Raw genomic sequence first — 54,154 nt, 5'->3', positions numbered from 1 at the left:
ACAGAGGACATGTCTTTGACTTGCAAGGTGCTTTGACTTTAACATGTTGAATCAGTTTAACTTTGACATCAGTGCATTATATTGACTGTGTGGACACGTTTCTTAGCAATTCCTGTACCAGTATTTCATCACTTTGTCTTGATTGATCTCTCTGAAAAAAGATCCATGCAGCTGAGACAGAAACACAGAAACAAACCAGAAGAAAGATTGCACCACTCCACTCACACACACACACACACACACACACACACACACACACACACACACACACACACACACACACACACACACACACACACATACACGCACACTCACACACACACACACACAAAGATACACACATATACAGTATACAAACAGCACCCAGCCAGATTTAGAGTTAACAAAAAGGGATGATGTGAATAGGTGGCTTGTGGGCATGCTCTGTGATTGACAGGCCGGGCCGCTGTCAGCTCCTCCAGGCAGGCATCAGCGAGCAGCAGCCCTGCTACTGTCAGAGCTCTGTTCTGGTCCACTGTGCCACACATACATATGCACATGGCCGAGCTCACACAAATGCAAATGAGGATGGACACACGCATAAGCACATGCACAGATACATGTGTACGCGAGCGCACACAAACACACACGCACGCACTTTCTTTTCCTCTGTGTGTCACTCACACACACACACATCCATGCACTCACACACTCTCTGTCCCATGCTACGCCCCAGCTGTCAAAAGCCAGTTAAATAACGAGTCTGCTGCTCTCCGTCCTTTTTGCATAGAGGCAGAGGAGTTGGTTATTGCTTGTACAGAAGCCGCAGCATGTGTGTGTGTGTGTGTGTGTGTGTGTGTGTGTGTGTGCCTTTCTCCCAGCTGCAGCACGGTCAGCCCACATGGGGAAATGTCTCATGAGAATATCCAGGCTGGCCCTCCCATCTCTGTTTAGACTGAGGCAGTGATGGGCAGCCTTGTACAGTAGCTAACCTCCTATTTTAATGCACTTCCCAGGAAAAAAAAAATCCAAGTTATACAGCAATGCATTGTATGGTATAATCCTACTTTATGTACTGTGGGACTGAGCCTACACCAAGGAGTTGTAGAGGCTTGTGATTTATAAACAGATCGTCATAAGTTATAGTACAGCATAATTTACCTCAGACAGGTCCGTGGTCACTGCCATTACAAACACGACTTCCAGGTGGCAGGACATTTATTATTCACATACATTTAAATACATCTGACAGTCCAACATGTTTTATGCATTTAGGAATGTCAGCAGTGCAGTATGGGCAGTTAAAAGCACCAGGAGCTGAGAGGGCTGCGTATGACTGACAACAGGGAGCAGAGTTGGCACATGAGGTGCAGTGCAGTGCGGTTGTTCGCATGTAAAGATTTACTTTGGTGTTAATCAGTCAGCAGAGGTGACAGCGCTGAGTGCAAATTTAAAAGTGAAACTGTAAATGAAGATACAGCATGTTGCAGTTTTGTTGTTAAGATAGGTGAGTGGTTCCTTTTCCAACTGATTACCAACATGAAAATCTCAAAAATGTTGGCGGTCCACATCCGACTCTCGTTCCCTTGAACTCTTCCTGTTGCTAACCAGCTATCCATTTTGATACTGCAGAACCACTGAGGTAGCTCAAAGTTAATATAGGAAATGCACTGCATTGTTTTACTTGTTCTAAGAGTCTACAGCCGTGCTTTATTGTGAGGCTGCACTTAGACACAGTGATAAATTCTAACATCAGCATAGTGAGGACCATGAATGTCTGTACTCAAATCCATCCAGTAATTGTTGAGATATTTCAGTCTGGATCACAGTGGTGGACTGACATTGCCATCATTATAGCAATGGAGTTAGCGTGGATAAATAGGTAAAAAAAACTTCCTATATCATATTTTGCCCATGGAACCATAATGACTTCAAGGAAAGAGGTTGACCCAAAGGAAACCTGTCTTCCAATGGTAACAGTTAATGTTAACCCCTCCTATTTAGCATTTATGGCACATAAAAGCAGTAATAACACATGATTTGTAACTTAAAGTAATGTAGTTGTAAGCAGATATACAGACATTTAGTGATGCATTTGTGAACAACTATAACTCCTCCTGTGAAGCACCTGTAACTGGTGTACAAACAGTTGTTGAATAATTGACAGCGATAATTTTATACAATATTACGAGTTCACTTATTCTGCTCATTAATAACATTTATTACGTAAGTATTTATTTATTTATAAATACTTGTTCAAGTACAGAGATAAATCTAGTAAATGGATGTTGAGTTAAAAAGTTTGAATTTGACATTTAAACGCATCAATAAACAGTTTTAAACCTGCCAGTGAATCTTTTGTACAAGTAGGCCTAGATGATAAATCTTTTATAACACACTGTAAGGATAATGTCAAATTATTCAGTTATGGCCTTTTAAATAAAATGACTGTTGTACTGCGTTATCCATTGTTCACTATGTGTTTATGCAGATGGAGATTATTCACAGTAGGACTAACACGGGGGTTGAAGCAACTAATTACATTTACTTTGGTTACTGTAACAAATTTGACAACAACTGCCTATGCTTTGGGTCAGACATTAGGACATACAGTACATGGCCTTTTTTTCTTTATGTAATGACTCAGTATATATTTTTCAGATATATTTTGTAAACCTCAGTCTTTATTTTCTGGTTTCTTGTGGTCCCTCAGGAAGAAGTTGCTTTCGGTCATGATGAGATGTGCATCAAGTTTTCTGCTTAAGAAATCCAAAGCAAAAGAAATGACATTCCTTGTTTCCATCTTATTCCATCCTACACTTTGCAAATTGAATTCTGTTCACACACACACTGTTCACATTATAAATGGCAAATATAGTCCAGGAAATATCTGAATCTGTGTGTTGGCTCTTGACTGTTGACACCTACTAAAACCTTTCAAACCTAAGTGTGGGAGTCATTCTCCCTCACTGTCACTATCCACTGATTAAGATCATCATTTTAAATCATAATACATAACTTCACTAACTCATACATTTCAGGAAAGTCCACACGATGGATTTGACATTGCAGATCACATCCGCTCACCATTAAAGTTTCAGGTCTGACACTGACTTCCAGTCACAGTCTTTGGCACCTGACATTCTGTTTCCAAATGCTGATAACGCCATTCAACAGAACGTTGTGAATATTTCCGACTGATTGCAAAAACTTCTCCGGCTTTTTAGTCTTAATGACAGAATCTGCAAATATAATTACAGCTGCAAGAAAACCCAGCCGGAGATAGCGGAGAGAAGCTGTCATCTGCTATTGTTTTCCAATCTGTGTCCTCCAACTGAACTTCACCGACCGACAGTTTAATTGGTTTCAGGGAATCGGGTGTGAAGAGGAGTCACGACCTTGATCTTTCTCCCTGATAAATGGTTTTTTTTGTTTTTTTTGTTTTTTTTTTTATACCAGCTATACATGCAAATATGCAGAGTGTGTGTGTATGTGTGCTAGGGAGTCGAGAGGGAGGTAAACAGATACAGATTGTCTCATTTTATTGTGTGTTTAGTGGCTGATTAGAGGCCTAATTAAATACAGTGTTAGTGAGTTCAGAGGCAAACAGAGGAGACACTGACCCTGCGACTTCTAATGCACCCCGGGGGATCATCTGAACAAAGAGAGTAGATGCACACAGGCTGATAGAGAACATGCATTCAGAGACTTTGAACAAACAAGCATCATCAGACCTTTATCATCAGAACCTGTCCTTAATTCACTCTTCACCTTGTATGATGAATATTAATAGGAGGGCAGGGAGAAATTAAACAAAACTAAACATTAGCTCCTGATGATGTTGGCTTAAGTTCAGACCTGCTGGGTAAAAAAAAAACAAAGCAACACTAGTGCTGGAAACAAAACTCTACCAACCTGTGTGGATGTTATATAAAAATGCAAAACAATTGTTAACACCAACAGGCACCTACAGTTGTGTAACTTCCTTTGTGTTGTGTCACCTCCTGCGCTGCTTAAAGCTAAACTTATCAAGTGAGTTTGAAAAACACTATTTAAGGTTGTAAAGCTTTCATTTACATGGCAGGCAGTTAGTTTGGTATCATATAAAAGGTGAATAGGCAGGAGAAGGTAAACGTTTTTGTCAGTGTTGGACTTTAGACTGCAGGAATAGGGCTATGGCTATTTCCTAGAGGCAGTACATACTGTACAAACTAAAAAAAAATGCCAGTAGACAAGATTAGTTCATTTTGGCACAGCAAAAACTCAGGATATAAGCACAAGTGTGCTGCATACGAGAGGTCAGCGAGGGATAATTAATAGTTATTCCTACTTATGCTTTACGTATGGAAAGCAGCACTTGCTTCACTACAGACTTAAAAAACAGACGGCTCATAGTCTGGAGTCTCATCTTGTCACATTGGCGGTTGTGATGCTACAAGTTTAGCATGGAAACAGCAAAGTGGATGATTGAAATATCACCTGGGGAACATAATTTCTGTATTTCAGTGAATGGTGCTTTTCTTTTTGTTTGTTTGGTGAGCTTCAGCGATTCAGTTCTACACTTACACAAAATTAGGAGGCTTGCAAGAGACACATAAAAAAAAAATTTAAAAAAAATAGTCACAATTGAAGCAGCATAAACCCAATATCCTGACTTTTAGTCTCTAGTATGACACACGCTTTAAGAATCTAAATTTCCTATAATGCAGCTCAGTACCATCTTTTGTTAGACTTCCGCTGTCACTGGCAAGCACATGTCTTTCAAACCCAAAACTCCATGCCCCATTTTTTGGTAAAATATGTGTTGTGTCCACGCTCAAGCAGAGATCAGCATTATTTTCTCAGACTGTAGACAGCTCCTTCCAAAGCCACAAAAGAAATTGTTTTTTTTCACAGGCTCAGTGGTAAGAGCAGTAGTTTTGAGTTTATGTGCGGTTTTGAAAAAGATACCTATAATGAAGAAGAGCTGCATAGGCCACTGTAATGAAGTCTCAATGATTTACATGCCCTTAATATGTCTTTGTTGGGCTGCACAAGGTTTCATAATCTTTCAACAGTTAAATGATGAAAGTCAGCTGAACAGGAGTCATGGATTAATGAGAAAAATTGTAGCTCTTGAAGGAGGGACAACATCTGGCTCAGTCCAAGGTGTTGTGAACGTTTCCACTGTTTCACAGCTGCAGGTCTGTCACAGCTGAGGGACAAGCGAGATACATCACATTTAAGGAAGAACATTTTCACCACAGTAAGAGTTGACACACTGCAGGAAGTCGTACACCAACAGCAACTCAATCACTCACACTCACCTGAAAACACAACACTCACAACAAGGTGCATCCCAACAATTGTGAAATACAAGCTTAACCATCTAGTGTAGAAGCTATTCAGTCATATCAAATACAAGCCTACATCAAGATGATATAAAAGTTCCAAAGGCACCCATGGGTGCCTTCAGATATTTAAATAGACGCGGGTAGAGCAAACAAATACATGGCAGAATATTGTAACAATATGACAAATGGCAATTATGTAAATGACAATGTCAATTGGTTACTTGCTGGGAGCAGGTGGTGGTGACTGATGTTAACAAGAGCTTCAGCCATTGTTGCGTTTACAAGAGAAGACGTTATAATACATCCTCTGAGAAGCACTATGTCTTCAAGGCAGATTGGAGGCTACAGTGAGTCGCTATCGGAAAGTGACAAAATGGGCCACAGCTTGTTGGTTAGAGTGCTATCTTCGTTTGAAGAAAAGATTTGATGAAGAAGTTAACATTGTTGTTGCTTTCCACCACTGGAGGCAGCTCTTGGTGAGTAAAGCGAGTTCACTTTTGGTAGTTTGATGCTGAACTCACAAGATTTTTTCTAGACAAGACACAGTAGTGAGCACATGACATGAACATCTAGCAGATATATAAAATATATACAGTCAATGGTAAAACTTTGAAATCACTGCATCAAGATGTGAAAACAACATATACTGAACCTTATTCACATCAGTCACCAGTCTAGAGAAGAACATACATGAAAAATACAGACATACATCTTATCAGGTATTCATTTCACTGGGGCAGATAACATATGTACAGACTGTGATGTGGAGGTGAGGAGTCTCTAGCTGTCTAAAAGTCAGGAGCTGTACTGTATACAGTACAGAGAGACAGTGAAGGCACACAGCATAGCTGTATTGTTGTGTGTTGTCAGTGTTATTATCAGGTATCTAAACCACGGGAGGAAATTGTTTAAAATGAGCCATAAATATCACTGCAGTGGACAAACCTTTGATTTCCATTTAGCTCATGTTCCTCCAGAGGCCTGTGAAGGCTAATTCACATGCAAACCCCCTCCACTACTGCCCCCCACCCCCTCCCCCTTTTTATTCCCCAACCCTCTCATCCCCTCTCCACCCCATTGGCACTAACAATACCCCTCTCGCCGCACCGCCCCACTCTCAACAGGCTTCTGTGGAATTTATTCAAATATTTTGACATTTCGCCTCCCCTCACTTCCCGAGCAGAAATGATTTGTGACAGCTGGAGATGGGCTCGGTCGGAGGAGCTTCCTCCAACACCCTGCCTTCTTTTTTCCACCCGTCCTTCTTTGTAGAAAGGCAGATTTTTCTCTTTCGACTCCCATCTTTTTTTTTTCCCTCCTCCTTTATTCACTGCTGCTCCTCCTGTCAGCCGGCGCAGGCCTTGAAATCTCCTCTCCTGGTTTTTTTCATGTGACTCCACAGTGTGATAGACAAACTGGGTGATATTCCTCTATTTGTTGACATTTTGTGTTTGCTGTCTTTTTTGTGCCTTTTGCTCAGTGCCCACCTGCTGTTTGATCCTGTGCTGACACCATGTATTGGCAGCACAGAGGGTAATCCTCCTCTGAAAAGCCTTTCATCTGAATCCGCTGAGGCTACAGCACAACAAAATCATCCCTTTTATTATTTTTAGAAGATGAGTATATTAAGCAAGTGATAACTATTAGATGATCTCCAGCAGCCTGGTGTATATACAGAACAGCAAGTGAAATCTCAAGTACCAACAGTCTCAAGGTGCCTTATTTTCCCACATGCATTTCAATAGGCGATAAACTGGTAAAGCATCAAAATGAGGAAGCGGTGCATCAGCCGATGCTGCCTGTGACAGCAGTGTGCGGACTACAGCGCGGTGCACTGACAACAAAGACTCCATTTGAATAATGCTGCTCATTAGTTGGGGGACAAGGCCTTTTTCTGTTGGCGCCTGTCCCTGGTCACTTTGCACGGCTACGATAGACAAACACACTCACTCAACACCAAGGTTGTCATCCATCACCGCACTGAGAGAAAGGTACTAGACACCCAAGACAAATGCGTCTTAGGTTTTTTATTTCCAAGGCAATGATTAGACATTTTCTCTTGTGAAGCATCACAGCGTCTGCACACAGAGAATAAAGTGATGCCAGCTTTCTCCTACTGTACATAGTGCCGTCTGAGCAGAGCTATTGAAGAAAGATCTGAAAATCCAGGGGAGGCTTGAGCTGCTGGAAGTCCTTTATCAAGTCCAGTATCAGCGCGCTAAACAGTAATGAACACCCCAACTCACCAGGCGCTAAAATACTCACTGTCAGGACAAGTTGGCATCTAAACAGGAGGTTTCTTGTGAGGTTCAGCCAAACAGCAACCTCTTGATCTGTTAGGCTGTCGTTGTTCTGTTAAAGGAATAGTTCAACATTTTGTGAAAGACCCTTAATCACTTTCTTGCTGAGGGTTACAAGAAAAGATTGATACCACCTACATGTCTGTACCAAGCAGAAACCTCCAGGGCTGAAAAATGAAGATAGCACGGTCGTGCTGAAAACTGCAGTTCCTCGAATGGCCACTTGAGGCTCGCTCCAAAAGCGAGTCAATCCCTACATTCTATGGTCAATCCCCAAAATGCTCCACTTTACAGCAGAATAAAGACGTTCACAGCGTATAGCTAATTTCCCTTTTCATGACAACTTTTTGTGTAAATCATGTGATTAAATGTTATAATGCTTAAATTTATGCATTTTGAGTGGCAGCTGGGTGAGCGTATGTTTGCCACAAACTAGCATGCACTGAAGCCTCTGCTCCACACAGGCCCCAACCGAGCTTTGCTCATTTTTAGATTATTAGTATTAGTAGTAGTATTGGTTAGGGGTGGAGTCAGCACTGCCAAGATGGAAGAGCAGCCCGCTCTGAGAATCGAAACCTCTCTTCAGAAACCTATGGGGTGACATCAGAGAGACTACGTTCATCTTTATATACAGTCTCTGGTCTGAACATTGTCTGGAGGTAATAAAATCATCCCACCAGCACCTCCGAAATTCACAAATTAATGTGTTGAACCTGTACAAATAACCTATGTGTGAAAATTACACAGTCCTGCAGTTGTGTCATCACCATGAAGTTAGAAGACAACCAACGGAGAATCCAGGATAGTGGTTACAGCTCAAGGCCAAGAAATGGTCTGGCACGTAACTCCCACGTAAAACCACAACATGTCACTGTTTTTACACAAAGTGACATGGTGTGGACAGAGCCAGGCTGGGTTCTTCCCCACTGTTTTCAGTCTTTATGCTAAGCTAAGCTAACCAGCTGCTTATAGTAGCTTCATAACATGAGAGTGGTACGAATTTTATCGTCTAACTCTAACTCAGCAACACAGAGAACAAGCAGAGAATATGTCCATTTTAAACACTGAACCACTGGGGATGTAAAGGTATATAAGCACTATAAACAGCAACTGTCAGTATCAAGCAAACCATCCGCAAGACGTGCATGAGCAGGATACCGCTAAAGGAATTTAATGAGTCAAAGGCTAATCTGTTATGCAAATGAAAAAATTGTGAAAACTAAATAATTTGATTCAAAAAGAAAACAGGAACATTGTGATTGTTTGAACAGACCTGAAGGAAATCCAACTGTAGCTCTATAAAAGGAGAGAATCAGTCATCTGCCAAGGACAGCCGGAGCTAATAAGTGTGTAACATGATAGAAAAGAAAATTAGTTCATAGCTGTCATCTTCTTGATGAAGAGGCAATCAAAATCAAAGTGAATCATTCCGTGAGAAGGACTGTGTTTTGGAATTCAAACGGGCAATGCTTCAATATGACAAATCAGCTGGTGTGGTGCATGTTGATTGATTCCATCCATGAAAACCTAATAGATTTAGCCCTCTGTGAATTTGGCTCTCATTAACCTCGCAGCGTTTTCATATGAGAATGTATTGGAGCCATTTTATCCACCACTCAAAGGCAATTCACTGGGTGATAAATCCTTTGGCTTATCTGGCTGCAGGTGACAGCACAGCAGAGCACTGAAGCTGGCTGGGGCACAAACACACTCAAACACACATAAAAATGCATGCACGCACACACATACACACATTCCACATAAACACGTACACACACACATTTTCTTGAAGGGGTCGCCATGGTGACCCATGAGCGGAAAAACCTTGTGATCCAACCGGAACCGAAGACATGCTCCTCGACCCGAGCGACCAGCCGCAACAGAAAAGCCTTCCTCTCAGCTCTCTGAAAAAGAAGAGGAAGAAGTAGAAGGAGGAGGAGAAAAAAAAAAAAAACAGAATTCAATTACACAGTTGAAACCCACTCCTTGCCCTCCGGGAGTGATATCAGCACCATTTAAAAGTCTGATTACTCACAAAACCAATAACATTTTGACTCCTTGGTAATGGACCAGTAGATTAGAAAATTTAGATTACATTTAACTGCCTGTAGATTCTCATTAAAACGCCACCAACTAGTTAGAAACAATAGGTAATTAAGAGTGTAATGAAGCGCAGTAGCGTTAGCGCACGTCGGCTGTATGCTACTCTTGTGGGACCCAGCCTTACTTTGCACTTATCCTGAAGCAAAGCCATACCAGCGTCTCATTTGGGCAATACGACATATTTAATTAGATTAATGAATTTCGGTGCCGTCTCTGCGGGGTTGGTTGTGCTCCTTGCGGTGACAGTATAACAACAGATTATATATTAGGGGAGGCCTGCAAGCTGCTGGCAGGCCGGTACAGGTTGGTCCCTCGACAGAGGTGCAATGTGTGACAGTTTGGGTGGAACCTGTCTCAGGTTTACTCCTGCTAAATTGTCAAATGCAAATAATCATAAGTAAACGTGCTGCACGAGTAAACACAAACTCTTATCCAAAACTCCAGATTTGATTTTGCAAAGTGAGGCCTATTGAATTAAACATGATTGATTGTAACACAGGGAGAACACAAACAGAAGCAAGAAAGCCCAGGGTGATGAATGGGTTAGTGCCTGTGTTTGGCTTTAAGCTAGACTCTGTGGCTCTGGCCGGCCACAAGTAAATCCTTCTGCACAAAGTAAATACTAAAGGAAATGAAACAGGGCATGGCTCTGAGAGACTGACATCAACTAGTCTGAAATAGCTGGAGACTGTTTCAGACTCCTGCAACAGTCATACCAACACGGTTTTTAACTTCAGTGAAATGTGGATGAACTCTGAATAAAGAGAAACGGATGGATGATGTGACAATGTGTTTTTCATGAGGACAGGCCAGCCAACAGCTTTAATAAAGTCACGCTGAGTGAGAGCAGGGTTGGTTTTACAGGCACCTGAAATAATTTGCTGTAAGAATGGAGATTAGGAAAAGTTTTCCTCAGTGCACATGACTATGTGTCACTGGAGGTGAACTGCTTTCACCTCTCCTCCACCCTGACACTTCTGCTTTCCACAGCAGCTTTTCAGTGTCACATGGCCGCCTGTTTGTGGAGTGTCTTACCTCACTCAATCCTTTTGGGCGGTGGAAGCAGACAGTAATTTTCACTCTGTTCTGCTAATTTCACCAAATTTCAAGTTTTTCCTCTGCTCAAAGCTGTAAGTTTTGCAAAGCTTTCATTTTAAATTTTAACTTTAACATCAGTCTCAGGTATGTGTTTAAAGTTTCTAATTTAGTTTTAGATTTAACTGTTAGATGTATATTTAGATGAGACCTGAAGTTTATACCTTTATCTTCAGCTGTAAGTAATGCTTTAGCTTTAGAGTTATCTTGAGGTCACATTTAGCTTGGATTTTAGATTTCATTGAGGTTAAACTTTAATTTTAGACTTGAAAATGTAGCTATTTTTTCACTTTACCTGTATCTTTGTTCCAGATTATTCACATTCAAGATTCAAGATTAAATTTACCATAAACTTTTGGTTTGACTTTAACTGTAGCTTTGACAATTTTTCTTCTTTGACTTAATTTATATTCAGCACATAATTACAGTTTCAGTTTGACTTGGCTGTAACTGCACACACAAACATTTGTACTTCATACTTTGCAATAGAGTACCAATTTAAATGTGCAAAAGCGAAAACACCAAACAGGCTTGTATGAGAAGCCTCCACATATCACACCTCAAAAAAAATTAATTTTAATTCCTGTAATTTAAAGAAACACTACCTGTGATTGGTCCTCATTAGCAACAAACAACACAGTGTGCTGTCAGTACTGCACACTTTCACACTGCTGCTCTGTGTTGTCTGTGAAATCATGATGTTCTGTATCAGTTTTTCTTTTGTAGTATCACACTGCCCCCTATAGGGTTGGGTCCTAAGTGCACTGGATTCACGCTCACACACACACACACACACACACACACACACACACACACACACACACACACTGATGTGTATTTCAGTCACATAGGGTGTATGACTGAAATACAGTCAGCTGTTTTTCCGCACAGATCTTCATTTGGGCGCAGAGAGAGTCACATTTTGCAGAGAAGATTGAAGCAACATTTTTCTCAGTTGAGCTTTAGCGAGTGTAAATTGTAAATGGCTCCCTGTATTATAACTTTTTACGCTTTCAGTGACAGGCACAGATGTTGCACTCTCTATGTGTATATACAGACTGTATGTGAATCACAAGGGGAATATGTCTAGAAAACACTCTCACACTCACATACACACCTCCAACCTGGCAGAGTGTTTGTGCTTGTAAACACTTGAATAATTGAGCCAGATTCAAACAAGGAATCATGGAGGAGGAGGAAGAAGAGAGAAGCGGAGCAGATGGCCCAGTGCAGATAGACTCAGAGACTGGGAGCGAGAAGTGATCTCTGAAGGACGAGGTCTTGTATTGTTGTGGCTGCAAGGGCCGCTCTGTCACATGGCGTAGCAGGGGTCCCCAAAGAGCCAGGGTCTTATGGTGTCAGTGTCCCCCCAGTCCTCATCCCCAGCCCTGGCCTATTGTCATTCCTGTTTTTTAATTTCTCAAACGCAATCAAGTGTGACACAAACTGTTTACCTAGCGTGTCTGCCACAACCAGGAAGAGAAAAGGAGGAGGAAAAAAAACAGACACACAAGCCAGGATCTCGGCACAAAATAATCCTCCATAATACCAGAGAGTTTAAAGAGGCTTTGCCAACACCTCCCCGAACCCCCCCCCCCCCCCCCCTCCACCTCTCTTTGCTCTTATGAAAAAAGGAGGGGGAGATAAAGAGAAAAGAGGGGGGAAACCACATCAGAAGAAAGCTGTTAAATTCGCCCCTCAGTCTCGTTTGGGATTGCTAATTATTGTTTTTAGAGCACAACAATTGGGGTATTAGGGCATAAGCGGCTAGAGATAACATCCAGAGGAAGAAGAGGGGAGGGAAAGGGGAGGAAAGGGAAGAGAAGCGCGGGGGAGACAGATAATGGGTCGACAGAAGGTAAGCTATGATAGGTTCTGGTCCATGGTGGTGTCGTCTCTGTGCGACAACACACCACAGTATCAGGAGACTCACTGACTCACTCTCTCTTCAAGGATCTTGAAAAGTGAAGGAAACTTGACAAGAAAAAGTTTCTAATGCTGGACAGTTTATGGATCGGATGAGATCGCAGCGCGCAGGAGAACAGGAGTTACCACATCCATAGTAGAACACGCTTCAACTTAATACGCGTCACAGGTGAAAATATAAGACATACTAAGACCTCACACGCACAGAGTTAAAGAAAGTTAAAGCTGCTATAATTAATATTTTTAAATTATGATTCCAAATAAATGATACAGGATGCAGGAAGTATAAATAGGAAAATGTTTGCTAATAACATGGCCATATCAAAGAAATAAGTTTCCCCACCGACAGAAACTAGAAGCTGAGAAAGGAGAAAGGTTTTAAGTCTAGACATTACAATCTCAACGGAGCCCGCCTTCTGGATTTGAGGTGTGAGTTTATTGTAAAGAGGGAATGCTTGATGTGCAAAGGCTCTGCCACATAAGATCCTTTTATTAAATCTAGGAACAGTCAATTAACAAGCATCAAGGGAATGTAAAGGTGGAGTGTATGGAGTGAGAAGACTGGAGATCTCAAAAGGAGCCAGTCCATTTAAACTCTGGCAAGTCAGAGGGAGGATCTTGAAATCAGCGCTGGCTTTTATCAGGAGCCAATGCAGAAAATGCTGCATTGACAAAGGTGCTGGATGATCAAACTTTGGAGATCTTGTAAAGACTCTGGCAACTGCTCTTTGCTGCAATGTGCTTTTTTTCTTTTCCTACTGACAGCAATCAGTTGTGGGTGTTGTAAATGCATGCATAAGGATTTCTGTGTCTGACTTGGAAAAAATGGGATGGATCTGGGCTAAATTATTATATAAATGAAAAAAGGCAGATATTGCGACAGTGTCCGAGAAATTATGGAGCCACCATGACTTATGGAAACGTAAGTTTTCCATTGATTGATCAATTTCTGGATGGACCAACAACCCAGCAATCCAGTCCTCTGACCAATCAAAGTTGTTACACATCCACTGATGACCTTCAGACAAGCAGGTCTCTACTTTCAGAAGCTTGGAGTGGTCACTGACTGTCACTGTTTGGCATAGCATTAAATGTTGTATTTTTTTGAAGATGTAACCAAGTGTCAGAATGTATACACAGAACAGAAGTGGGCCAAGCGCAGACCTTAGAGCAGGGACATAGAGTATTATTGACCATATTTACACGGTCGCCATTTTCCTCTGAGGGTAGGAAGCCTTGAACACTTAAATTGCTCTCTCTGTTTGTCAGAGTCTCAATGTTTATATGACTTGCAACCTGGAACACAGCAGTACAACATTGTCCTTTCAGTGACAGCATTTGAGCTCCTCACCTTGAGCTTGATGTCACAGGAAAATGGCCGCCCTGTGAATATGGTCTATTGTATACATCTTTTTGGGTTCTTAAAGATATGACTCTCTCTATTTATGTGCAAGTGTGTTAATTCATCATTAGGCCCTGGGCTACATTAGCATCCTGTTGGGACTGTTGGCAGCTGTAAACAAAGTTTTAAATGACACAACATCTCATCTAATATCATTCATTTAGTTCCAGTAAAGAGAATACTCACAGGAAGAATTCATCAAAACACTGAAAATTGTAAAAGCATAAACGTACTACAAGGTAAGTAATGGGTCGTGTCCTGCAGGAGAGAAAAAAATGCATCCTGGAAAAACGCACTCTCATACACACACGATCACACACTGGCTTTTATCCTGTGACTGAGCGGGCCAGCCAAAGTCATCTGGAAGCTTCCCCATGCCAATGAATAAATAAAGCTGTAATTAGTAAAGAAAACAGCGCCACCTGTTGGTGTCTCACCCCCGTGAACTCAGACCATTATAGGGAGCTGTGGGAAACACCTGAGCCTGCAAAGACTGCGTGTTAAAGGGTTTGGCAGACACAAATGATGTGTGTGTGTGTGTGTGAGTGTGTGTGTGTGTGTGTGTGAGAGAGAGAGGAAGGTTTTTCATGTGGGCCACCCGTGTAACCATGTGTGTTTCAGGGCTTCCATTTGTAAAGAGGCTTACTGAGCATATGTGTCGGTATTGTGAGAGTGTGTGTGTGTACTTGTGCACTCCTCTGTGTTTGTGTGTGTATATTAAGGGGTCCAACTGCATGTCCTGGGGCCCACCTGGCAGTGCAGTGCAGATTCTGGGGCCTGAGCAGCTGGCCTGGGGGCAAGTGAGGGTGTTTGGTGGGAGGAGGTTTGAGAGAGGTGTGGGGGGTCTTCCATGGCCCCTGTCCCACCAGACCCAGACAGTAGGAGGCAGATGGACAGGCCACTGCCAGAGGGCCAGAGGGGCCATGGGGCAGAGGGAGAGGGCCAGCCAAGACCAACTGAGTTCATACACACAGAAAAAAAGAGAAAAAACACACACAAATACATAGTAACAGATGAAATACGTGTGAAAAAACTGCCTTTTGACAGCGGACAGAGAACGGCTGGAAACATACAGCACACAAATTATTTGTTTAACATAAGTTAATGACAGATATTTTATTATAGAAGCTTTTCTGGTGTAGAAAAGTGAGAGCTGAGCTTCTTACCAAATTCATTCCAGTCGACTGTGACTCATCTCTGAGAAAAAAAGTATATTAGTGCCTCTTCGACAACAGACATCCGCTATGTGAGCTCTGCTTTCTGCGAAACTTTCACACAACAACTGGAAGACAAGACGGTGCAGGATGCCAAAAATATCACATGAAAAAAGCTAGATGCATGCATGTTTACATCTATTGTAAAAACCCAATTTATAGTCTCAGCTGTCAGCCAGGTAAACCTTTGTCAGAGCATTAAACGCGTCTATGTTCTTTCCCCCTGAATGAGATGATGTTTTCTCTGGCGCTGGAGCCAAAATCCGATGTTCATCATCGATGTTACACTTTTCTATTACCAAACTGAATTGTCGCTTCTCTGTGAATGTCTGTTACATAATATACATAATAATATACGAAAACATGTGGGGTACCAGAACAATGGCTTTAGAGTGGATGTTCAAATTAATAACATGAATAACGAACAGAGAAAGCAGGCGTGTTACACTGAATCAGAACAGAAAAGATTTAATTGGTATTCAAGGCTGCCATACTGTACATGTATTTGTGTATGACACACACTGATGCTCATAAACATGCATCCGCCATTCGTCGGGTCTCTTTGTAAACTTCCTGCAGCTGCTTTTAACCATGCAAAAGAGGAAAACAAGAAGACTGTGCCCAAAACAACACTGTTTTAAACGCAGACAGTCACAGTGATTTGAGGAGAATATGATTGAGTCTGTGGTATTGACACTGACTTTATTGCGAGCGTGTACTATAGGTGGTGGTGTGGGAGGTAGCCACCGGCTCCAGTAGTCCAGAGAGCCACAGATGCTCCACTGTTTGTGTGTTGACTCTCTGTAATTTGTTTGCTCTAATTTGTTTTGCCGTGCCAGGGGAGTTCCGATTTTAATTTTGCTCTGTGTGTGTTTACCCCTCTTTGTGGATCGCTGATCTGTTAAGCATAGAGAAAGAGAGAGAGCGAGCGAGAGACAGTCAGTGTGGAGGGTGGGCTGTTCAGAGAGCCAAATTAAAAAAGGAGCAGTGCAGATTGTTTTAAGCTCTGGCAGCCCCTTCAGGCCCAAAGGCCTCGCTCGCAGCCTGCACCTGCTCCGTCCCCCCGGGAGCCTGGTTCCCTGATCCGTGGCCCTCGCTTCTCTTCCCCGGGCCCCTAGCCCAGCCGCCTCATCCTCTCCTCTCTGACTTCACACCGTTTCCTTCCCTTCTGCAGTCTCCATCCTCTTATTCTCTCTGTCTCTTAAAATTAAAGAATCATAATAATTAATTTACTTGTATAAAACCTTTCATGCAGAGACAGAATCCAAAGTGCCTTACAGACAAGATTAAAATGAAAGGTCAAAAAATAAAATTAAAATAAAAAAATAAAATAAAAATAAGTAAAATATGTTTAAATTTCTTACCAAGGGAGTTTGCTGCTCTAAGATCCAATGGCAGGTACATAAGAAGGTTATGTAAGGCTTCAGAGATGAGTATAGACTTCAGTTCTAAAGATAGGGGGTAGCCAGAGTTGTGACACAAGCGGCGGGGTGACGTGATCTCTCTCTTTTATTCTATTAGTCAAAATCCTGGCTGCAGCGTTCAGAATTAACTGTTATTTTTAGGAAGCCCAGTAAGCCCTCCATCTCTCCCCTCCAAAAACTCCTGATGCTCCTTTCCTCTCTCCTCCTCCCCAGTGACTTCCCTCCACCCCTCCACTCCTCAGTCCTGGCCTCTTCACCCCTTCTCTCCTCTCCACCACCTGCTCTCCTCTTCATCCCTCCTTCTCTTCTTGCTCCTGGTTACTTTCCTCTTTGCCCCGGCTCAACTTTCTCCATTCCCCCTGATTTTTTTTTTCATCCCCCACCTCCTTGTAACTTTTCCTCTGCTCTCTCCTCCTCTCCTCTTTCCTCCTGTCTTGCCTCCAGCGGCTGGCAGAGTCTTAATCAGCCCCCCTCCGCACCTGAATGATTGCAACTTGTTAGCCTGATTGCAAACACGCAACCACACACATAAAATACTGTCAGGGATATGACAATATCGCACAATAAAAATGCAGTGTGCGGCTCAATAAAGCTGTGTCATGACATCAACACCATTTTATTAACCCAGGACACATGATGTTTAAAATTGTCACAGCTATTCTTTATTGAAATCATCCAGTCTCAGTTTTTATGACTGCACACCCATAGGTAGTTTGATCAGTCAGTCAGCTCTACATACAGTATGGTATACTTTGTCACACATACAATATTTACATTACCGCAGCAGTAATGCTATGACATGTTTCCAATAACAAGACTTCTAGTTTTAATATGGCTTGAATAAAGCAGTCCAACTGTATATGACGCCCAGACTGGGTGAGGCAACTGAAGAGCACACGACCCAGGTCAGGGCAGGTCGGGACGCAGACCACAGGACGACATGATGGAAGAAAGGTTGTTTCTAGATTCTCAGTCCCTGGGTCAAACTCCGGTTTTTCCACCTACTTAGGCTTTTCATTTTAAAGGATCTATTCACCCACACTCTGAAAAGTTCCTCTCAGTCACTGCAAGTGGTACATAACCATGCAAACAGTTTTGGGTTTATGAGATTATAAGACTTCTGTCTCCACCCCAATGTAATGGAAGTTAATACAATTTTGTTTGTGATACTCAAAGCATTAAAAAAAAGCTAATATTTAAAACTGCATTAACTGATTTTTTTGTAAACACAGCACTGACATATTATCACCTTTGACGTTGATATGGTGAGCAACATTAGCATGCATCTGAAGTCATGTTTGTATCCACCTGTTGAATATCACACCAGTGTTCACTTTTTTTTTTTTTTTCTATCAGTGTTTTGCTCTCTACCGACTCCTGAGGGAAAAATGGGGCTCTTTCGCTGCTAAAGGCTCCACCACGTTCACCGGCTAGACGCTAACTTGTCTGTCTGCTGTTTGGTGAACGGTGGGTTTATCAGAGCTTTTTCAATGGAGACAGCTGCCTGCTACGTCTGTAAACAATGCTGATGAGAGCAAACCAAAACAGGAAGACAAAGAGGTAAAAGATGGTAAAATGCTTCATAGAGCTAAGGCTAACACAGCGGAGTTGGTGATACATTACGCATACGTCATTTGGTCCATTTGTTACTGTACAAATTGTGATTGTAGCAGCTTTAAATAATTCAACAGAAACATCCCTTTACCAAAACAATGTCCCTGTTAGTCTAAATCATGTACAGACCTCAGTGGGAACCAGGGCTGTCACATATCTCAGCTTGAATCACTAACTTTTCAAAACAAATTCAAATGTCTGTCACAGTCAAAAATAAACTTCCATGCTCAATAATAACAGTATATGAGCAGGTACACTGGGGAGCTGTGTCAAATGGATAATGATAACACCAAACCACCTGGGAAATAATGTGTGGAAGCATTTTTGGATGTGATAGCATAGATAGAAAGATTATGGATAAAGGTATGGCTGTTTGCTGCCTTTATAAAAAAAAAGCAACTGCCTTACAGTGTCAGCTTGCCACTCAAGTGAGGCAGCGGAGGCACTGCAAATGAAGTGTTACCAGATAGGTTGGGATTAGACTACATGTGTTGCATTCAAAGTCATTTGAATCATTTACACGTACTTCTTTATGACAGCCTTACTCTAAACGGTCTCCATCTGAACTCCTTTCTGATGAAATACTCCCTATGGAAGCTCATGACAAGATGTTGAGTATTATCCAGAGTAACAGGCATTCAAGAGATGTTTGCATGTTGAATTTGAATTTTTCCATGTCAATATTCAATGCTGTGAGCACCACAAATGAAATCCCATTCACCTCTATTGCATTGGGTTGAAGGCAAAACCTTGAAAAATAAAACTAAAACTATCTCCATGACTCAATATCACTACAGGTACGTGAGAAACTATGTTTTGTAATTTGGGTGAACAAATCCTTTAACTTAAGTCACATCTACTCTATATGCACCACAATCTTTTTTTACAGCCATCATAGGTACTGTATTGCCATTACAAGCGTTTCCACCAAGCTTAACATGACAGACAAAAAAGTGAACACTTCCTGACACATTTTGGTCCATTTTTTACTCAGGGTTTTTCACTCAGTGATGTTCAGTCCTGTTTGATTTGGTATCATGCGTCTTTGAGAAGACTTTTCCCATCAACTGCTTCACTGATGACATTCACACAGAGTAACATTCGGACACACAGCCAACATAAGCAGCACTGTCCCCTCACAGCACAATTATGATCAGAACACTCAGCGTCCTGCACTACTGATACACACACTTATGTTTCCCATTCATTTGGCCTATTCTGTTGTCTACCTCCACCCAGCAGACTGTTCCCATTGAAATAAGGTGAAAATACATTTCCACTAGTGCAAAATAACATTTCTCTTTGAGAGAAATAAACAAGCAAGGATTAACAAAAAATATATATTTGACACATATGTTCATATAGAAAGAATAATAATCAAGTGGCACTGATAATAAATTATATTCCAACAAAAGCTGTTGCAGAGTATTTTCACCCTTGACTCTGAGCACTAAGGCTGATCTGTTGCTGTGCTCAGTCACAGTATGCATGCAAAATATACATGCATTCACACATACACACACACAGAGATAGGTTACCTATGAATGGGAACCAGGACACTAAAGTTTAGGAGTGAGGGAGAAATAATTTGCTGTGTTAAATCCACTGCAGGTCCTCAGGGTGGAATGACCTTGATGTTACAGAATGAAGGAGATATCAAACTGACTGCTGCCTCCATCTAGTGGTGAAATATAAAAACTACAGCTCTTCAATAAGATCTAAAGGATCATGAAGTGAATTACCAAAAGCTCCAAGCTCACCAATAACAAGGTGCAAACAAATAATTAATTAACGGAGAGAAATAAGGATGATGACCAGTAAATGAAACAGGCACAAGTCTGCTCATCTTTCCTCCTGACTCATATTCAGTCGGCCGACAAGTGGACCTGGGCTTGTGGTCTGGTGGAGACACATCATTTTTTTGATACAGATTCTTCCCACATACGGTAGCATAGATAGAGGAGATGACGTGAGGACAAATCTACGGCGCGAACTGGCACTCAGTATCAACTGTGTTTCCACTCCAGCACATAGAGGGTTAATGGCTGGGACACAGCAGCTGTTCCTTTTAGCCACATGATCAATCTCCACCTGTCTGAAAAGGTTTGTGCGTTAAGACACATGGCAGAGTGGTGATTAGTTGCGTCATTTCATAGCAAGTGAAGTGCCACTTGTCGTGTCTACAACACTCCTCTGTCGTTGCCGCACTTTTCATGAGACGGTTCCTTTGCGTTAACCTTTCTCACCAGCTTCCACATCTTAGGACGAGACAAATAAGGCAAAGAGAAACTGCCACAGGGGCCGTTCTGATGTTACGGGAGGGGACAAACAGTACAGTAGCATGTGCATTATGAGGTTAAGTCTGTATGCTCTGCATATAAATACCCAGTTTGTCCATCAGGGAGTTGTAACATGTTGGGTATTGGAGGTGGAGGAGCTGGAATAGTCTCTTCAGCTGTGAGAGCTGTTGTCTGGACAGGCTCTTCCAACCAGGTTTATTAAACAAAACTGATTGTTCCAGCCTCCGGTCAGTCTCCATCTGTCAGCCAATCACGGCCTTTCTCAGGTCAAACCTCCAGGTCCGGCATTAACTCCTCCTTAAGCTGAATGTCATTGTCAGACCCCGTGCCCACATCCGAGTCAAAGAGCGAGTGGTCGGAGTCGGGGGAGTGTGAGTGAGTGTGTCCCGCTGAGTGGCTGCTGGCGTCGCTGTCGTCCAGAGTGTCAGTCCTGGAGAAGAGGCCAAAGTCCAGCAGGCCTGTAGGCGACACGCCGCTGCTGCTCTCACTGTCTCCATCGTAGTAAAGATCCTCCACCTCCACAAACCACTCGGGCCAGAACCTCCTTCGCATTCGCTCGCAGAACATGGCCAGGTTGATCAGCTCTCCTGTAAAGACAGACACAGGATTACACAAACAAGCTTTTAAAGATACAGCTAAAACCAGCAGATGCTAACTGACATCGAGAGTTTGATGCAGAGAAAGAGAAGACACTGGGGATACGTTATGAGACAGGTTTTTTTTTTGTCTTCTCTTTCCTACAAGCTCTTTAATTTAAATTATGTATCAAAATGACAACAGAGAACTTTCGTACGTGACATCATATGCTCTGATTTTGCTCTGAAGAGATAACAGACTCGAGCGTTCCCTGCTCTGTGCAAGATGTGAAAACAACAATCAAAGCCTGTGTCTGCAACACTGCATTGCAGTAGAATATTACTGCCATCCAGTGGCAGGAAGAGAGAAATATAACTATGAAGAAGCAGCAGGGAAAACTGTACATGACAATGTAAATTCTGCTTATACACTACAAAAATAAGAGACATAATGAAGCTCAAAGTACAGCAATATTATTTACAGTAATCATGAAATGATTTGGAAATATCTATCAGAAATATCCTGCTTCACTCACGTCTGAATACTGAACAGATCCACTGACCTTTGATAAGTTGTTCTAGTCGTGTCCCAGGTAGAGTCCACATAGCCTGCGCTAGATGCCCAAACACTGTAGCATCTAATGTTGACATCTTAGAGCCCATAAAGTATTTCTTATCTCCTGCAGAACAGAGAAGAGACATCAAGTAGTTTTACAGCTGTGAATAAGATGCTGTCCAATTTTCTTTTTTTTTTTTTAAAGCCGTCTACAGCCATGTTAGCAGCTCTGAGAGGCTGTTCTTTGAGCTAAATGCTAACGTCAGCATGCCAACATGCTCATAATGACAATGTTAACATGCTGATGTTTACCAGGTATAATGTTTACCATGCTCACTGTCTTATTTAGCATGTTAGCGTAGTGGTAGCCACCAGGGTAGCTAATAAAAATAATGAAATAGAGTAATAAGCTATCTAATCCTTTTTATTGGAATTGAAAACACTGTTATAGTTACTAGATTAGGTAGTCCGAGTACTACAATGTTTTAAAAGTAACATGACTCCTAATACTGAAATCTATAGTAGATAAAGCCTTAAAACACTATTTACACTAAATCAATGATATCCTCCTCCTCTGCACCTTTAGAGAATGATCTTCATAATACACTAATTTCACCTTGAAGCTGGAGGAGCGGCACTAAAACATTTTATATTCACACCTCAGCACTTGAGCCTGCAGCAGAACAATAAAAGAGAAGCCACATGGTCCCACAGAATACCGATGCATTCACTCTGGGAACGACTTTCCATTTTACAGTTAGTGGTGGTCAGTTGAAATGGCACAAACAGATCGATGCAAATCACCTCTCTTTCCAGCATCCAACTGTTTATTTCCATCTGAACACTCTGATACTGTATCCTCCCGGCTGACGTCCAGACCTCTCCGTGTTTTCATTCATTCTGTCTATATCTTGATAAAATTCAAGTGGCATTCACCGGCATACTTCTTTTGCATGTTGTCTGAGGAAAGTAAATAATTTGTCTGAAATAATTCAGGGTGAATTACTCATAATGAAGCAGTACTTTATTATAATGTCTCTTAAGTGTACGTTAGGCTGTCACTGGTATTTACTTCATATTTCTCCACAACTGAGCTGAAAATGAGTTTCTGAATAAATCTGAGATTGTAGTGTTTCTCTAAAAGAAATAGAAATCGCTCTACTAATGGCCCGGGGATTTGTAGGGATAAAAGCAGGTAATTTTATTATCCCAATTTAAAAAATCCAGCAACTATTTCATCACATTATGTAACAGAGTTTGGGTAATCCCGTAGCAATGTAGGTTACTGTTCACAGTTTTGATGAGGTAGCTGTTAGTTCTAATTGTTTATATTTTAATGGTTTGGAGAGGAGGCTACATGATTGCTTATCCAAGCACACGTACAAACAACAGTCCTACCCAGCAGTGTGGCCAGTGTTCTCATGTCCTTCTCCATCAGGGCGTAGACCTCCTCCTTGGAGAAGCGTCCGATGCCGTGGCCGTACATCTCTCTGCGCACCATGCTGCCGTTCAGGTGGCTCAGCAGCCACTTCAGTGTGTCGCTCAGCGGGCCGCTCATCGCGAGAAGCTTCTGGGTTTCCTCCAAGTTGTCCACCCACTGACAGTAAGCTATCGTCCTAAAAAAAACACACAGAGTTACAGTGGTTAACTAATTGTGTTCTAGCAGGAATGGGTCTGACACCAAGGCTCTTCATATCATGGATCTTTTAATGCAAATTTATTGTATCTTTGCAATTTGGGCTCTTAGGCTTCAGATCTACATTGAACAGTACTGTACGAGACCGTTTGACTCAGAGTCTTTAAATTACAAGAAAGGAGTTTCATACAGATGTAAAGGTGCTCACAAACAGCTCTGATCTGAGGTTATTTTTAGCAAAATAGGATGAGAAGCTATAGTGTCAGGATCAGGATACAAAAAGCAATTTCTTTACGTCAGCACACGATTCCTCATAGCAGCAATTCCAAATCTATAAAAAGTCATGAATCGAACATGCAGGGATACAGTAGAGTAGTGTCAACAATAAGACTGTTTAATCAGGGGTTCAGCCCGTGTCCTGTTACCAACAAAGCTTTATGTCCATTGACAATTAACCTCATCCTCATCAATAAAAGTGCACCACCACTTCCGTCCCACTGCCCATCCATCAGCTATACTGCTCTCAGCTCGCTGCCAGCACTCGTCATATATTCAGCCCCTAAAACTGTCAGCTTGTTGTTGTGTACATGAGGGGAAATGCTTGGAGTCTGTTGCTGCCTCTCATACAGAAATAGGTTAGAGGAGAAAAGGTGACACAGCTGAGAAACTCCATTACAAATTAGGGTTACAAACTAGTGAACAAAAACGTCGACTTATTGCTGCACTGCTCAGTCTCTTTGTTGAGTCGTCCATTCTCTCTGGCTTGTGTTAAAATGAAAAAAGGAAACCTGGGCAGCTACAGGAGCCATCCTGACGTCAAGGAGAGATTTGTCTCACAGCAGCAGACAGACAGAGCTGGTGTTTACGTACAAACAAGGCCAACTCAAAGCCTCAGAATCCCTCTTTAACTCTGGTCCTATTTATCTGCGTCTCCTCCTTTGTGACTGCAATACATTTAATAAAGGAAACCGATAAAGAAGAATTCTTCCGCCTGGATTCCCCTAATTAATAAACATAATGAAAAGAGTAACCGCTCCTGATATTTGGCACATTCAGTGTCGTTTCTGCTCTTTGATTTGTGATGTTTCTGCAGCCAAGCTGATTGTGTGTGCAGACGCTAACAAGATTAAGCTGCTACATCCTTACACACTTGCACTTTCTCACACCACCTCGCTAGAAATACAGACTGAGCTTCCCCCTCAGTACGTCTGAAAGCCTGGAAGCCACATGTCACTTTCCTGCTGGTAGTTACAAACCCATGAGCCGTGATGTGACTGTAAATAAGCCTCTGTCTCCAGCCTGCAGTCTTCTGGATCACTCTGTATGACTGGTGACTCAATGAAAATTGAATTAAAGCATCTGGCCTACATTACATGTGGGAGTGGTGATTGTCCTGTGACCACATACTACTTCCTGTTACAGTATCTGATATCCCAAGAGGATATACTGTCCTTTGTTTCCAGGTTTGGGGGGGGGGGGGGGGGGGGGGGGGCTTGGGGGGGGGGCTTGGAATCAGACCCCTGAGAGAAAATTGTGATAACAAAATGTTACTGTGCGCTTTATAGAAGCATAAAACCTTTACCTCACTTCACCTGAAAGGTGAAATCAAAACAGGATATTGTTTTATTTGTGTTACTTCTCTTAGCCCCAGAATTTAAAGACAAATGAATATAGTTTGGGATAAAAATGCATTTCTGGGTTAGGGTTCTCTGTAGAAACTGTTTTGCTTAAAATACTGCTGAGGTTTCCAGAAAAATCCAGTGAATTTCAAAGCCGTTGTTGGTATTTTTTTATTTAAATCAGTATTCATTGATTTTCTAGCCACTTGGTCGCAGCAGAACATATTATCATAGCATATTATCAGCTTACAATGTTTTTATGGCTAATGTGTTGGCTAACAGCTGTTTATTTACACTTTAAGCATTAGCTTTCAGTTCGTGTCAATCTGATGAATCTAAGTCCAATATTCACTCTGCTTTTAGTTCTGTTTTGCACTCCACAGACTCCTCAGGGAAATGTCTGACTCTTCATTGGCTAAATGCTAACCGCTAACCTCGTCTGTCTGCTGTTTGGTACTGGGCATGCAGCATATAGTTTGTGTATCTGAGATTTTCACTGAGAACAGCTGCTTGCAGCTGCTAGAAACAAGACTGATGTGAGAGCAGTTTGTGGCCAAAAAAAAAACTTCCTTTCAAAAAGAGTTTGGGAGGAGGAGCTAAAAAGGCTAAAATGCTCTGTCTAGGTTCTTCGTTACAATCAATATCTCTTCTATTACAGTAATGACACAAGTGTTGATTAGTGCAGCTTTAGGAGAAATTATAACATTTTGAAAGAGTATGTTGTCTTTGTTGACCATCAGCTCTAACAACGAATATGTAACAAACTCAGAAAAATGCTAGATAAAGCATAAAGCACATTTGCTACAGTTGGCAGTTCTTCAGTTTCCTGTCATCTTATTCTTATAGCAGCATTAGTCGGACAAGCTGGTGGAGAACAGTGTTTGTATGATCTAACCATATCTCAGTGCTGCTGCTGGCCTGTGTCTGCCACTGCCCTTCCCTGACATAAATAATTCAATCGATAGGTCTATATGTGGGTCTAAACAGGGCACAGGGTGGAAGGAGGAGCAGAGATAAGAGAGCTGGGAGGTGATACAAAGAGAGAGAGAGGAAGGGGGGATGTAGGTTACATGAATGACCTATACTGCTTTGGAGACAGGTTACGGAGTTCCCTCTTTACAACATAAATGATTGAATCTCACATCACACATTTTTTTCCAACTGCAACATTTCTCAACACAAGAAACCGTGAGGTTACACACGTCACGTTTATTTACTCTGTTTCCTCACGGTTAAAACCTTTAAATGTTCCGAATGGGAAGATTTTAGAGGACAACGGGCCACAACACACTGGATCAAACAGTGTTATATCAGTGTGTGTGTGTGTGTGTGTGTGTGTGTGTGTGTGTGTGTGTGTGTGTGTGTGTGTGTGTGTGAGGGGTGTGGGTAGTGAATGATAGATTGAGCTTTTAGGTAATGGAAAACACTCTGAGCCTCTCTGGGCGTGGGAGGAGTGGTATACGATTTCCTAGCAGCAGCGTGTTTCTCACCCAAGGTACCGGAGTGACTCACTGCAGCGATATGTGGCTGATAAAACCGTAGTGATGGTTAGGATAGAGTCAGCCGGGGCTGGAAGGCTGCATAAATAATGCTTAAATTATACAAAAAGATCAAGACTCAACATCTCTTTTTTTTAGCTGTTAAAATCAATGTAACATTATAGTTTTTCAATTAGATAATTGTAGGCGCTTCCTGATATGGTTTTACATTGAGCTTTAGGCATTAAAATGTGTATTTAAATATGAATATGTAAATACAAATGTACATATTCAAGTCAGCAAATGTATAATTTCAGCCCTCAGGCATAACAGTTACATCCAATTACAGAAAATCTACCTTTAAAACATCTACAGTAAAAGTGGCTTCATATTTGGATTTTTCCATTAAAATCACAGGTGTGTGAAACGAGGCTGAAACAAAAACACTACACCACATACACTCCATGTGCGAGCCTCTTACCAGTAGAGGTGTTCTTCGACCATTTTGGTGACGGCTCGGGACACGGCTCGCTCCTGCGGGGTGAGGTTCCTGTTGAGGTTGACACCCAGCTTCTCCTCCAAGAAGTCCACGATGAACTCTGACCCCGAAGCCTGCTCGTGGTTGTACTCGAGCCAGGGCATCTTACCCTGCGGCGACAACTTCCCATCAAAGTAGTTCTGCAGAGGGATACAGCTTCATGTGAGAATATGAATGCGTTCTGTATATCTCCTGATTTGTTTTCCTTTTGCTGATTTTTCTCTCTTCTAACTGCTTCTCTCAAGTCGCCCAACTTGGTGCCATACACAATCCCTTAAGAATTCTTTTTTAACAGTTTGTTTTTCCTTAACTTTTAATTTGGCTTTCTGTAGTGAATCACCGGATACTTTTACCTCTTCGGGTGCCTAAGAAGAACTGACTCCTTGACTGAACTGCAAACCTGCGCAACCAGTGACAAAGAGTCACGACTGAACATTCGGAAGGGTGATTAGCCAAAAAGGTTAGGTGTTGTAAAAATGTTGCACAAGAAGAATATTGTAGACTGGTATTAATAACCTTTCTAGGCATTTATAATGAAAGATCAAAAACTGTATTCTCCAGAAATGGCCCAAAAACATAATGTGAACATATTTGAACTGCACTGAAGCAAACTAGGCATTTGCATACTTTGGAACAGGCCGTCTGGTTCCGCAAACACTGGGGAAACTGCCTTCAGCTTTTATGCCCCAAGCTGCTGGAACATGTACCGAATGATATTAGAGGTGCTCCTACGCTCTGCATCTTTTAAATCTAAAGTGAAAACATTTCTTTTTAGTCCAGTCGTCTGGTTTGCTGGTCTTAATTTACAATTTTATTTTACTTTTATGGGTTTTATACGTCTTATTTTTATTGGACTATTTATTATTTTTTAATCACATTCTATTCCTACTTTTTAATCAAATAACTTTTTGATCTGATCGGTTGTTGGACTTAATTATTTTATTTTCTTAATGGTTTTTAATTCATATATATCATTCATGGGTTTTTAATTAGTGTTTAATATTTTATCTTTACACTATCCACATAGTTTTTGTGGTTGCACCTTCCTTGATAATTCATGCTTTGTGGAGCACATTGTGATTCCACCTGGAATGAAATGTGCTATATAAATAAAGTTTTGCTCGCTCGCTTGCGTACTTATCATTAATCAAGATCACCAAAACTTCTTTGGAGCATTTGGTACAACATCAAGAAAAATCCTCTGGCACTCAGGAAGAAATGTGTTTTGCATTTCTGGCACCAGCATCAGCATCAGCATCAGCAGCAGCAGCAGCAGCGTTGCTGGGAATAAATATTGCAAGAACTGGGAACTGGGTCTGAAGAGCCAACTACAAACAACAACCTACAGAAACTCAAGCTTCACCAGCAGGTATTTAAAGACGGACGTCACAGTAGCAGACAAGCTGTTTGATAACCAGAGTCTCTCTCTGTTGCTTTGACACACACTGACGCAGAGTGTGCTGTGTATCACCTGGTAGGGCAGATCCACCATGCGCAGGTACGTCTCTATTTTCAGGCAGAAAGGTGAGAGGCTGGGCACACCATTCTTTGGCCTGGAGAACTGGTGGAGGATGATGGCGTCTTTAGAGTCCAGCTCCTGCTCCTTCCTACACAGAGAGAAAAACAAAGTCTTTAGTAAATAAAGAGTGTTGTTTGGACTAATCTATGTCTAGTTTATATATATATCGCCAGATCAGTTTGCCTATAGAGGGTAAACATGATTTGTATTTAATCAGTTTTCCAACATTTACTGGTACATTTCGTCTTAAAATCTATATTTCATGGTATGAAACTAAAGTTTAATTTATCCACTTCCCCGATGAATAAAGACAACTTATATAAAAAGATATTAATATTTGCTTTTGATTGACAGTAAGCAGAATGCAAAAGCACTTAACTCAAACACAGTGACATAAGGAAACAAAGGAATCTCTGACATACCAATTTACTATAATGGATTTTCTTACTCAAGTTTGATGCCTTACAGAAATGACTGACTGACAGCAAATGGCTGATTCTGCAGGGAGGGAAAAAAAAAGCTTTGATAACTTTAACCCTGCCAACTGTGTGTAGATACCAGCAGGAACAACAGCAAAGGGACCACTGATAAAAAGCCTCAAAGACAGCAGTGGTGTCCTTTAATGAAAATGTTCAATTGTCCCGAGTCTAGTTCAAAGCTCCAGTGCTGTGAGATAAATACCAAACATAACTCAGCATCCAAACAGAAAGCAGGAGCTGCTGTTTAGTTTCAGGCTCTAACAAACCTTCCTGGGAGGAGCAGGTCACACCTGTAGTTTATTATAGCAGCACTGACAGTCCCCGTGTCCCTGAGCTCTACAACACTCTAAGACAACCCACCAACCAACACATTTTTTTAAATTTGCAGTGACTCAGGTGGCCTCACTTCATTAACTTTCAAACAATAGCCTTGTAGTGGCCTACATTTTGTTGTCCTGGTTCAACTCTGGGGTGGAGAATCTAGACTATGTTATCTATGTAAATGATTTCCTATGTTTACCTGTGTATGTGTAGTTAAGTTTAGGTAACCACGACGACCCCTGAAACCCAAGGTATTATATCTAAGAAAGCTATTTGAGGTTAGCTATTTGAGAGGATGGGAAAAGCTGAGCTAGAATTTATGAGTATATGTGTATATGTGGAAAAGATTGTTGATATTTCCTGTATTACTATACCCGCTCAGCTGAGTGGTATTAAGAGCTTCTGTTAGAGTTGAACTATTGACTACATGAGTCATCACACTGCTCCAGTTTCAAGCCAACACACTGCTGGATATTTCCAATCACTCTCTATAGCTTCAGTCATACTGTATGCCTGCGATTATACTTTATTGTATTGATGTTGTTTGCTCTGTCTGTGGTCCCTGGACTGCAGTGGATGTGAAGTCCCGTTGTCTCTGTAGCAACTGTGTTAAGAGCTGTCACTGTATTATTAGCACCAGGCCTTGAAATAAACAAAGACAAACAAAAAATGAAACATTAAATCATTTGAGAACAGATCAGCAGAAATAGGATATAAAATAGGTCACACACAAAACCAAATAAAACAAAAAAGAAATCCAAAATTCTAATTAACTACACAGTTTTCCTGATCATACCATGGAAACTTTATTTTTGTATTTATTGCCATTTCTCTAACACTTTAACGTGACCCGCTGAAGTTTTGTATGCTGTTTTAAGGAGAAATAGATTTGAATCTATAAATCTACCTGATGTTATTCCTGCAGCACACAGGAAGGTACAAACTTTACAAAGCAGCATCAGCGTCATCACTGTCCAGTCAGACAGACAGACTCTCTCTGCTCTGTTAAGCATCTCTGTTATCACTGGCCAATGCTCTTTAAATTTGAATAATTTAATATAACTGTACAATGGTCAGGCAACATCTCATTTTTCAAGCTTATTTTATGAATAATATATTCACAAAGTAGCCACACTGGTAACCCTCTTGTCATTATGCAGATCTTATCATTAGTGAACTATGTGTTGTAGAATTGGTAAATGGTAATAAATCTAATTGAAGAAGTATCTTCCAGGCTGAGCTTTGCAAAGGGCTTTAGTTCAGAGATGAATTGGAGATCACAAACATCAAAACACTGTTTGACCGCTGCTTCTTTTGCTCTTTTTAACTGCTCCTTTAACTGCAATGTTGTGTTTGGGGTCCTGGAGAAGCTTGGCACTCTTTAACAGCTCAAAAAAACCTACTTAATATTGTGATATCAGTTTGATAAGTCATGACTCTTTTATGAGAACTGCTTATAAATATGATTTTGAATTAATGACACATAAAAGTTTGCTTAAGAAGATATAATTATAGTATAACATACTGTACATTACTTTGTCTGTGAATACGTTAATGGAGAGCAAAATTAATATACTGTACTTTGTTCATGCATAGTCAATGTAACAATTTTTTACTCATAGAGCAGTTAGGTCTGTGGGGGCCTGTACAATGAGAAAATAAAAGGTAATGTCAATAAGACACATGCTGAAGTAGACTGGATGTTTAGGTTTTTGTTTAACAGTGGTGGTTGGTTGTTTTTCTCATGATTGAGAACTGATTTGCAAAAGATATAACCCTTACTGTTGCTGTACCACAGACTATACAGTGTGTGTATACCATTGTGTCTTATGGTGCTGAAACTGTTTCAGGTCGCTGTCTACAGTCACATGGTGCTGAAACCAGTGTGCTTGGTGTGTCTTATGCATCCTATCCTCTGTCCATTTAAATGTGGTGCTGAAATGTCCCTGAGGAGCCACTTAGAGAACCCTCCAAACATTAAGGAGTTCTCATTGAAGGGACGGGGAATAAAAGGCGACCACTGTGGCAGAGCTGCTGCCAGTGCCAACAACACATCACATGGCATGAGCAGATGATGCCGGCAGGCTGCGGGTCCAGCCTCAGTAGCCTGCACGTGATTCAGCAGCAGCATTTCTGCATGAAATGCAAGGTTACACAGATTATCAGGGGGGAGGGTGAGTGAAAGCACAAACTACCAGGCCACTGTCACAGGATGTACTTACTCCCCGGCATTGGCCTGGCCCAAAATAATCCCCATTGACAGGCGCGCATCGCCTGCACTAACAATAGATCCTGAGTTAATCACTTTCACATCGCACGGCCTGATCAGATCCCCCCGTACCAGAGAATACTGCTGCGGATATAGGTGTGTTTTTGCATTATGTCTAAGCAGCAGCTGTGTGTCCCAGGGAGGAGTTAATCAAAGGTCGTGGTGACACTGCAGCGCCCGGAGAGCGCTGGATTTATACACGCTCAGGTGCCGACGGAGCTGGCACGGGAGCCGGCACACGAGCGGACGCGTGACTCGTTTTTTTATTTATTTATTTTTTTTCTCTCCATCTACTGTCGCGTCCTTGGAAGGAAGAAAACAGGGAGTGAAACCACAGCAACCACCGCGAGATTTGTAGACAAATTACATCCCATGGACGCACTTCTATATCCAGCCATGGTTTTACCACAGCCCATTCCAATGACACGGGTCAGACACTGTCAGCAGGTGTGACTGGTAATTAGACCCGCAGATCTGAAGGGTAAATAAAAAGAGCTGCTGATGATAAACAAATCAGCCATGCTGTGCATCCCTACCTGATGGCGAGTAGCTCATGCAGTAGGTAGGCTGCAGCAGCCAGCAGGGCCCCCCCAGTGATGTACAGGGTCTTCTTCCACCAGGAGTCCGAGCCCAGAACCGACATGATGCCTCCGTAGTCCTGTAGAGGGAAGGTGATGATATAGCCATACAAAGACTGCTGCTGCTCGGTGGCGCACAGCCCGAGGGGCAGGCTGTGATTCCGCCCGAGTTCAACCACACACGGCCGGGAAGAGGCGAAGCCAGCAGCCCAGTACATCCTCCCTCCCTCGGTTACAGCCACCCCGCTTCCTCCCTGCTGCAGTCCCCGTTAGGCTTCATCAAACCGCCCGGCGGGTTGTCTACGGCATGGTGGCAGTGCGGCTAATATTCCTCCAGAAAGGCAGACGGAGAAAACATTTCGACACCCTCTCCAGAATGATGCTCGGCACCCACTTCGCCTTCCTTTGCAGGTTTTGGAGAACAACGTCATAGAGCCAGAAACACAACAACCGTACTTCCGGTTACTAATTTCAAAATAAGATTATCTTTTTGGATTGTGTTGCATTTGATGACCTGTGCTCTGTAAGCAGTACTTACATTTTAAAAGCTTTCATTATTGAACTAGTGAAGCTATTGAAAACTAGTGATGCACCGGCTGCATGTCACATATACAGTTACATATACCCCTGCTTTTAATAGCTGAATGTTAACTTCTCATGTTAGGACAGCAAACTGAAGATTATTTGTCTATAAAATGGCAGAAAATAGGCCTAGTAAAAAAAAAAAGCAAATACCTACTACAATTTCCCTGAGCCAAAAGTGACATAATCATGTTTCCAAAGATATTCAGTTTACTATCATGACAGACAGATGTGATTAGTTACCAGGCATAACACATTTCAGAGGCTGGAAATGGACCATGTTTGGCATTTCGCAAACATTAATCAATTATTTGCAGCTAAAGATGCTCTTTACTTATTCAAACCAGCAGGATCAAGTGCAACAATTTAGCCTTTTCCAAAATAGTCTCCATGTTTTGGTTCCTGGTCCTGTACATTATGTAAGCAATTACAGTTTTATTTTTGAGGGGAACTTTCACATAGATTTGGAGAACCCCTCTTAGTTTCTACCACAGGGGTTTCCACAGTTTGTTATACTTGAGCATGAAAGCTCATTCTGGAGCACGTAAACAGTGGTTTGAAAAATGTTGTGAAAATTTGAGAGTTGGAGGCCTTGAGTTAAGGTTCTTTTAATGTTTGTTGTCCTTTCATACATTATTAATAACAGCCATTTGATCAAGGTAATAAGGAGCAGGTGTGGTTTGAACAAAACCAATGCCATTGTTTTATTTTTTTAAACGAACTTGGACAACTTCCGGTATTGATGTGTTAATGCTTGGCAGCTTGATGCAACTGGCCTATTGTCTCCTCCAGTGGAAAAGTCACCCCGCCCTGAGAGGCCCCCCGCATCCCAGTGAAACCAGTAGCCAACCATGATGAACACACAGCCTATTGGCTAGCAACACAACATGACACATAATTCATCTAATATTCATGTAAGAAATTAAATTGTCTGTGGTAGCTGACATATACAGTCCAGTGACTACCGACTCCACCCGCTGCTTTAGTGGATCTGTTTTAGTCTGTAGTCTTGGTTTGTTTAGTCTTTATGGGCTCAATCACTACAAGTAACTAATAACATAAACACAAAAATGTCTTTTTGTGATCTTTGTAAAAAATGTAATCATATTTCCACACATAAGCCTTTGTTCAATTAAAAACTTATGAGTGTGTTAATGCATTCATTGTCCGTTTGCCTTAATTCGTTGAAGGCAGGAAACACTGTGCCACCTGTATTGTAGGTCTACCTTAATAATGAACTTATAATAACTAGTTAAAGTAGACAGGGCAGCATACTTGGAGGTATAAAGGCAGATAGGAAAGTGTACTTACTCTGGAGCAACCTCGGAAGTGCAGGAAGACATTCATCATGACGAGTTATTCCACCTGGTGTGTTGTGAGTGTGTTTGTCGGGCATGCCGAGAGGTGGACAGAGACAACTTGGAGAAAAGAAGATTTCGTAAGCTATAAGAAACAGCTTACATCACCATCTGTATGACCCTGATGCCAGTGAAATCCAGTCTCCTGTCCGTCAACAGGTGCAACCTGTCCGGTTCAACGAGAGGTGCTGAGTTGAAGCCAAACAGGACGAGCGAGCGATGCACATTCAATCTGTCCCACGGTGACGTGAATCAAAGTCTCAACTGCAGCCATGGCTACTGCAAGTTAGGTGCGCACTCCCGCGGCTTCAGGGAGCGCGCATCACAGCAGCAGTGTTTGTTATTGTAGACAGTTGAACAAACGTGGGAATAACAGTCTGCTGCAGACACTGCTGTAGCAGGAAAGCTGTGAAATGTGCTTAGCACTCTCAAGGTTTACCCACCTCCCTTTATTATTTACATAATACAATGGTTATCATTATCATCAACATTATACACTGGAATCATTTTTACAATGTGAAAAAAAAGTATTGTTCCTTGTTTTGGGACCTCTGGACCTTCTCATAAACCTCAGAGTCCATTTTATAATCTGCATTAGCAGAACAATATGATTTCTGCACAGCTCTTACAACCTGGTTATTGGTCTCTAAGAACATCATGCAAGCATGACTTATTCTCTGCCATGGGCATGATTTGTATTATATAATACTTCCACAGAAGACCCATTATAATCTCAGAGGAAGTGAGTCCCCTCTCGCGTGCGGACATGACTTCTCCAGACTTTAGCATCTAAAATTGGTTTTCAGCGTGCAGCTCATATTAGCATGAAATCTATTTGTTGGTATAGGGGCCAGGGCCAAACAAATCTGTTTTCTTACTCTTAGGCTTCACTTGAGATAATTTTAATAGAAGATATGGCAAATCACAAAATATTCAACCTAAAACACCACGCTGGTTCAGTACAGTAGACACACTGCAAATGATTGATGTTGCTAGAATAGATTGTTACACAGCTCTGCTACTGAATTACATAATAAGAAGATGCACAGTTGCCTTGCACAGCTCATTAAACTCTATAAAACCATTTGTAACACCGGCTCAGAGTAAAGCAAAGGCTGACTGGAAACTAAAAGCATCACACAATTTTACTCTGAGTGCAAACCAGCAACTGCAACACATCTCTAATTCTATCTCAGGGCTGTTTGTCCCTTTCCTTTAATAACCACCGTCACGTGCTGCATCCCAGCCTCTGGCCTCTGTGAAGTTACAACTCCACACATCTGATTTTTTTTTTTTCTCTCATTTTCTGATTTCTCTCCAGTCTTGTGGCTCAGCTGTGAGTAGCTGCAGTGTGGTCCTCTGGGTGGGGGTTGCTTTCCTCAGCTTGATCTGGCTGGGGATCGTCTCTCAGTTTGACAGCGTGGAGGGCGTAGTTGATGGCCGTGCTGTTTGTCCAGCTCCAGGCTCCTGATACTGGGTTGTACAGCATTCCTTGTACGGACTGCACTGAGAAACCATCTGATAGAGAATGAAGAGATTGGAGGGGTTAGAGCCCGAAGAAGAGAGGGCATGACAGCAACACAAACTTTTCCTTTTTAACAACATGACATAGTAACAGTGCAGCTGACTGCAGTGGCTGGTTACGTGACTGGATTTCAGCCTCTGAAGTTTCTAAATTCAAGTTCAGTTATGTAAAGGACTGACATTTACTTAACAGTCCATAAGGAAAAATAATGACAAGTAATATGTAAGTAATTTATAGTTGGGACAGGACATGAAGTCATCCCACATTAATGATAAAATTCTCATCAGGTGCACTCAATAAATTAATTACATGAATAAAAAATTAAACTGCCACTCCTAATGTGCCAATCAGTGACTGGTAATTTTGTTTCCCTTAAGTGAAAAAAAAAGGATCTCAACTATGAGCTTGAATTGTGTGGAGCAAACCTTTTTAGTAGTCCTGCTGTCATTTGTAATCTTCCCAAAACTACTTCACATCATGCAAGTGAACATTTGCAGAAAAAGTTCAGGTATACTGAAAATATTCATTTCAGAATGAAACAAATTTCAGAGCGGGTCTGATTTTTATTTTTATTTTAACTGAACACTTGTGCTGATTATTAACACTTCCTGCTGTTTATTATTAACAAATGAATGTGTTTTCTCATGTGCCTGTTCTTTTCCCCGTATGGAAATTAGAGGGACTTACTTGACTCCAGGAGGCGCTCCAGCTCCACTGGGCTGATGAACTTTTCCCAGTCGTGCGTCCCACTGGGAACGATACGCAGCAACTGCTCGGCTACAACAATACCCAGTGCGTATGACAGGTTGGTTTTATTAATAGTAGTGATGAAGAGTGAGCCCCCTGGCTGCACACAGAGAAAATGGAGAGTTTTCGTTAAAGTCAAGTCAAGTATGAAAGACTTTGTAGTTTTGATACCTGAGTCACAAAGGTATTTATAGACTGGATTTAAAGCTTTCAGCGGATAGAGTCAAGTGCACGAGACGGGAAAGTAACACTGCCAAACCTCAAGGTTCAAACTTGATCACGATTGACAGTTTTAACAGGAGGGGAAGGTGAGGGGGAGAGAGTGGAAAGGTTGGAAAGTAAAAGAGGAAGAGTGCAGCTCTTTTTCTATAAAATGAATCCAAACATTAAAGGAATTCATTCTAAAGCACATTTTTTTTTAGTAGAAGAGTAGAAACGAATGATTTGGGCCAGAGAGAGAGAGAGAGAGAGAGAGAGAGAGAGGAGAGAGAGAGAGAGAGAGAGAGAGAGAGAGAGAGAGAGAGAGATAGTCCAGTCGTGCCTAAGCCAAATGCAGAGGCATTAAGTGAAGATTAGGCTGTCTTTTTCCCACTCAACACTCTGGCCCACTGACCTATGAGATTATGATCATCTGGCTTCAGTATTGATGCACAGCTTTCACCCAAGCTTGTCAGGGTTCAATGCAAACCACACACATAAAAACACATGCTAACCTATTCCCAGAGATGCACAACAGATGCAAACACAACAAACATAACAAAAATCGCCATATGCACATTAGCACACGCTCAGACGAACGTACAGACACGTAACTGTACTGATGCAGAAATATCTGAAATGAGCCGACAGCTGGGAGGGAAAACACACCACACTACCACGGGACACACCTTCACCACGTGGCTGCAGCAGAAGGCGAATGTTTCCAGGTCGGCCAGATGTTCCACCACCTCTGATGCCACAACAGCGTCAAAATGGCCGGCTCCTTGCTCCTCCTCGCCTTCTGCTGAGAGCTCCTCCAAGGTGCAGGCCCGGTAGGAGACCCAGTCACGAAGGTCCGGGTCATAGGACGCATGCAGCTGGGCGGTGCAGATGCTGTCCTCTACTGGATCTATACCCAACACATTAGCCCCCAGGCGACCGAGGGGCTGGGAGAGGACAGAGAGGAGGGAGAAACCGGATCTATTATATCTCTGTTATATTGTTTTAAAATGCCTCAGTAGAACACAACAAGTTAGTTAGAAACTTTATCGTCCACATTTTGGAAAATTGTCTTTGGCTTCACCACACTGCTAAAAACAATACAGGACAATTGCCAACAATATACATGCAGTAAAAATAAATGATGAGTTAGGTTTGCATTCAGCATCTTGATTACATTTTGCAAGAAAGAATTGCTGTACACATCCCAGTGTCTCCAGCTCAGTCTGTAGTGTCTCCCTGAGGGTAAAAATCAAAGTGCAACTGCAGAGGGAGGGATCACTTACAATCTGGAAAGCTTTGCTCTTCATATGTAATTCATTTTTCTCACTAGGTTACATCTCTGGCTTCTCTACAATTCAACCGGCTATATTTACTATTGTCTGCAATTTCAATTCACCCCTACAATTCAGATTCCCATACCACATGACCATGTTTAAAAATAAAACACTTTCCACCGGATGCACAAATACCCATTTTCAGGATTTGCGCATATACATGTAACATATCACACATTCATAAAAGCTTTCCAATAAAATAATGTTTTAAGACACTAATCAAATGGTAGACTGCTCCATAGTTGGAGGGCTCTGACAGTAAAGACCCGGTCACCTTTAGTCACCAGCCGAGACCTTGGAACAACTATAAACAGTTGGTGTAGGTTCACCCCAGTACAGTGGCTTTCTCCAACACAGCTAAATGATTGTGTTTTCACAGAATTCTACAGCTTTATGCGCCATTATTCAATGAACAACATGATAAGACACAATGAACATGAGAAGTGATTGGACGTGAACTACAGTGCCCTCTTCTGGACTGTATGAGACACATGCCTATGTTGAAAGCTGCACTTGATTGCCCAGGGGCCGATCTCCATCCTCCCACAGCTGATCCCTTCTGATGGGACGACTTATAGTGACAAGACACCCAGAGACACAACCACTGTTTAAATCTTAACAGACACTTTTTTTGTGTCTGTGTGTGTATGTGTCTGAATATGACAGTCTGGGTGACAGAGCCATAAAAAATATAGGACCTGATTTTGTCTTCCCAAATCACACAACACAGCTGGTATGTCCTCAGTTCAAATGAAGGCAGAGACAGGAGCTGTGTCGTCGCTGCGCAGCTATCGACACTAACAAACAGATAAACAACTGTAAACGACCGACTGTCCGATCCACCACACTGCGACCAGTCAAATCAAGGGGAGCGAGAACTGGGCTGACATTTAAATGTTTTTTGGGTACTGGTATGTGAACAGACTGGCATTATAATGCACTGAAAGCAGAATCTCATACTGCAGCAGACTGCTGTGACATGAAAGGTAGCAATTGAATCAACTGCGACTAGACAGAATGTGTAGGGGGAGAGATATTTTTGTCCACACGTCTTTGTTGTTTTCACTGGGTCTGCATCTTTCTTATGAAACAAACACACACACACACACACACACACACACTTTACCTCTGTGAGCAGGCCTCCTCCACAGCCAACATCCAGTATTCTGAGTCCTGCCAGTGGTTTCCCAGGATGCCGTGCTCTGTGCACATTCAGCAGATTATCCCTGTACAGGTAAAGGAGCAGTCAAAATTTCAAATTAAAAAATCTCTTAGTCCTCGTCTTCCTCTTGCCGTCCAACAGACAGCCATCATGTTCCAGTCACAGATAGTCTAATCTGAAGTGACAAGGACTGAGGGAAGACGCTTGTATTCTTAAACATCCATGGGCTGCATAACGCTGCTTAGCACACGGCGGTGCATGGGAGGCTGGAGATGCTACATTTTGCTTGCACCTCTGTCACAACCACCCCCATTAGGCCCTGAGCTACCGTGTCAGCCATCTGACAAGCACAAATTATCCTCAGGCTACAGATTCAACCCTACCTTGCTCCCGTGCTCCCTCCTCCCTACCTTCCTTCCTCCCCTCACACACTCTGTAACGGCTGTTTGCCTCAGGCAGGAAACAGGCAGAACAGGCCAAGATCTGGGAATGCATCATCCTCATTAAAGCTCTGCCGGGGTACAAGAGCATTCGTGCAAACAGTGCAGGAGAGAATATTAGATGTTGGTAGACATCCACCAAACTAGCCCCTCACATCACCACAACACACAACGACAACAGCTACTTAGCCACAGTCTGAGTGGAATGTCAAGCTATCCCTGCATGATAAACCATTAGTAGCCTGACAGACTGTTATGCTAACGATAAAAATATTTCTACTTGTTTAACTGTAGTTAAAAAAAGGAAAAGAAAAAATATATATTTTTTGTGATTTTACCATGTAATTGTTTTTCATTTGAGAATCATGGTTTAAAACTTGTATTACATTTACAAGTGACTGAAGTATTTAAGGTTGGACCCTACACTTTATTTACTATATTTACTGTGATTCAGCATTTAGCATTCACTAAATAAAATTAAAGTTATTCTTACTCTACATTATTTAAAATACTGATTTCTGCACATTTTTATTAAAATGCATTAATAATCTGTGAATAATCTGAGAGAAAAGGGCCATTAAATATTATTCATATTAGTCACTGATAATGACCTTTTCTTTTAAAATGCAAAAATGATTCAAATTCAGCTAAGAATATACACACAAACTGAAACTCTGTTGGAAAATACTGTAATATGAAGATGTTTGTATCTATAACCATTAACAGAAAGCAGTGTTTGAATCAAAAGTCTCTCTAATATGTTTCAATATCAATGAACTCAAGTGCACATTTAAACAGACCTCATGGACCATTAAAACAAAGAGGGAAACAAAGTAGCACAGCAGCTGTATCACAGTAAGACTGTCAGAGTCTAAAGGTAGAGCAGCAACTGTAGCAGCGGTTCTGCTGCCTCTCATTTAGACACACCCTGAGGGCACAGCTGGATCAGGGAAAATCAGCCACACTCAGATGTACACTGGCACTGGATCTGTCACACTGTCAGCATAAACACCCATCACCATCACCACCAATAGGACCATGGAGGGGGAAGGGGAGACCTTCAATTGGCTCTTGGCTGGATGGATAATGTAATGATTATCATCTGTGGCCCCAACAGCAGATCTTATCAATCAAAACAGCCGCATCCAGCCCCCAAAACATTCCCATATGTAGAGTAGGGGTGGCTGAAAATGTGCTGATGTGTGAGGGAATCCTGTCACTTTAAGTCTCTGTTGCTTCAGTGTTTCCCTGATGTGTTCTTTGCTCCCAAATACCACAAGGCTGGATCTGCTTCAGGTTATATTTTTGACACAAATTCCTCTGCCCATCAATCACCTGTGTTGACAGTGACTCTGGCACTTTGGTATCTTTGCATTACAAATATATGATAAATATTGAAACATACGTTTTGTACTGACACACACCGTATAAAAGGCACCCTCAGGTCATTCATAGCATGAAGAGCTGCAAATTCTCCCTGTTCATCCCACCACTTGCTGGCCAGTGACTGGAATCTTCTCACCTCATCCGGGTCCACTGTGGTTTGGGAGGCTGACCTAGTACTGCAAATAAAAAACAGACAAGGACAAATAAACACAACTCAATAATGATGTGAAAAATATTCTGGGGTCATTGTAATATCTAATATCATGCTAAAAAATCTTCCAGTTGGTGCTTAAATGACTGGTGGTGGATTGATCAGTTAGTATCTGAAATTAAAAGTGACCTAAACTCAAGGCCAATAAGCCAAACTGTTGCTGGTTCCAGCATCTCCAATGTGAGCATTTGCTGTTTTTCTAGATATAAAATCTAGTAATACTGTTGTGTATTGTATTGTGAATGTATCTATTCTGACATGTTATAGACTTTTCTCTAAATAATCATTGAGATCCCAGATCAAGAGAGAAAGTCGGTTGTTGCAGCCAAACTCTTTTCCTCCAGCTACTGACCAAGCAATGAGGTATTAATAACACACTCTGACATTCTTATGAAAATAACATTTACACTGAACTTTTATAGGAAATTGGCAAATGGTGGGAGTAAGTCACAAATGTGCTAGTCTCAAGTTACAGTGGTGAGAATGAAGCAAGTTCCTGCTTAAAGTCCAGCAAATCACAAGTCAAGTTATACGAAATTCTGATCACCAGCCCCAGTTTCCACATTTAAATCTGCTAAAAGACGAGTGTCATGAAAAGTTTAGTTTTATTTTCAACATTAACAAAAACTGGTGCAGCTGCTTACACCATATAAATCTTACTGATATTTGACATTTAGTGGCAATGAACACATATGTAGGTTTTGTCTGTTAATTTTTCAGCAGGATTACCCAAATGTACTGAACTGACTTTCACCATATATATTCATCAGATATTCATCTGTCGGAGGGATGGGACATGGGTCGGAGAAGAACCCATTACATTTCGGTACAGAAGTGGATTAAGGGGCAGATCCAGGAATCTTTTTTTAATCACTTTCTTTAATGAGTAGGATTGTTTGGTCTTGGCATAGGAATGCACTCTACTGAGTGTCAGTCTAGTTATTACTATTACAACACATCTCTATGTGGAACCTGCATTGTGCTATAATTCTTTCCTTCTGTAATCCTAATTATAGTAAACTATTTTTAGCCCCTCCTCATGATAGCTGCCTTGTGCATTGGCCTCTGCTGGTCTGCAGCGTCCAAGTAGGTTGCCAGGTTTGTAGGCATGGCACGGGAAATCACCCAATCATGTTTCAAAAACACAATGTAACTTCTCAGTATCTAGAAAAATGCAAATATTCAATAAAAAAAAAGTCAAGTCCATTCGAGTCATGTTTCCAGTCCAAGGCATGAATACCAAGTCAAAATCAAGTGGAGTCTTTTATCAATGTTGGTCAAGCAAGCAACAAGGTCAGCGTTAACGAGGTGGCACTGCTGTCATCCCAAACCCCTTACTGTAGTACCTGATTTGAGAGGACAGGGCATGATGCTGCACCTCCGGACAGCTGCTCCTCTGCAGCCTCAGTGACCGCTGTTTACACACCGCCGTCCAGCTGAATCCGCTCCGGCCCGCAGCGCTCTGTACCGCCCCGCTAACAGCGCTCCGTTTACGGCCGTAAAGTCCTAACACGAGACGGCTAAACTTATTTGAGTACATGTCACAACGTTTTGCAGCTAGATACTGAGAATTTGTTCACTGCACTACGTAACGTCCGTGGGACCTTAAGTGCTCCAACCTTTTCTGCTCGGGCTGAAACGAGAAACTCTTTAGTTCCTAGTTGTTACTACGAAATTGCAAATCACTATAATACTAGAGAAAACTAAACATATAGCTAATTTATAGTGTAATTAATTCAAAAAATATTTTAATGTTAGGGTTGTGTGATAAAGGGATAATGTCATCCTCAGGTAGTCATTGCCGATTCAGTAACTACGGGTTATATGTAAGAAGTTACTGAGGCTTTGTGCTGTTTGGACAGCGGATGATTGGATGGGTGGATAGATAAATAGGGAAATTCAGGTTTATTTAGGTTCATGTAACCTTTATTAGGTTTTTATGATTATGGTCTGTCTAGAGAAGGACTATATTTTCTAATGGAGAAACTGACTAACCATAGTGTACAAATATACCAGTAAAACCTTCAGCAGCACTGATATGAATGGCATGACATTTTCATGCATGCTCTAGCTTGTTATGTTCTGAATCATCTAGTCCATCACTACAAGTATGAACCATTATGAGGACATGCGGCAGTAGCAGGTCTCTGTCCTGTGATCTTGTGTTGATTTACAAATTTATTATTATGAATCCTCATGAAGACATGTCAAGTTTCCTATTAGATGAGACATTAAGATCAAAGACAGTGAGGCAAAATAAGGAACAAACTGTTTTATTGGACATTTTACAATAATATTTGGGAAAAAAAAGTTAATCCTGTTATGGTTTAAAATGATACAACTTGAGTTTTTAGTGTCCACCGAATCTTATTAAGTTTTGCATAATAATACAAGTGAAAACTCCTACCATTCAAAATGTCTTGTTCTTCAGTCACACTTTAAAAATAACAACATATTTACAAAGATGAAAGAAATGTATGAGGGGGTTCACCTACACAACTGCCTCTATAATGAGACAAGCCTGTTCAACTCATGGAATTTAAAATGGTAAAGTGCACAGATCAGGAGGTTAACTGTGCTCCTCAGCGTCTGCTACGACGGGAGGGGGACGCTGACCTGTAAGAGACGTGTGAACACCACATTAATACTACTTCAAATACACTTACCCACGCAGACTATACAATACAAACATGCACAAACACCCCCTCCCACCAGACATACTGCCAGAGTATGAAATACTGTACATAACCTCCATAAAAACTTATGTTCTGCAGACTCAAGAGAAGCACATCTACCCTGTGCAGCATTGTACAAAGCTAGAAATGCGTTTGTTTGGTTGACCTGGACATTACTATGGCTTATTTAATTTTCACCCTCTACTCTGGGCAGGAGACAGTTTCACATTTTAACAAGGTGCTAAAAACTCTACTAAGGCAACAGAGGGCAATAAGGACACTTAAGGAAACTGGCTAGAAATTCATCAGTGGCAAATTTACATTTGATAGATAAAACCATCATTAGGCACTAAAACTCTTTATTGCATCACTTAACTTTACACAGTTAAGTTGACAATTTCTCAAAATATTCAGGCAACAATTTTCCTTTAGATATTGAAAATATATTGATTAAAAGGAATCCAGAGAAATCACAATGAGACATACAATGAGAACATACAATAGGAAAAAAGGAGAAAAAAAAACGAATACTACCTTGATCGTGACTTAGACTTGTGTTTGCGGCTTGCCTTCTTACCAGACTTGTGAGATTTTTCCGTCGACCTTGAGCGACTACGTTTTGATTTCTTAGATTTCTTTTCCTTGCTAACTTCAGGGGTAGGGGATCTACTAGATTCGGAGTCTGAGTGCCTCTTGCTAGCTTTGGCGGAGCCCTTCTTGCTGGCTTTACTATCGTGCCGAGAGTGCTTGTCACTCTGAGAGTCCGTGCATGAGTCACTCTCCTTCCTTTTCTTCGATTTTCCATTCTCCTCTGCAACTACAGAGCTTCCTTTTTCCTTCTCTTTTTCCTTCTCTTTGGCTTTTGGTTTTTCTTTCTTTTTATCGGACTCTTTCTCCCGATCCCTATCCTTGTCTTTATCTTTCTTTTTCTTATCTTTCTCATGGCTACGACTCCTGTCTCTCCTCCTCTCTCTGTCTTTGCTGGAGGCCTTCTGCTTGTGTTTGCTGCTACGACTATGACTGCTGTCCCTGCGCTCTCGGCTCCTCTTCCTCTCCTTATCCCTTTCTTTCTCCTTCTCCCTGTCTCTGCTGCGACTGCGGCTGTCTCTGGCCCTGGCCCTGCCTCTGTCTCTCTCTCTGGATCTGGACCTACTCCTGCGACTCCTGCGTTCCCTAGAGTCACTGCGGTCTTTCTTGTGGCGACCTGATCTTTCAGCACTGCTCCTCCTCCTGTCCCTGACCTTCTCACTACGATGTCTATGGGAACTGTGGCTGCGGCTGCGCCGGCGAGCCTTGTGAGACGAAGAGCGACTACGCCTCCTCTTCCTTCGTGGGGAGGATGATCGAGAGGAGCTGCGGGAAGATGCTGAAGAAGAAGAGGAGGATGAAGAGCGACTGCTGCTGTGGCTGGAGGTGGAGAGGGAGCTGCTGCTGTGACCATTGGCTGGGGAATCGCTGCCACCTCGCCCTGATCGCTCCTTCCCTCTGCCAGAGTGCTTGCCTTCACTACCCTCCTTTTCACTACGGGACCTACGCCTCTCTACCAAGGGCTCCGCCTCCCTCTCTTTTACTTCCTGTTTGTGTGGATTCTCTACCTGGCCCTCATCATATTCCCCCTTTTCTCTGATCAACCTCTCCTTCACCATCTCTTCTGTGGAAAAAACAACAAAGAAGGTTAAACTAGTTTGGATCTTTTAACTCCTAGTCACACTCTTTAAAAAAAAAACTTAATTCCAGACCAGTGTCAACATGTTCCTTGGTTTTGGATTATTATACCAACCTCATTGGAAACAGACAAAGCAAATTACCTACGTAAAAAGTACAAGTTAGAAAAAAAGTTTGAGAACATTTTTATTTTGGTTAAAAGTATTAGCACATCTGCTTTTTCCCAATTCAACATTTTGAGGTATTAGAGTCAAGCCATGCGGCGTGTTCCAAGTCTAAACATGCAAAGACACAGACATGTCTTACCACGGGCGAGCAGAGCCTCTTGCGCCTGTTTCTCTTGCAGCTGCTGCATTTCCCGTTCTTTGCGGCGGAAGGCATCCTGCTTCTCTCGGATGCGGTGGCGTAATTCCTCCTCATCTGTGTCGGAGGATTCGGACCCTCGCACGCTGCGATCATCCTCATCCTCACTCTCATCTGAACCATAGTCACCAAGCCCGCCTGCCATAACAGAGCCCCCAGGTTGTTGAGTGTTGGAAAGGATCAAGATCCATTCTCAAAATCAGGTTTCAACTTCTGAAACCCCTCAATCCCAACCCAAGGTCCCATCAGTCCCAATGAAAGGTACTTTTATCCTGGATAACTTCATATCACACTAATAATACAAACTAATACATACATAGAGTCCCTACGGAATAATATTAATATAAATAATAATATATATACTTTGTATTTGAGCGCATGCTTCTAACATCAAGTGCTAAACCCGAATAAATCAGTAGGATGCCAAATCTGCCTTAATCAACCTTCAAAATTAGGAAGCGTATTTGGGTGTTATATCTTGCAGCTTTTCTCATGTTCCTACTAACACCGGGCCATGAATTAAAAACTCAAAATATTTTCCTTCCCTCCCCCCAGTGACAGAAAAAGGGATACTCACTGAGACCAGTCAGAGAAGCCAGTGCACTTGACTGTGCCAGCTGTTTTGCAGGAGCTTTGATTCACATCAACAACAGGAACAACATGTTAAAACACATACTGCCATTTTCTCAAAGGCAAGAGAGTCGCTAGAGAAGGGGGTCACAGATAAAGCACTATTCACAAGAGCTGCCGTTGGTAACAAGAGAAAAAACAAACAAAAATAAAAACAAAACAAAAATGAAAAAAAGATGGAGAAAAGAGAGAGGGTTAACAAACAAACTTCTGTCAACACAATCCAAGTCAAACAGTCGGACTGGAAGGAAAGAACCAATCTGTACTAATGCACAGTCACTGCAATGGAGGAAGTCTCTTGTATCTATAAGTGGGTGCTGGTCAGAGTCAATGCTGAGACTTTATTCAGCCATACAGTCTTTCAGCAGGACCTTCAATACCATGATGAACAGGTTTTCAAATAGTGTTTGTGAGAAACATTGCTCTGCTCTCTCTCCTTCTGATGCATTAGCAGAGAATGGTTGAAAATGCATATCAGACATACTCCCATGTTTGCTGCTCAATCAGCCTAGTTTACAGGGCATAATTGAGTCACGTATAAAGAGATTATTAAGCACATAATGGATTCTCTTTAGATTTAAACATAATGTCTCTGTGACAAGTATAGATGATGCATAAACTGGAAAAGGCAAAAGCAGACCTCGAGTGGCTTTCCGGTGAGTCTCTTTGGCCACATGCAGGATTTCTTCATTTGTGACCTCAAGAAGGATCTCTGTCAGAAGTGTTTTTGTGATGATCATCTTAAAACAAGAGGGAAAAAACAGAATCCATTAGTGTAAATAAATCTCATTCAAACACAGATCAGCTACAACTTTGTACATGCAAAAAAAACCCAAACAAAACATGATCTAAATGGTCAAACTGACCAGCTGAAATTCCCTTTCCTCCTCAGTCATTTCAGGTTCACTGTCCTCTGCTGGAGGCGAAGGGCTCCGGCCAGAAAACTCCTTTTTTATGGAGGTCTTTTCTTCATCGTCATTGTCATCATTTCCCTCATCGTCACTGTCCTGATGCAGACACAAGCAGAGATTGAGTTTCAATCAACATTGCAGCAAAGTGTGCATCATTTGTAAATGCAATCCTTGCTACATATACAGATACAAGTGCCAGAGAAAACAGTTCATGACCCTACACAAAGTGTAAACTGTTTTTCAAAGGATTCAAGGCCAGAAGTTGGTTACTTACAAATTTGCTCTTGCGGGGCATGCGTGGCCCATCACCCTCCTTGTCTGCATCGTGCTCTTTGCCATCATCTTTTGCCATTTCTGCACGCTCCTTCTCCATTCGTTCCCGCTCCAGCTTCTTCTGCTTCTCTCTGTCCATCTTTTCAAGGCCCTCGCGGATCCAAGCAGGTAGTGTTCGTCTTTTTACAGCATCTGACGGTGAAAGTCAAGGTCAAAAGGAGTTATCCACATACTGCCACTTTTTTAAAAGGTGTCAACTCTTCTGGGGCTTTTACATTCATGTTTAGAATAGTTTGTAAAATTACCTATGTTCATTTTCTTTTTACCATGCTGACAGTTTCCTGAGCTAAAACTGTGTCAAACACAGAGTTATAAGAGTTCAACTTTCACGAAGAAGCAAGAGTGCAAACTGTATGCTATATAGAATTGCAACTGACAATTATAACCATGAACAGTTAATCTGACAATAGTTTTCTTGTTTAATCAATTAATAAGTTGGTCAATATAATGTCAGTAGAGAAAAACGCTCATTAGAATTCCCTAAAGCTTGAAAAAAATGTCATGAAATTGCTCAATTTGTTTTTAGCAACACTCCTAAATCCTAAGACTTCCAATTTAATATCACAGAAGACAAAGAAAGGTAGCAAATCTTTGCAATTAAAAACTGAAGTAATGTTTCACATTTTTGCTTGAAAAACAACAAAGAAACAATTAATCTACTATCAAAATAGTTGCCAGTTCATTTTCTGTCAATGAATTAAGTAACTGGTCAATCAATTACTCATTTCTGCTCTAATATTATATCAGTGCTATAATTTGAAAGACATGGGGTGAATTCACAGCATTTTACCATCATTCTGCATCACGTTGTGCAAACAGGGAAGGGATGATAACAGAATCATCATAACATGAATGCTGCCTGTTAGTTGAGTGAAAACACACTCACCTAGCGGTGCTGGGGCCTCCTGTTTGACAGGGAGCTGGATGGGTGATCTGGGCCGGTCTCTGAACGTGGGTGGTCTGGTATCTCGTCTGTTCTGAGGAGGACCCTGCCAGTATGGAGAGTGGAAGCCCGCAGGCGTGGGGGCAAAGGATGAAGCGGCTCCATGCTGTGGAGAGACACCACACACTGAAAATTAAAGGAAGTTCAAAGTACGGAAGGTCCTGTTACTGCCACCAAGGGGCATTTACTGCACGTGGGGCTGTTGTTGTCTTTCCCCAGATTATTTTAGCTGACATTTCTCCATCAGTTCTAAATGCGCTTGAAAGTCTGTTTGCTTTAAAGAGAACAAAATCAGCTGATAAAATAAAACCAAACCATGCTGGATCCTCAACAAGCCAACACTTTCCTCTGCACGGCATCAAGAAAGCAATGACTGATACACCTAGATGCTGGGACCCGGCAAAGTTTCTATGGATTGCTCCTTCTTGTGTTACTTGGTTGTCACACTAAAACCCAAACGCTTCAACAGTTTCTATTGTAGCATCTGCATACCTGATAATCAAACTGGTTCATGGCCATGGGGGCCATGGCGTAGCTGTCGGGCTGTGCCCCATACCCATGGCTGTTCTGGGGGTAAACCCCGTGGTGGGTCTCAGAGTTGAACTCCACGCTGTCCTGGCTGTTGCTGTCCTCACTGGGGTTCACCACATCCATTGGTCCTGACCCTGGAGGGATCCAGGCCTGGTCAGGGGGTGGAGGAGGAGGGGGCTGTCCGTGTATTCCCCATTCTGATGAAGAGTAAATAAAAGCCAGTGATATCATGAATATTGTCTATTGACAAACAGAATTTCTGCTTAATGACATGATAACATATGTCCAACACACACTTGGTTCTGATGTTTCACATCTATTTGAGCTCTTATACTTAAAAGGTCACAAAATAGCTGTTCTGATTAATCCTGATTATTATTTTAACCAGCCAATATTGATTCTTAAACTTCCAAGAGCAATCTTTGCATTTGCAACTTTTCTCAGTCAACATGTAATATCCACACTAAATATTATGTGTATGCAGTGGTTACTTGTTGTACGTTGTTCAGTTAGAGCTGCATGATGTGTCAAATGTCTACTTTTTGTAAACTGGGTTATTAAAACATGAAAAAAAAAGTTATTTTAAGGAAACAAGAGGGAAAGACTGAAAAGAAACTCTGCACTATCTGTTTGTTGAAGGGATATCATCTCTGGCTACAAGATGTGAAGCCGTCGAAGTCAACTGAACAGTGTGTGGATTCTCTTTTATTTAGTATGTCCCTGTAGGGGAGTTAACACTAGCAAGGCAGCTGTCTGCAGATATCAGACTAATGCCTTATCAGCCACATACAGTGCAGATGAATTAGTGAGCAGACTTTCAGTTACTGTCCTGTGATCATTAAAGAGGATGTCCGTCTTTAGCTGAAACTTCTGGTACTGACAGTCCATGTGTAATTGTATGCGATAACATTTATCATTTTAAAATATGCATAATAATGTTCCACTAGTAACTGCTGCAGGTTTTTCATTAGTCTTGCTCAACTGTTTTGCACATGTAGGCCTATAAAATATAGGTGTGTCATGTTTTAGTCATTCTGCTTTTGCCAAGGAGGATAAATCCTTGGTCTACATCTGTAATGTGAACTATACACAATTTTATATTCAAGGAATCAACAGAGTTGCTCACATGATGAATGTAATAGAAACTTTGATTCATCAGATATATACTGAAAAAATTCTGGACTTTGTGAATCAAAATCAAATCAAATCAGGAGATCAGTGCCAATATCCAGCCCTAACCAGTACTGACTGGTGCACCTACATCATACATGCATTGATGAGTTTCACATACCCAGTACCACTGCTAATATACAATGGAAAAAATGTTGTGACAAAGTCATACATTCTGCAATACAAAAGAGGAGAATAAAGAAGGTGAAAAACAGGAAAAACATCCAACAGCTCAGGTGGATAACTGCATACCTGGCTGCCACATTCTGCCAAAGGCTGGTTCACCCTGGAAAGCACCATGGTTGCTTTGTCCGACAGGTTCAAGGCCTGGGATATCCTGGCCATTGGGCTGAATGTTCTGCTGCTCTGCTCCTGTTGACTCCTTTTGGGCTATCCATGCCTGTGCCAGAGCAGCCCAGTCCACTTGACCTGCACAAAGCCAAAGAGAAAACGCAGATTTGAACAACAGAAATGCAGGTGTAGAGAAAGTCTTATTATCAAGGTAATTTTGAGCTTTGCAAGAAGACCTGCAGATTTCTTTACAATAGACTGCTTTCATGGTGCATGTGCATCGCTCACTGACCTGGATCTTGCTGGTGCTGGAAAGACTGCATCCACTGCTGCTGGCTCAGAGGCCACTGCGGCCAGGGCTGTCCTCCCTGGTCCCACATCACTCTCCCCTCGATTCACACCTGAAATATTCATGCCAGCTACACTTAGCACGCACGCTTTGCATCTCTTTTGCTGACATGACAAGAGTATTTTATGTGCTATAACATTACACTTGGGTTTAGTCTGGTGGATAGTAAAAAGTGAACGCTAGCTTCAATTAAAGTGCTAACGTTACCTTAGGCTAACCAGCTATCTGTATGTTGGCGAGCCCAGTTATCTAGAAACCATTCCCTCTGGTAATGGTGGAGACAAAGCTATGCACTATGATGGCTTGTGGCATTACTGACGCATGATACTGTAATAAATTCAGGGCCAGTGAAATATAAACCTCTCAATCTCTAGTCATACGTTTGTGAGCTAAGGAAGCTCACTCAAGCTAACGACAGCTAACGTTAGCTAAGAAAAGACGAACGCTAACAGATAGCAGCACCATTATCTTACCGGGTGAACAAATGTGCCGCTACGGTTAAATTACAATTCGTGCTAATTGGAAAGTGCGAGGGAAACTTATACCAACGCTGTGCTTTGAGTAACATATTCCCCACCTTTTCCAGATAGTTTTCTCTCCAGCGCTGCGGCTTGAAATCAAAATGGCTGCACAAGTGAGCTTCTCGAAGGAAGTGTGAACAGAGGCGCTGCTGCTGCTGCCTTCAGAGGTCACCGGGAATGTTGGAATTCTCGCTTTTTGTATAATTAGAATTTTGTGACGCTGCGCGCCTCTTAAAAGTAGTTGCTAGTTGCAAGTCCTTGAAATAGAAAGGCGAGGAGGTGCTCTCTGACATAGCATGTAGATTAGCCATGAGTCTAAAATATAGTAACAATACGCCTTCGTGTCATATTTGGGATCTTTTTATTTACCCCTGTTCCAAATAGTTGTATTTGTTGTTTTCATTTAGATAGATGTATATATGTATTCATATTATATTCGAATGGCATGAGCACAACTTTAATCAGTAGATTTAATGTGACCAATCTAGTTATTAAAAGAATAACAGCCCTGTTTACTACAGCTCTGCCTACTAAAAAAGCGTCTTTAGTCTACAATTAGTAGCATTCCTACATTGTTGTGGCTAATCTTGGTTAGTTTTTTGGTTAATTATTTGGCTAAATTGTCGGCTAGATGTCCGTAGTTTCTCCTTTAACCTGTGAGTTTTTACTTCGCTAAGTCTTCTTCATTAAGACTTGGAGGTTACGAGCAGCACGTAAAGGCAGCATTGACACCGCGAGAGTTCCAGGCGCTGATGAGATCGATGCTAATAATGTGTATGACAGTGTCAGTCAGGTCATTGCTGTTATTAGAACCTGAAATATTGCAGTCACTAGATGGTGCATCCACTGTGTGCTTGTCCCATTAAAGACGAGAATATACATTCATGAAGATTTGGGTCTTTTTACACAGGTATTCAGAAAATACGCACTCACCTCCCGAATCTCTCTTAGCAAAAGAGCAAACAGTAGCCTAACACACAGGGTGTCAATGTGTTAAAATATTTTTTGATTGACATTCAAAAGTGCAGGACTAGGGCTTCACTCTGTGTGTCAGCTGGTTCATAAATTTTTGATTAATTGTAATTTCGCTTGAGAATAGAGATATGCTCCACTAAAACATAATGTCCATTGACACACCAGGTCCTTGAGATAAATCCAGTTTACTTACCTGACCATCTTCACCCTGTGATGTAGAAGGTGTCTGTGTCAAAATCCAAAGTCTGTTATTTCCAACCGTTGTTATTTCCGCTGATTCTGCGCTTACATTGAACTGATTCCAAAATAAATTTATGGTTAATCAGATGCTGGAGCTGTTTAATGTTCCAGTACAAGACAATCATATTTCGTCTGATAAACATCAAAACCAACAATCTCAGGCTGTAAAACCTTCTTTAAAAAAATAAAATAAAAAGGAAACCTACTTTAACATGCAGTTTTTTACATTTTTAAGCAAAATCTTTAGAGAAACTAGTTTTTAATGAGCTAAACACCTTTTTAAACTCAAACTCAAACATACTAAAAAGTAGTGAACAATATCAGTACAAATCTTGGTACCAACAAGCCTGCAGGTCCGGTGCTGCTTGACCTGAGTGCTGCCTTTGACACCTTAGACCACCAGATTCTTAGGTTAAGTGAGCATGTCCAAACTTAAATTTCTCTCTCTGAGTGACACAGAGAGACTGATGATCACTTTTTTAACTAGCAGATATTAGCACAATAAATAAGCTACATTTAATTCAAAATTGTGCTGACTAAGACAAAAAGGAGAGCACACATTAAGCCCAATTAGTCTCTACACTAGTTAGTTTTTGTATTGATTTTAAAATTCTTTTATTAGTTTATAAAGCACTACATGGCATTGCACCAGACTACGTCTCAGAAATGCTTTTGCTTTATGAACCAGGAAGAGGAAGGTCCCCTCAGATCCTCCAGTTCTTCTCTTTTAGCTGATCCCAGGAACACAAACATCTGGAGATGCTGCTTTCAGCTGTTACACAATAAGCTGCTGGAACAGTCTTCCAGAGGAGCTGAATATTTTGATATTTTTTAAACCTAAACTAAAAACCCATGTATTCAGTCTGTCTTATATGTAGTTGTTTTTTTTTTTTATAATTTCATGGTTATTGTACTTTCAAAGAGGTCTTGGATGTTGATTTCAGTGACTCTACAATGAGAATCTCTGCAGGCTTCAAACAGTCTTCACCTTGAAAACACACTGTTCATTTTGTGTCTGAATGATCAACTGTGTTTGAGCACTATAAATATTCGCTGTCCCTTTGACTGTTAAACCTGTTCTGAATTTTGATAAACGGCAACAAAACATCTCCTGTCATCTCTACAGTGCAGGGTGACCTGACCAGCAGTGCTGAACCTCCTGCTAACTCCACCATCCACAACGGTTTCGAACAAAAGAAGCAGAGGAACAGCCGGCACTCAGCCCAGAATCTGCTGTTATGTCTCTTCCACGAGTTCTTCTGAACCCCTCTCCTCACCCTCCCACCAACACCTCCAACAGCAGCCAACGCTCACACCAGATCCTCACTCCGCCTTTGATACCACTCGTGCTGA

The 54,154-nt window shown here is 41.6% G+C and overlaps 3 protein-coding genes across 6 annotated transcripts; all 3 read right to left on the bottom strand.

Moving 5' to 3' along the window:
• Positions 1 to 17,415: 17,415 nt before the first annotated feature.
• On the bottom strand, positions 17,416 to 34,442 carry faxcb (failed axon connections homolog, metaxin like GST domain containing b). Of its 3 annotated transcripts, none has more exons than XM_056381497.1 (7): positions 34,152 to 34,442; positions 32,217 to 32,338; positions 28,564 to 28,699; positions 27,036 to 27,232; positions 23,220 to 23,437; positions 21,829 to 21,945; positions 17,416 to 21,277 (listed from the first exon to the last, which is right to left on the bottom strand). In XM_056381497.1, the coding sequence occupies exons 1-7, from the start codon at positions 34,188 to 34,190 to the stop codon at positions 20,958 to 20,960; spliced, it is 1,149 nt and encodes a 382-aa protein (XP_056237472.1). In that variant the 5' UTR covers positions 34,191 to 34,442; the 3' UTR covers positions 17,416 to 20,957. The 3 variants fall into 3 exon arrangements, with proteins under 3 accessions (XP_056237472.1, XP_056237471.1, XP_056237470.1); XM_056381496.1 differs by having other exon boundaries at positions 32,217 to 32,661; positions 34,152 to 34,441; XM_056381495.1 differs by lacking the exon at positions 34,152 to 34,442 and having other exon boundaries at positions 32,217 to 33,952.
• Positions 34,443 to 34,626: 184 nt separating this feature from the next.
• On the bottom strand, positions 34,627 to 42,829 carry coq3 (coenzyme Q3 methyltransferase). Its single transcript, XM_056379673.1, has 6 exons — positions 42,551 to 42,829; positions 41,032 to 41,169; positions 39,132 to 39,231; positions 37,358 to 37,615; positions 36,411 to 36,570; positions 34,627 to 35,716 (listed from the first exon to the last, which is right to left on the bottom strand). The coding sequence occupies exons 1-6, from the start codon at positions 42,742 to 42,744 to the stop codon at positions 35,529 to 35,531; spliced, it is 1,038 nt and encodes a 345-aa protein (XP_056235648.1). The 5' UTR covers positions 42,745 to 42,829; the 3' UTR covers positions 34,627 to 35,528.
• Positions 42,830 to 43,461: 632 nt separating this feature from the next.
• pnisr (PNN-interacting serine/arginine-rich protein) lies at positions 43,462 to 51,774 on the bottom strand. 2 transcript variants are annotated; one of them, XM_056380875.1, is made up of 12 exons: positions 51,643 to 51,771; positions 51,009 to 51,117; positions 50,678 to 50,854; positions 49,217 to 49,452; positions 48,668 to 48,830; positions 47,723 to 47,913; positions 47,404 to 47,544; positions 47,178 to 47,277; positions 46,485 to 46,538; positions 45,851 to 46,045; positions 44,414 to 45,530; positions 43,462 to 43,820 (listed from the first exon to the last, which is right to left on the bottom strand). In XM_056380875.1, the coding sequence occupies exons 2-12, from the start codon at positions 51,094 to 51,096 to the stop codon at positions 43,787 to 43,789; spliced, it is 2,496 nt and encodes an 831-aa protein (XP_056236850.1). In that variant the 5' UTR covers positions 51,097 to 51,117; positions 51,643 to 51,771; the 3' UTR covers positions 43,462 to 43,786. The 2 variants fall into 2 exon arrangements, with proteins under 2 accessions (XP_056236850.1, XP_056236851.1); XM_056380876.1 differs by lacking the exons at positions 43,462 to 43,820; positions 44,414 to 45,530; positions 45,851 to 46,045; ... (1 more) ...; positions 47,178 to 47,277; positions 47,404 to 47,544 and having other exon boundaries at positions 47,774 to 47,913; positions 49,281 to 49,452; positions 51,643 to 51,774.
• Between the last annotated feature and the right edge of the window lie 2,380 nt (positions 51,775 to 54,154).

Source organism: Seriola aureovittata, chromosome 7 (genome assembly GCF_021018895.1).
Source record: "Seriola aureovittata isolate HTS-2021-v1 ecotype China chromosome 7, ASM2101889v1, whole genome shotgun sequence".
Classification (NCBI taxonomy): domain Eukaryota; kingdom Metazoa; phylum Chordata; class Actinopteri; order Carangiformes; family Carangidae; genus Seriola; species Seriola aureovittata.
The sequence above is the reverse complement of the archived record's forward strand: the minus strand, read 5'-3'. Positions and strand labels throughout refer to the sequence as shown.

Coding starts and splice junctions, on each gene's coding strand:
- coq3 (XM_056379673.1), bottom strand. CDS start 42,744: ATGTACTCAAATAAGTTTAGCCGTCTCGTGTTAGGACTTTACGGCCGT. Junction 36,571..37,357: donor GCTGCAGCCACGTGGTGAAG/GTGTGTCCCGTG, acceptor CTCTGTGTGCAG/CCAGGGGGCTCACTCTTCAT. Junction 35,717..36,410: donor GGAGCGCCTCCTGGAGTCAA/GTAAGTCCCTCT, acceptor ATTCTCTATCAG/ATGGTTTCTCAGTGCAGTCC.
- faxcb (XM_056381496.1), bottom strand. CDS start 32,476: ATGTACTGGGCTGCTGGCTTCGCCTCTTCCCGGCCGTGTGTGGTTGAA. Junction 28,700..32,216: donor CATGAGCTACTCGCCATCAG/GTAGGGATGCAC, acceptor CTCTCTGTGTAG/GAAGGAGCAGGAGCTGGACT. Junction 27,233..28,563: donor TGGTGGATCTGCCCTACCAG/GTGATACACAGC, acceptor ATCCCTCTGCAG/AACTACTTTGATGGGAAGTT.
- pnisr (XM_056380875.1), bottom strand. CDS start 51,096: ATGTGGGACCAGGGAGGACAGCCCTGGCCGCAGTGGCCTCTGAGCCAG. Junction 49,453..50,677: donor TGGCAGAATGTGGCAGCCAG/GTATGCAGTTAT, acceptor ACTCTTCATCAG/AATGGGGAATACACGGACAG. Junction 47,278..47,403: donor AGGAAAGGGAATTTCAGCTG/GTCAGTTTGACC, acceptor TCTTGTTTTAAG/ATGATCATCACAAAAACACT.